Source organism: Somniosus microcephalus, unplaced genomic scaffold, assembly GCF_052327205.1.
Source record: "Somniosus microcephalus isolate GS21.2 unplaced genomic scaffold, FLI_Smic_1.0 unresolved_chr5, whole genome shotgun sequence".
NCBI classification, from domain to species: Eukaryota; Metazoa; Chordata; class Chondrichthyes; order Squaliformes; family Somniosidae; genus Somniosus; species Somniosus microcephalus.
Genome location: NW_028225183.1, coordinates 47,120,029 through 47,189,198, shown reverse-complemented (window position 1 = coordinate 47,189,198; position 69,170 = coordinate 47,120,029). Strand labels below are relative to the sequence as shown.

Sequence of the window (69,170 nt, the reverse complement as noted above, 5' to 3'; positions counted from 1 at the left end):
CACTCGCACTACCAGAGACTGACAGATACAGAATGAATCCCACACTCACACACATGACCAGAGACAGAGAGATACAGAATGAATCCCACACTCACACACACTACCAGAGACTGACAGATACAGAATGAATTCCACACTCCCACACACTATTGGAGACTGACAGATACAGAATGAATCCCACACTCACACTACTGGAGACTGAGAGATACAGAATGAATCCCACACTCAGACACACTACCAGAGACTGAGAGATACAGAATGAATCCCACACTCACACACACTACCAGAGACAGAGAGTTACAGAATGAATCCCACACTCACACACACTACCAGAGACTGAGAGATACAGAATGAGTCCCACACTCACACACACTACCAGAGACAGAGAGATACAGAATGAATTCCACACTCACACACACTACCAGAGAGTGAAAGATACAGAATGAATCACACACTCACACACAGTACCAGAGACTGACAGATACAGAATGAATCCCACACTCACACACAGTACCAGAGACTCAGAGATAATGAATCCCACACTCAGACTACCAGAGACAGACAGATACAGAATGAACCCCACACTCACACACACTACTGGAGACTGACAGATACAGAATGAATCCCACACTCACACACACTACCAGAGACAGAGAGATACAGAATGAATCCCACACTCACACACAGTACCAGATACAGACAGAATGCCACACTCGCACTACTGGAGACTGACAAATACAGAAGGAATTCCACACTCGCACACACTACCAGAGACTGAGAGATACAAAATGAATCTCACACTCGCACTACCAGAGACTGAGAGAGACAGAATGAATCCCACACTCACGCACAGTACCAGAGACTGAGAGATACAGAATGATTCCCATACTCACACTACCAGAGACTGAGAGATACAGAATGAATCCCACACTCACACACACTACCACAGACTCACAGATACAGACAGCATGCCACACTCGCACTACTGGAGACTGACAAATACAGAATGAATCCCACACTCACACACACTGCCAGAGATTGAGAGATACAGACTGAATCCCACACTCACACTACTGGAGACTGACAGATACAGAATGATTTCCCACACTCACACACACTACCAGAGACTCACAGATACAGACAGAATCCCACACTCGCACTACTGGAGACTGACAAATAGAGAAGGCATTCCACACTCGCACACACTACCAGAGACTCACAGACACAGACAGAATGCCACACTCGCACTACTGGAGACTGACAGATACAGAATGAATCCCACACTCACACACACTACCAGAGACAGAGAGATACAGAATGAATCCCACACTCACACACACTACCAGAGACTGAGAGATACAGAATGATTCCCACACTCACACACAGTACCAGAGACTGAGAGATACAGAATGAATTCCACACTCACACTACCAGAGACTGACAGATACAGAATGAATCCCACACACTACCAGAGATTGAGAGAGACAGAATGAATCCCACACTCACACTACCAGAGACTGAGAGATACAGAATGAATCCCACACTCGCACTACCAGAGACTGAGAGATACAGAATGAATCCCACACTCGCACACACTACCAGAGACTGAGAGATACAGAATGATTCCCACACTCACACACAGTACCAGAGACTGAGAGATACAGAATGAATTCCACACTCTCACACACTACCAGAGAGTGAAAGATACAGAATGAATCACACACTCACACACAATACCAGAGACTGACAGATACTGAATGAATCCCACACTCGCACTACCAGAGACAGACAGATACACAATGAATCCCACACTCACACACACTACCAGAGACAGAGAGATACAGAATGAATCCCACACTCACACACACTACCAGAGACAGAGAGATACAGAATGAATCCCACACTCACACTACCAGAGACTGAGAGATACAGAATGAATCCCACACTCGCACTACCAGAGACTGACAGATACAGAATGAACCCCACACTCACACACACTACCAGAGACTGAGAGATACAGAATGAATCCCACACTCACACTACTGGAGACTGACAAATACAGAAGGAATTCCACACTCGCACACACTACCAGAGACTCACTGACACAGACAGAATGCCACACTCGCACTACTGGAGACTGACAGATACAGAATGAATTCCACACTCTCACACACTACCAGAGACTGAGAGATACAGAATGATTCCCACACTCACACTACTGGAGACTGAAAGATACAGAAGGAATTCCACACTCGCACACACTACCAGAGACTCACAGATACAGAATGATTCCCACACTCGCACTACCAGAGACAGAGAGATACAGAATGAATTCCACACACACACACTACCAGAGACTCACAGATACAGACAGAATGCCACACTCGCACTACTGGAGACTGACAGATACAGAATGAATCCCACACTCGCACTACCAGAGACTGAGAGATACAGAATGAATTCCATACTCACACACAGTACCAGAGACTGACAGACACAGAATGATTCCCACACTCACACACAGTACCACAGACTGACAGATACAGAATGAATCCCACACTCACGCACAGTACCAGAGACTGAGAGATACAGAATGAATCCCACACTCGCACTACCAGAGACTGACAGATACAGAATGAATCCCACACTCACACACACTACCACAGACTCACAGATACAGACAGCATGCCACACTCGCACTACTGGAGACTGACAAATACAGAATGAATCCCACACTCACACACACCACCAGAGATTGAGAGATACAGACTGAATCCCACACTCACACTACTGGAGACTGACAAATACAGAATGAATCCCACACTCACACACACTACCAGAGACTGAGAGATACAGAATGATTCCCACACTCACACACACTACCAGAGACTGACAGATACAGAATGAATCCCACACTCACACACACTACCAGAGACTGAGAGATACAGAATGATTCCCACACTCACACACACTACCAGAGACTGAGAGATACAGAATGAATCCCACACTCACACACACTACCAGAGACTGAGAGATACAGAAGGAATCCCACACTCACACACACTACCAGAGACAGTGAGATACAGAATGATTCCCACACTCACACACACTACCAGAGACTCACAGACACAGACAGAATGCCACACTCACACTACTGGAGACTGACAGATACAGAAGGAATCCCACACTCACACACACTACCAAAGACTGATTGATAAACATAGAAACTTAGACGATAGGAGCAGGAGTAGGCAATTCGGCCGCTCGAGCCTGTTCCACCATTTAATGAGATCATGGCTGATCATCCAAATTCAGTACCCTGTCCCTGCTTTCACCCCTTATCCCTTGAAACCTTTAGCTTTAAGACAAATATCTAACTCCTTCTTGAATATATTTAATGGATTGGCCTCAACTGCATTCTGTGGTAGAGAATTCCACAGGTTCACCACTCTCTGGGTGAAGAAATGCCTCCTCATCTCTGTCCTAAACGGCTAACACCTGATCCTTAGATTGTGACCCCTGGTTGTGGACTCCCCCGCCATTGGGAACATCCTTCCAGAACCTAGTCTCTCTAGTCCTGTTAGAATTTTATAAGTTTCAATGAGATCCCCTCTCAATCTTCTAAACTCCAGTGAGTATAATCCCAATCAACACAATCTCTCCTCATACGTCATTCCTGCCATCCCAGGTATCAGCCTGGTGAATCTTCGCTGCACTCCCTCCATGGCAAGAACGTCCTTCCTCAGGTAAGGCGACCAAAACTGCACACAATACTCAAGGTGCAGTCTCACCAAGGCCCTGTACAACTGTAACAAGACATCCTTGTTCCTGTACTTGAACCCTCTTGCTACGAAGGCCAACATACCATTTGCCTTCTTAACCGCCTGCTGCACCTGCATGCTTACCTTCAGCGACTGGTGCACAAGAACACCCAGGTCTCTTTGCACTTCCCCTTCTCCCAATCTATTGCCATTCAAATAATAATCTGCCTTCCTGTTTTTGCCACCAAAGTGGATAACCTCACATTTATCCACATTATAGTGCATTTGCCATGTTTCTGCCCAATCACCCAATCTGTCCAAATTGTACTGGAGTTTCACGACATCCTCCTCACAGCTTACCCTCCCACCCAGCTTTGTGTCATCTACAAATTTGGAGATATTACATCCAATTCCCTCGTCCAGATCATTAATATATATAGTGAACAGCTGGGGTCCTAGGACCGATCCTTGCGGTACCCCACCAGTCACTGCCTGTCACTCGGAAAACGACCCGTTTATTCCAACTCTTTGCTTTCTGTCCGCCAACGAGTTCTCTATCCAAGTCAATACCTTGCCCCCAATCCCATGTGCCTTAATTTTGCACGCTAATCTTTTATGTGGGACCTTATCGAAAGCCTTCTGAAAGTCCAAATACACCACATCCACTGGTTCTCCCTTATCTATTTTACCAGTTACATCCTCAAAAAATTCCAATAAATTAGTCAAGCATGATTTACCTTTTGTACTGTAATTATTTCATTAACAAGCGTGTTTGAGAACGTTTGAAGTTCCAGCTGTAGATTTAGTTTTGAATTCTCAGATAAGCAGTTTCATTGACCGGATCGACTTTAGCGTCGCTGTTGTATTTCCCGCCCAGCAAACGACAAACACGGTCCTTGGTTGCACTTTGCTCTCAGACACGTTTATTTGTTTTGGGGATGAGACTCGATTTCAGTCACCTTGTTCTCTGTCAAGACCTTTTCTTTTTTTTAAAGCCAGTTGGGAGTCAATCTGTTTATTCACCGGAGGTTTGCTGCAGTGTAATAACCCAGAATGGGGTTTCTTAGAGACCAGAATGGGGGCAGTTTGAACACTCTGTCCCTCTTCTCTTCTCACAGCAGGACTCCCAGTTCTGGTTTCACTCCCGCAGCAGCGCCTGTGCAAAGGATCGATCGATAATCTGTGAATCTCACTTTTACACAGATTGAGCTGGAATGTGTCCCGTTACAGAATCAATGGGGATTGAATCCCGCCAGTGACAAGTTGAAATTGAATCCGAAATTAATCCTGATTGTAACAGCCTGGAATTTGCAAGGGGGAGATGTCATACAAAAGAAATTTTAAAAATGTTCAGAAATCGTTGGATAATAGTGAATTTATTAACTTAATTCGCTGGTATACTGGCCTCGGAAAATATTGGCGGGCTGTTTGAAATTAAAAAATGGTTGGCGGTCTGCCTGTTGATGACAGTTATTTTCGCTCTCTTTTCATTGGCGGGAAAAGCAGACTGTGATTGGTCACCGGAAAACACCAATGAAAGCCACCACAGATTGACCAATCACAAGTAGGCTGTCTTCATTCCTCCAGAAGGTAGAAGAAGGGCAGATGTGGAAGGCGACTCATTCTTTCTCTGAACGAGTGAATTGTGGAAATGTCTGGAAGAGGAAAAACCGGCGGTAAAGCTCGGGCCAAGGCCAAGTCCCGCTCATCCCGGGCCGGACTGCAGTTCCCTGTGGGCCGTGTTCACAGGCTCCTGCGAAAGGGCAACTACGCTGAGCGTGTGGGTGCCGGAGCCCCGGTCTACATGGCTGCTGTGCTCGAGTATCTGACCGCTGAAATCCTGGAGCTGGCCGGCAACGCGGCCCGCGACAACAAGAAGACCCGCATCATCCCCAGACACCTGCAGCTGGCCATCCGCAACGACGAGGAGCTCAACAAGCTGCTGGGAAAGGTGACCATCGCTCAGGGCGGGGTGCTGCCTAATATCCAGGCGGTGCTGCTGCCCAAGAAAACCAGCACTGCCAGCCCCAAGAGCAAGTAAAGCAGACAAGATTCAATCTAATAACACAAAGGCTCTTTTCAGAGCCACCCACTGTATCTGTGAAAGGGCTCTTTACTGTTCTGTTCTATGGCTCACAATTATCCAAAATCTTAAATTCTACTTTGAATTTCCATTGCAACAGTTTTGTCCAGTAAGTTATCTATCCATCACTCACCTGACAATCAAACACTGTCATACCGTCACATAGTGACAGATACAATAGCTATCCTGTATTGATGAATATTCCTCACTCACATGTAGTACCTGTGAGTGAGTGCTAGTGCTTTTCCTATACTCATCTGTCAATCCCACACTGACACAGTACCAGAGAGTGACAGATAATGTATCTAGTGTAGCCTCATCAGACATTTAAAAATGTCACATTGTACTAGACAGTGTCAGATACAGTATCTCATTTTTCACCAGCCAATCAGACACTGACAATACAGGGGGTGACATATGTCTATCATATGCACTTTTGTCAATCCCAGAATGACACATTGTACCAGAGTGACAGAGACAGTGCCTTTCCTATACTCCCTGTCCGTCCAACACTGACCCACTGTACCAGACAGTGACAGATACAGTATCCCATATTCAGCAGTGAATCTCACATTGGCATCTAGTACCAGAGTGACAGAGACAGTGTCTATCCCACAATCAATGATCAACCACACTGTTCACACTAGAATCGGGTGAGCGCGTCCATCTGCTTTTAATGGTTGTTTGGAGTTTTCAGCTTGACCAATAAATACTTGGCAATGGTTTTAAGTTGAACATTAGCACGGTGCTGACATATTTTCTCCCCGAAATAAAATGGTTTCTGCTGAATAATTGTCTCATGTTGCAGCACTCGCTTTCAGCCAGGAGATGGCACCAACCTCTAATAGTTTGGAGTGTGCGGATTGTGTCCACACATCCAGACCGCTGTGTGTATGGTGCTGTCCGGGGAGATGGCCAAGCACGGGGTGGCAAAGTATGCCATCTCCAAGTAAAACTCCACAATTTACTGACAAAATACCCAGAAAACACAACGGCTCTTTTAAGAGCCACCCACAACCTATGTCTGTCTTTGTCGAATACAATAATTATAAATAAAAGTCTGTCTTTCAATTTGGTGGAATGCTTAAAACTTAATATAACATTGATCAATTGAGGCCAACAGTTAATTCTGTTAAGGAAATTGATTCCAATCAAGCGACCAATCCGAAGTAGCCTCAGGTTATAGCGGGCTCCAACAGTTAGAACTGGAGACATTACAGTCCATCCAATGACTTTACTTAAACCCTTGAATTCCACAATCCCCGACAGTATCTGTGCAGGAAGCAAACTTCAGAAGGAGAATCATCTCACAAGTTGGCCTCTTGTCACAGCAGCTCCGATTAACCTATTGTGATGTTGAAAGCTCCGGTTCCCCGTTACACCATCTGTCTGATATATAAAAGCTGAATGCAAACATAGAAACATAGAAAAATAGGAGCAGGAGTAGGCCATTCGGCCCTTCGAGCCTGCTCCACCATTCAAGGTGATCCTGGCTGTCCTTCTACCTCAATACCATATTCCCGTTCTCTCCCCATACCCCTTGATGCCTTTTGTGTTTAGAAATCTATCTATCTCCTCCTTTAATATATTCAGTGAATTGGCCTCCACAGCCTTCTGTGGTAGAGAATTCCAACAGGTTCACCACCCTCTGAGTGAAGACATTTCTCCTCATTGCAGTCCTAAATGTCCTACCCCGTATCCTGAGACAATGACCCGTCATTCTAGATCCCCCAGCCAGGGGAAACATCCTCTCTTCATTCAGTCTGTCTAGCCGGTCAGAATTGTATAAGTTTCAATGAGACCCCCCCTCATTCTTCTAAACTCTAGTGAATACTGGCCTAGTCGACCCAATCTCTCCTCACACGACAGTCCTGCCATCCCAGGAATCACTCTGGTGAACCTTCGCTGCACTCCCTCCATGGCAAGTATATCCTTTCTTAGGTAATATTGTTTGGTGATGCCTTGGATGATGTCACCAAGGACTTTACGGTGGCACTTGGCTCCGCCCTTTTCCCAGTCCATTTCCTTATTTTGCACTTCCAGACCTGACAATTCTTATTCAGGCATATAAAATGAATGATAAAGTCTCGCCGTCCTGGTGAATTCATGAAGCCAGCCCGGATCTGATTGAGAAAGGCAGAGTGTGAGAGAGGCTGGGAGGAGACAGAATCAGAGTGACAGACAGAGCAGAGACAGCGTTCTCTGAGCTTCAGCTCCGCCTCCAGCTTTCACACTTCAGCTCCTCCCCCTTTCCCCACACAGTGGTTCAGCCGACAGGAAGGGCCCCTGCAAGCCCCCCTCCCCCAGCTCTGCCAGCGGGGGCCGTTTCCTCTGTGCTCAGCTGATGATCGTTGAACACATCGCGGAGCGGAGATATCACAGGCCCGAGTAAGCAGCACATCCCACTGGGACTGTGTCCACAGATGGGCATTGAGTCGGGGTAAGTTCAGCAGCAGCCGGGGACTGTTTGAAAGAGGCTTAGTGGAGCAGGAACTAGTTCCGGAACATGTAGTGAGTGGGGGAATGGAGAGGGCAATCTCCGGCTGTGTTTGTACTGAGTTAGGTAACATTGAATAAAATCACCTCGCTCTTTCAAATCATTGCTGCTTTCTTCACCCAAAGCAGGAGTGAATGTTCCTGATTCAGTTCCACTCTCACCGTGTTTGTTGTTCTCGGACAGTGAACAGTGGAAACACAGCCTGACTGTCAGGATGTGGGCAGTTTCACAAAGAGCTTCCATTGCAGGCAGCAGGAGAGAAGTGTGAAAGGAGACATTTCAAAACATCGTTATTTTGTTCCGGTGCACTGAGTTCTCCAGAACCGTGTTGCTGGTGATCGAGAGTTACATTGTCGCTCCACCAGATACATCAGGACCCGGGCTCTGTGGCAGTCTGTTAAATACACAGGCCCTCAACTCACTTTCAATAGACTGAAAACAATTGTTTGTACAGACCAGGTGCCTGTGGTTATATTCCAAGAAGCGTTCCTGAAATTTATATTTCGTCCCTTGGGAATGGGAGATATAAACCTGGACTGTGCCAATCGGATGGTCCCATTCATGGTCCAGTGCTGGGTTTGGGTTGTGTCTGGATGCTGATAACTTAATATAGAACCGTCCTACACAACTGGTGTGGAGAATCTGAGTGCCGCTGTACTGCAGTGAGGTCAGACAATGACACTGTTTGTATCGCGGTTGCCCCTCTACAGATATTTTTATTTATTATAAACATGCATGTTAATTATAACTTTATTTTTATATTCTACCAGCACCTGTCCAGATATTACAACAAATATTGTTCTCTTATTAATCTCGTATCAAAATACTTCAATGAGCCAGAATAAACGTAATCTTTCCTCCACTCGGAACACAAGGAACAGTGCAGGCAGCTCCTTCTCACACACAGTAAGTACATTATCACTCACAGAGCGCAGAGACACAGAACTGGCCTCAATCCTATTATCACAGGCAGCAGAAGCAGTCAGTCCCACAGTAATCCTAATTCCTAGAGTTTCATTATAAATCCCACAGTCACTTGCAGCAGTGGAATAGATGTTGTTTCAATATCCAAACATATCGCACTGACAGGCAGATCCATTTTCTCTCCCTTACACACACGAACAGAGAGACACTGATATGGAGTCAATGCCCGCTGCTGGCTGTATAGAATCATAGAGAGTTACAGCACGGAAGGAGGCCATTTCGGCCCATCGTGTCTGCACCGGCCAACAGAGTAAAACATACACTCACATAACAGTGACCGGCAGATATGACTAAAATCCACATTTCTGTACAAGAAACTGGCAGGTTCTTATTAAAATCCACAATCTCATACTGGAAACTAACAGTTAGAGAGTAACACTCACTCACAAATACCAGAAACTGGCAGATACTGAATAAAACACACATTCCCATATTGGAAACTGACAGTTAGAGAGTAACATTCACTCACAAATACCAGAAACTAGCAGATACTGAATTATACACACATTCCCATATTGGAAACTGACAGTTAGAGAGTAACACTCACTCACAAATACCAGAAACTGGCAGATACTGAATAAAACACACATTCCCATATTGGAAACTGACAGTGAGAGAGTAACACTCACTCACAAATACCAGAAACTGGCAGATACTGAATAAAACACACATTTCCATATTGGAAACTGACAGTTAGAGAGTAACACTCACTCACAAATACCAGAAACTAGCAGATACTGAATTATACACACATTCCCGTACTAGAAAATGACAGATACAGTGTAAAGCCCACACTCACATAACAAAGACAGGCAGGTGTAAACATTTACAAGCTCTTCCATAGGAGAAACTGATGGATACAGAATTAAACCCACATTCACGTACTTGAAACTGACAGCTGCAGAAAAAAAACCCAAACTCACAAATCAGAAACTGACCGATACAGAGTCAAACCCGCACTCCCATCCCAGAGAGTGGCAACTGTCGAGTAAAATCAACTCTCACATAAAAGACACTGACAGATACAGTGTCAAACAAACACTCACATAGCAGAAACTGAGAGGTACTGATTAAAACCCACACTCACAGAACATAAATTGACAGATGCAGTGCAAAACCAAGGCTAACACACCAGAAACTGATAGGTAAAGTATAAAGTCCCCCTCAAATACGAGGAAATGAAAGTTGTACTACTCACATCCCAGAGCATGAACGATACAGAGGAAAACCACACTCACATACAAGAGAATGACAGGTACAGAGTAAAATCCATACTCACATACCAGAAACTCACAGGTATAGGGTAAAATCCACACTCCCATACCAGAGACTGACAGGTACAGAGTGAAATCCACACTCACATACCAGAAACTCACAGGTATAGGGTAAAATCCACACTCACATACCAGAAACTCACAGGTACAGAGTGAAATCCATACTCACATACCAGAAACTCACAGGTATAGGGTAAAATCCACACTCCCATACCAGAGACTGACAGGTACAGAGTGAAATCCATACTCACATACCAGAAACTCACAGGTATAGGGTAAAATCCACACTCCCATACCAGAGACTGACAGGTACAGAGTGAAATCCATACTCACATACCAGAAACTCACAGGTATAGGGTAAAATCCACACTCCCATAACAGAAACTGACAGGTACAGAGTGAAATCCACACTCACATACCAGAAACTCACAGGGAAAGGGTAAAATCCACACTCCCATACCAGAGACTGACAGGTACAGAGTGAAATCCATACTCACATACCAGAAACTCACAGGTATAGGGTAAAATTCATACTCACATACCAGAGACTGACAGGTACAGAGTGAAATCCATACTCACATACCAGAAACTCACAGGTATAGGGTAAAATCCACACTCACATACCAGAAACTGACAGGTACAGAGTGAAATCCATACTCACATACCAGAAACTCACAGGTATAGGGTAAAATCCACACTCACATAACAGAGACTGACAGGTACAGAGTGAAATCCATGCTCACATACCAGAAACTCACAGGTATAGGGTAAAATCCACACTCACATAACAGAAACTGACAGGTACAGAGTGAAATCCATACTCACATACCAGAAACTCACAGGTATAGGGTAAAATCCACACTCCCATACCAGAGACTGACAGGTACAGAGTGAAATCCATACTCACATACCAGAAACTCACAGGTATAGGGTAAAATCCACACTCACATACCAGAGACTGACAGGTACAGAGTGAAATCCATACTCACATACCAGAAACTCACAGGTATAGGGTAAAATCCACACTCACATAACAGAAACTGACAGGTACAGAGTGAAATCCATACTCACATACCAGAAACTCACAGGTATAGGGTAAAATCCACACTCCCATACCAGAGACTGACAGGTACAGAGTGAAATCCACACTCACATACCAGACACTCACAGGTATAGGGTAAAATCCACACTCACATAACAGAAACTGACAGGTACAGAGTGAAATCCATACTCACATACCAGAAACTCACAGGTATAGGGTAAAATCCACACTCACATACCAGAGACTGACAGGTACAGAGTGAAATCCATACTCACATACCAGAAACTCACAGGTATAGGGTAAAATCCACACTCACATACCAGAGACTGACAGGTACAGAGTGAAATCCATACTCACATACCAGAAACTCACATGTATAGGGTAAAATCCACACTCTCATACAAGAGAATGACAGGTACAGAGTGAAATCCACACTCACACACCAGAAACTCACAGGTATCGGGTAAAATCCACACTCCCATACCAGAGACTGACAGGTACAGAGTGAAATCCACACTCACATACCAGACACTCACAGGTATAGGGTAAAATCCACACTCACATACCAGAGACTGACAGGTACAGAGTGAAATCCATACTCACATACCAGAAACTCACAGGTATAGGGTAAAATCCACACTCACATACCAGAAACTCACAGGTATCGGGTAAAATCCACACTCACATACCAGAAACTCACAGGTATCGGGTAAAATCCACACTCCCATACCAGAGACTGACAGGTACAGAGTGAAATCCACACTCACATACCAGACACTCACAGGTATAGGGTAAAATCCACACTCACATAACAGAGACTGACAGGTACAGAGTGAAATCCATACTCACATACCAGAAACTCACAGGTATAGGGTAAAATCCACACTCACATACCAGAGACTGACAGGTACAGAGTGAAATCCATACTCACATACCAGAAACTCACAGATATAGGGTAAAATCCACACTCCCATACCAGAAACTGACAGGTACAGAGTGAAATCCATACTCACATACCAGAAACTCACAGATATAGGGTAAAATCCACACTCACATACCAGAAACTCACAGGTACAGAGTGAAATCCACACTCACATACCAGAGACTGACAGGTATAGGGTAAAATCCACACTCCCATACCAGAAACTGACAGGTACAGAGTGAAATCCATACTCACATACCAGAAACTCACAGGTACAGAGTGAAATCCACATTCACATACCAGAAACTCACAGGTATAGGGTAAAATCCACACTCCCATACCAGAGACTGACAGGTACAGAGTGAAATCCACACTCACATACCAGACACTCACAGGTATAGGGTAAAATCCACACTCACATACCAGAAACTCACAGGTATAGGGTAAAGTCCACACTCACATAACAGAGACTGACAGGTACAGAGTGAAATCCACACTCACATACCAGAAACTCACAGGTATAGGGTAAAATCCACACTCACATAACAGAAACTGACAGGTACAGAGTGAAATCCACACTCACATACCAGAAACTCACAGGTATAGGGTAAAATCCACACTCACATACCAGAAACTGACAGGTACAGAGTGAAATCCATACTCACATACCAGAAACTCACAGGTATAGGGTAAAATCCACACTCACATAACAGAAACTGACAGGTACAGAGTGAAATCCACACTCACATACCAGAAACTCACAGGTATAGGGTAAAATCCACACTCACATACCAGAAACTGACAGGTACAGAGTGAAATCCACACTCACATACCAGAAACTCACAGGTATAGGGTAAAATCCACACTCACATACCAGAAACTGACAGGTACAGAGTGAAATCCATACTCACATACCAGAAACTCACAGGTATAGGGTAAAATCCACACTCACATACCAGAAACTGACAGGTACAGAGTGAAATCCACACTCACATACCAGAAACTCACAGGTATAGGGTAAAATCCACACTCACATACCAGAAACTGACAGGTACAGAGTGAAATCCACACTCACATACCAGAAACTCACAGGTATAGGGTAAAATCCACACTCACATAACAGAGACTGACAGGTACAGAGTGAAATCCATACTCACATACCAGAAACTCACAGGTATAGGGTAAAATCCACACTCACATACCAGAGACTGACAGGTACAGAGTGAAATCCATACTCACATACCAGAAACTCACAGGTATAGGGTAAAATCCACACTCACATACCAGAGACTGACAGGTACAGAGTGAAATCCATACTCACATACCAGAAACTCACAGTTATAGGGTAAAATCCACACTCACATAACAGAAACTGACAGGTACAGAGTGAAATCCATACTCACATACCAGAAACTCACAGGTATAGGGTAAAATCCACACTCACATAACAGAAACTGACAGGTACAGAGTGAAATCCATACTCACATACCAGAAACTCACAGGTATAGGGTAAAATCCACACTCACAAAACAGAAACTGACAGGTACAGAGTGAAATCCATACTCACATTCCAGAAACTCACAGGTATAGGGTAAAATCCACACTCCCATACCAGAGACTGACAGGTACAGAGTGAAATCCATACTCACATACCAGAAACTCACAGGTATAGGGTAAAATCCACACTCACATAACAGAAACTGACAGGTACAGAGTGAAATCCATACTCACATACCAGAAACTCACAGGTATAGGGTAAAATCCACACTCACATACCAGAGACTGACAGGTACAGAGTGAAATCCATACTCACATACCAGAAACTCACAGGTATAGGGTAAAATCCACACTCACATACCAGAGACTGACAGGTACAGAGTGAAATCCATCCTCACATACCAGAAACTCACAGGTATAGGGTAAAATCCACACTCACATACCAGAGACTGACAGGTACAGAGTGAAATCCATACTCACATACCAGAAACTCACAGGTATAGGGTAAAATCCACACTCACATACCAGAGACTGACAGGTACAGAGTGAAATCCATACTCACATAATAGAAACTCACAGGTATAGGGTAAAATCCACACTCACATACCAGAGACTGACAGGTACAGAGTGAAATCCATACTCACATACCAGAAACTCACAGGTATAGGGTAAAATCCACACTCACATACCAGAAACTGACAGGTATAGGGTAAAATCCACACTCACATACCAGAAACTCACAGGTATAGGGTAAAATCCACACTCACATAACAGAAACTGACAGGTACAGAGTGAAATCCACACTCACATACCAGAAACTCACAGGTATAGGGTAAAATCCACACTCACATACCAGAGACTGACAGGTACAGAGTGAAATCCATACTCACATACCAGAAACTCACAGGTATAGGGTAAAATCCACACTCACATACCAGAGACTGACAGGTACAGAGTGAAATCCATACTCACATACCAGAAACTCACAGGTATAGGGTAAAATCCACACTCACATACCAGAGACTGACAGGTACAGAGTGAAATCCATACTCACATACCAGAAACTCACAGGTATAGAGTAAAATCCACACTCACATACCAGAGACTGACAGGTACAGAGTGAAATCCACACTCACATACCAGAAACTCACAGGTATAGGGTAAAATCCACACTCACATAACAGAAACTGACAGGTACAGAGTGAAATCCATACTCACATACCAGAAACTCACAGGTATAGGGTAAAATCCACTCTCACATAACAGAGACTGACAGGTACAGAGTGAAATCCATACTCACATACCAGAAACTCACAGGTATAGGGTAAAATCCACACTCACATACCAGAGACTGACAGGTACAGAGTGAAATCCATACTCACATACCAGAAACTCACAGGTATAGGGTAAAATCCACACTCACATACCAGAAACTGACAGGTACAGAGTGAAATCCATACTCACATACCAGAAACTCACAGGTATAGGGTAAAATCCACACTCACATAACAGAAACTGAAAGAATTTAATACAGAGAAGTGGGAGGTGAGGCATTTTGGGAGCAGGAATAGAGAGAGGCAATATACACTTAATGAGACAGTTTTAAAGAGTGTGCAGGGTCAGAGGGACCTGGGAGTTAATGTGCATTGGTCCCTCTGAAGGTGGGGGGACATTTTGAGAGAGTGGTTAGCAATGCATATGGGATCTTGGGCTTCATATATAGAGGTATTGAGTACAATAGTAGAGAAGTTATGCTGAACCTTTATAAAACACTGGTTAGTCCACAACTGGAGGACTGCATCCAGTTCTGGTCACCGCACTTTAGGAAGATTGTGAAGGCCTTTGAGAGGGTGCAGAGGAGATTTACCAGAATGGTTCTGGGGATCGCGGATCTTAGCTACAAGGACAGGTTGGAGAAGCTGGATTTGTTTTCATTAGAGCAAAGGTGGATGTGGTGTGATTTGATGGAGGTGTACAAGATTATGATGAGTTATGACAGGCTAGACGGGGAAAGGCTGTTCCCACTAGTTGATGATACAAGGACTAGGGGAGACAGATTTAAGGTTTAAGGTTTTGGAGAAGAGATACAGGGGGGATGTGACCAAGAACTTTTTTACACAGTGATTGGTGATGACCTGGAACTCGCAGCCGACAGAAGTGGTGAAAGCGGAGACACGCAATGTTTTCAAGGGGAGACTGGATAGGCATTTCTTAATTGGACAATTTACAAATCCTGTGGGAATAATCCACTTGGGGATCTCACAAGGAGCAGGGCGTTTCTCACACAGTGAAATATTTTAATTCTACACGAAAGAGATGCAAACACTGCGCTTGCACTCTAAACAGAAGTCTGCTCCTCCCCCTCTCCCCGCACAGTGTTTAAAGCGACAGGAAGCACCATGCGGGCTCCCCTCCCCCAGCTCTGCCAGCGGGGGCCGTTTCCTCTGTGCTCGGCTGATGATCGTTGAACACATCAGGGAATAAGGGAGCAAACAACAGCACATCACATTGGGTCTGTGTCCGCAGAATGGTTTTGGTTCAGGATAAATTCAGCAGCAGTCGGGAGACTGATTGAAAGAGGCAGAGTGGAACAGGAAGTAGTTCCGGAACATGGAGTGAGTGGGGGAAGGGAGAGGCCATTCTCGAGTTCTGAGACATTCTGTTAACTACTCAGGCCCTCAACTGGTTTTCGATAGATTAAAATCAATTTTTGTACAGCCCAGGTACCTGTGGTTATATTCCAGTAAGCCATCCTTGAAATGTACAGGTAGTTCCATGGGAATGGGAGATAAAAACCTGGACTGTGCCAATAGGGTGGTCCCATTCATGGTCCGGTGCTGGCTTTGGGTTGTGTCTGGATGCTGATAACTTACTATAGAACCGTCCTACACAGCTGGTGTCGAGAATCTGAGTGCCGCTGTACTGCAGTGAGGTCAGACAATGACACTGTTAGTATCACGGTTTCTTCTCTCCAGGTACTTTACTTTATTATAAATAGACACATTAATTATAACATCACTTTTATATTCTACCCGCAGCTGTCCATAACTTATAACTAATATTGTTCTCATATTATTATTCTCGTAGCAAGATACTTCAGTGAGGCAGAATAAATGAGATAATTGCTCCAACCTGAACAAAAGGAGCATTGCAGGCAGCTCCTTCTCACACACAGTAAGTACATTATCACTCACAGAACGACAGATTGAGAATGAAACATAATCACTTCCAGTAACAGATTGATGACTGACAGATGCAGAGGAAAATCCACACTCCCACAACAGAGGTAGAAGGTCACAGAGTAAAATCCACACTCCCAGACTACACACAGACAGATAAACAGAAACTTACACTCACATACCAGATACAGACAGGTAGAGAGTGAAATCCATTCATTCACCAGAAACTGAAAGGTACAGATAAAACCCAAACTTGCATCCCGGTTAATGACAGATCCAGAGTGAAATCCACACTCACACACTTGAATAAAACACAAATTCTGACAGAATCTGACAGTTACAGAGGAAAATCCGCATGCACATTCCAGAGACTATATTAACAGAAATAAATCTTCTCTCACATCCCAGAGATTGAAAGCTGTAGAGTCAAACACAACCTCACACAGCAGTGACTGACAGACACAGAGTAAAATCCACATTCTTGTAATAGAGATTGACAGATACATAAAAAACCCACACACACATACCAGAAACTGACAGATAGAGAATAAAACCACACTCACATCCCAGAGTCTGACAGATAGAGAGTAAAACTCTCACGCACGTCCAAGAGATGAGCAGAAATGGGATAACACTCACACTGATATCCCAGAGAGTGACAGATAATGACTAAAATCTACACTCCCTTACCAGGAACTGGCTGGTGCTGTACTGAATAAAACCTTTACTCATATAACACAAACTGAGAGCTACAGCACAAAACCCGCACAAACATACAATAATCAGACAGGTACAGAACTAAATCCACACAGAAACTGACAGGTACAGGACAGAACACAATTCACATAGCAGAAATTGACAGGTACAGGACAAAACCCCACTCAGATACCAGAAACTGACAGGTACAGGACAAAACCCAACTCACATACCAGAAACTGACAGGCACAGGATAAAACCCAACTCACATACCAGAAACTGACAGGTACAGCGTAAAATCACACTCACATACCAGAAACTGACAGGTACAGGTCATAACCCAAATCACATACCAGAAGCTGACAGGCACAGGATAAAACACACTCACTTACCAGAAATTGAGAGGCACAGGATATAACCACACTCACAAACCAGAAACTGACAGGTACTTGATATAACCACACTCACAAACCAGAAACTGACAGGTACTTGATATAACCACACTCACAAACCAGAATCTGACAGGTACATAAGAACATAAAAAGTAGGAGCAGGAGTAGGCCATACGGCCACTCGGGCCTGCTCCGCCATTCAATAGGATCATGACTGATCCGAATCTAGACTCACGTCCACTTCCCTGCCCTCTCCCCGTAACCCCTAATTCCCTTATGTGCTAGGAAACTGTCTATCTCCATTTTAAATTTATTCAATGTTGCAGCTTCCACAGCTCTCTGGGGTAGCAAATTCGATAGATTTACTACCCTCGGAGTGAAGAAGTTTCTCCTCATCTCAGTTTTGAATGCGCAGCCCCTTATTCTTAGATTATGCCCCCTAGTTCTAGTCTCACCCGTCAGTGGAAACATCCTCCCCGCATCCACCCGATCAAGGCCCCTGACAATCTTATATGTTTCGATAAGATCGCCTCTCATTCTTCTGAACTCCAATGAGTAGAGTCCCAACCTACTAAACCTTTCCTCATACGTCAACCCCCTCATCTCCGGAATCAACCGAGTGAACCTTCTCTGAACCGCCTCGAGAGCAAGTATAACTTTTCTTAAATATGGAAACCAAAACTGCACGCAGTATTCCAGGTGTGGCCTCACCAATGCCCTGTATAACTGCAGCAAGACTTCCCTGTTTTTATACTCCATCCCCCTTGCATTAAAAGCCAAGATTCCATTGGCCTTCCTGATCACCTGCTGCACCTGCATACTAATTATTGTGTTTCATGCACCAGAACCCCCAGATCACTTTGCAGTTTCTCTCCATTTAGATAATAACTTGCTCTTTGATTTTTCTGCCAAAGTGCATAACCTCACAGTTTCCAACAGGTACAGGACAATACCACACTCACGTACCAGAAACTGACAGGTACAGGAAATAACCACACTCACAGACCAGAAATTGACAAGTACAGGGCAAAATACCACTCACATACCAGAAACTGACAGGAACTGGACAAAACCCCACTCACATACCAGAATCTGACAGGTACAGGAAATAACCACACTCACATGCCAGAAACTGACAAGTACAGGGCAAAATACCACTCACATACCAGAAACTGACAGGAACTGGACAAAACCCCACTCACATACTAGAAACTGACATGTACGGGACAAAACCCCATTCACATACCAGAAACTGGCAAGAACAGGGCCAAATCCCACTCACATACCAGAAACTGACATGTACGGGACAAAACCCCACTCACATACTAGAAACTGACATGTACGGGACAAAACCCCATTCACATACCAGAAACTGACAAGAACAGGGCAAAATCCCACTAAAATACCAGAATCTTACAAGTACAGGGCAAAATCCCACTAACATACCAGAAACTGACAGGTGCAGAACAAAACCCCACTCACATACCAGAAATAGACAGGTATATGACAACGCCACACTCACATACCAGAAACTGACAGGTGCAGAACAAAACCCCACTCACATACCAGAAACTGACAGGTATAGGACAACGCCACACTCACATACCAGAAACTGACAGGTACAGGACAAAATCCCACTCACATACCAGAAATAGACAGGTACAGAACAAAATTTCACTAACTTACCTGAAGCTGGCAGGTAGAGGGAAAAAACACTGACATACCAGTAACTGACAGGTACAGCACAACATCCCACTCACATACCAGAAACTGACAATACAGATTCAAATCGACACTGACATACAAGAAACTGAAAGGTACTGATTAAAACTGATTCTCACATAAAATAAATTGACAAGTACGGTGCAAAACCTCGAGTAACACACCAGAAACTGAAAGGTACAGAAAAAAATCCCCCTCAAATACGAGGAAATGAAAGTTGCAGTGTACACACTCACATCCCAGAGCATGAACGATACAGAGGAAAACCACACTTACATACCAGAGACTGACAGGTACAGAGTGAAATCCATACTCACATACCAGAAACTCACAGGTATAGGGTAAAATCCACAATCACGTACCAGAGATTAAGAAATAGACAGTAAAAACCAGACTCGCATACCACAGATTGAGAGATACAGAGTAAAACTCATACTTACCTAAAAGAAACTGAGAGATACAGAATGAAACATACACTCACATATCATAAACTTACAGATACAGGGAAATAGCCACTCTCACATACCAGAAACCGGCATGGACTGATTAAAACCCACATTTCATAACCAAAACTGACAGATACAGAATAAAATCCCACTCACATAGCAGAGTCTGAATGATACAAATGAAAACACCACTCACTTAGCAGATACTGAAAGATACAGAATAAAGCCACACACACAACAAAGACTGACAGATACAAAATAAGATCCACACTCACATGCCAGAATCTGAAAGAATTTAATACAGAGAAGTGTGAGGTGATGCATTTTGGCAGCAGGAACAGGGAGAGGCAATATACACTTCACGGCACAGTTTTAAAGAGTGTGCAGGGACAGAGGGACCTGGGAGTTAACGTGCATAGATCCCTCTGAAGGTGGGGCGGGGGGGGACATTTTGAGAGAGTGGTTAGCAAAGCATATGGGATCTTGGGCTTCATAAATAGAGGTATTCGTACAAAAGTACAGAAGTTATGCTAAACCTTTATAAAGCGCTAGTTAGGCCACAACTGGAGTATTGCGTCCAGTTCTGGTCACCACACTTTATAAAGGATGTGATTCACTTGCGAGGCTGCAGACGAGATTTACCAGAATGGTCCCCGGGATGGGGGATCTTAGGTACAAGGACAGGTTGGAGAAGCTGGATTTGTTTTCTTTAGAGCAAAGGAGGTTGAGGGATGAATTGATAGAGGTGTGCAAGATTATGATGGATTTGGACAGGCTAGACGGGATAAGGCTGGTCCCACTAGTTGATGGTACAAGGACTAGGGGACATATATTTAAGGTTTGGGGCAAGAGATACAGAGGGGATGTGACCAAAAACTTTTTTACGCAGCGATTGGTGAGGACCTGTTACTCGCTGCCGACGGAAGTAGTGAAAGCGGAGGCACTCAGTGTATTCAAGGGGAGACTGGATAGGCGCTTGAGGGAAATAAACTTGCAGGGCTACGGGGATAGAGCGGGGAAATGGGACTGACTGATTGCTCTTCAGATAGCCGGCACGGACTCGATGGGCCGAATGACCTCCTTCTGTGCCGTTTTGACTCCATTAATTTATGACAGCTAAAAACCGCATTCACACACCAGAGACTTCTAATACAAAATAAACCCACACTAACATACTAGAGACTGAGAGCTACAGCATTTTACCCATTGTTCCATGCCAGAAATAGACAGGTACAGAATAAAACCCACATTCACATACCAGAAACTGAGATACAGAAAAAACCCGCGCTCACATTAATGTTCTGTGATTACGATGGCCGGAATGAATTCTTCGACTAAATTAATGCTGTTTCAGAGCGTTGTGAAATGAGTTTGCAATGGCCTCCGGCATTGTCCCTTCCGACACCCCGTGCTTGGCCAGCTCCCCGGGCAGCACCAGACTCACGGCGGTCTGGATGTGTGGACACAATCCACACACTCCAAACTATTAGTGGTTGGTGCCATCTCCTGGCTGCCAGCCTGTACTGCAACACGATAACCATTCATCAGCAACTATTTTAAATTGGAGAGAAATAACCTGAACATCTTGTTTACGTTCAGATTAAGATGATTGCAAGTGCTATTCGTCCTGACTCAAGCTCCAAAGACCATTGGCGAGTGATCTGTAACTACAGAGGCTTTCATTTTAAAATTAGAGCGATGGTGGTACAGTGATGAGCCCAGCTGCCCTTCCTAGCGAGCTGACTCGGGTTCGAATTCTCGGTATCATGGGGTGAGGGCTCAGTCCAAGTGGAATGAACCTCACTCTCACACACAGTACCAGAGACTGACAGATACAGAATTAATTTAACTCTCATACACTGGATCAGAGACTAATATATACCGAATGAATCCCACACTTTCATACAACACCAGAGACAGAGAGATACTGAATTAATCTAACTCTCACATATAGAATCATAGACTGACAAAGAGAGAATGAATCTCACACTCATATACAGAACCAGAAAATGATCGAGACAAAGTGAATTCCAATCTGATACAGAGTATTAAAGACTTCTGATACAGAATGAATCTCACTCTCAAACATAATACCAGAAACTGACAGACACAGAATGTACCTCACTGTCACATAGAGCATCAGACACTGACTAATACAGAATCAATCCGCACTGAAACAGATTGTCAGAGACTGACAGGTGCAGGATAAATCTCACACTCACATACTGTATCAGAGACAGACACACAGAATAAATCTCACACTCACATACTGTATCAGAGACAGACACACAGAATAAATCTCACACTCACATACTGTATCAGAGACAGACACACAGAATAAATCTCACACTCACATACTGTATCAGAGACAGACACACAGGATAAATCTCACACTCACATACTGTATCAGAGACAGACACACAGAATAAATCTCACACTCACATACTGTATCAGAGACAGACACACAGAATAAATCTCACACTCACATACTGTATCAGAGACAGACACACAGAATAAATCTCACACTCACATACTGTATCAGAGACAGACACACAGAATAAATCTCACACTCACATACTGTATCAGAGACAGACACACAGAATAAATCTCACACTCACATACTGTATCAGAGACAGACACACAGGATAAATCTCACACTCACATACTGTATCAGAGACAGACACACAGAATAAATCTCACACTCACATACTGTATCAGAGACAGACACACAGAATAAATCTCACACTCACATACTGTATCAGAGACAGACACACAGAATAAATCTCACACTCACATACTGTATCAGAGACAGACACACAGAATAAATCTCACACTCACATACTGTATCAGAGACAGACACACAGAATAAATCTCACACTCACATACTGTATCAGAGACAGACACACAGGATAAATCTCACACTCACATACTGTATCAGAGACAGACACACAGAATAAATCTCACACTCACATACTGTATCAGAGACAGACACACAGAATAAATCTCACACTCACATACTGTATCAGAGACAGACACACAGAATAAATCTCACACTCACATACTGTATCAGAGACAGACACACAGAATAAATCTCACACTCACATACTGTATCAGAGACAGACACACAGAATAAATCTCACACTCACATACTGTATCAGAGACAGACACACAGAATAAATCTCACACTCACATACTGTATCAGAGACAGACACACAGAATAAATCTCACACTCACATACTGTATCAGAGACAGACACACAGAATAAATCTCACACTCACATACTGTATCAGAGACAGACACACAGAATAAATCTCACACTCACATACTGTATCAGAGACAGACACACAGAATAAATCTCACACTCACATACTGTATCAGAGACAGACACACAGAATAAATCTCACACTCACATACTGTATCAGAGACAGACACACAGAATAAATCTCACACTCACATACTGTATCAGAGACAGACACACAGAATAAATCTCACACTCACATACTGTATCAGAGACAGACACACAGAATAAATCTCACACTCACATACTGTATCAGAGACAGACACACAGAATAAATCTCACACTCACATACTGTATCAGAGACAGACACACAGAATAAATCTCACACTCACATACTGTATCAGAGACAGACACACAGAATAAATCTCACACTCACATACTGTATCAGAGACAGACACACAGAATAAATCTCACACTCACATACTGTATCAGAGACAGACACACAGAATAAATCTCACACTCACATACTGTATCAGAGACAGACACACAGAATAAATCTCACACTCACATACTGTATCAGAGACAGACACACAGAATAAATCTCACACTCACATACTGTATCAGAGACAGACACACAGAATAAATCTCACACTCACATACTGTATCAGAGACAGACACACAGAATAAATCTCACACTCACATACTGTATCAGAGACAGACACACAGAATAAATCTCACACTCACATACTGTATCAGAGACACTATTCACACCTTTGATTGCTGTGATTATCTTTCTGCCGAGGTGTGATAAAGGGCAGTTAGAAAGATTACCTGTAATCATCTGGCAGTATTCTCTGACTATATATGCTGTGTCTATATGCATTTCTCCTCTTCACCTGACGAAGGAGCAGCGCTCCGAAAGCTTGTGATTTCAAATAAAGCTGTTGGACTATAACCTGGTGTTGTGTGACTTCTTACATTTGTATCAGAGACAGACACACAGAATAAATCTCACACTTACATACAGTACCAGACAGTGACAGACAGAATTAAACTGATATTCACATACAGTATCAGAGATGACAGATACTCAGCATGAATCTCACACTCCCATACATAGAAACTTAGATTTTGGAGCAGGAGTAGGCCATTTGGCCCCTCGAGCCCGCTCCGCCATTTAATGAGATCATGGCTAATCATCCAAATTCAGTACCCTGTCTCTGCTTTCTCCCCATGTCCCTTGATCCCTTTAGCCTCAAGAAATATATCCAACTCCTTCTTCAATATATTTAATGAATTGGCCTCAACTGCCCTGTGTGGCAGAGAATTCCACAGGTTCACCAGCTCAATCCCTCCTCAGCTCAGTCCTAAATGGCTTACCCCTTATCCTTAGACTGTGACCCCTGATTCTGAACTCCCCTGTCATCAGGAACATCCTTCCTGCATCTGGTCTGTCTAGTCCTGTTAGAATTTTATAAGTTTCAATGAGATCCCCTCTCATTCTTCTAAACTCTAGCGAATATAAGCCTAATCGACCCAACCTCTCCTCATACATTACCAGATAATGACAGAGACAGAATTAATCTAAATCTAGCATACAGTACAGAATAAATCCCAAACTCACACGCCATACCAGGAAATGACAGATATAGAATAAATCTCAAACTCACATACAGTATCACAGATTGGCAGAGAAAGAGAATGAATCTCACACTGACACAGATTATCAGACGGTGACAGACCCAGAATTAATACACACTCGTACACAGTACCAGCAAATGATAGAGACAAAGTGAACCCCACATTAAAGACTGATTGGTGCAAAATGAATCTCACTCTCACATACAGTACCAGAGATTGACAGATATATAATACTCTAGCACACACATACAGAACAGAGACTGACAGACAGTGCATCAGAGGGCCTGGCAGATACAGAATGAGGCCACAATTACATGCAGTACAATTGATTTACATGTAGATTTAGTCCCACACTCACATACAGTACCAGGTACTAGCAGAAATGGAATGAATCTCAAACTAACATCAAGTGGCAGAGACTGATAGATGCAGTACGATTCCCACTTTCATAATCCGAGTGAGTAGCAGATTCATGCAGAATTCTTCGCTGAAAGACAGTACAAGAGACAGACTGATTCAGAACGAATAGGAATCTAACATACAGTACCAGAGACTGACAGATCCAGAATGACTCACACACTCACAATCAGTACCAGAGACTGACAGATCCAGAATGACTCACACACTCACAATCAGTACCAGAGACTGACAGATCCAGAATGACTCACACACTCACAATCAGTACCAGAGACTGACAGATACAAAATGACTCACACACTCACAATCAGTACCAGAGACTGACAGATACAGAATGACTCCCACACTCACAATCAGTACCAGAGACTGACAGATCCAGAATGTCTCCCACACTCACAATCAGTACCAGAGACTGACAGATACAGAATGACTCACACACTCACAATCAGTACCAGAGACTGACAGATACAGAATGACTCACACACTCACAATCAGTACCAGAGACTGACAGATACAGAATGACTCACACACTCACAATCAGTACCAGTGACGGACAGATGTAGAATGAATCTCAGACTTGCACACCGTCCTAGTGACAGGCAGATGTAGAATGAATCTCAGACTCACACTCTACCAGAAAATGACAGATTCAGAATCAATACCAACACTGACACACGGTACAAGATAGAATCCCACCCTGACACTTAGTCATAGTCATAGAGTCATAGAGTTATACAGCACAGAAAGAGGCCCTTCGGCCCATCGTGTCCACGCCAGCCATCAAGCACTGTCTATTCTATCGCCGCTCCTTCATCGTCGCTGGGTCAAAATCCTGGAACTCCCTCCCTAACAGCACTGTGGGAGTACCTTCATCACACGGACTGCAGCGGTTCAAGAACCTGTCTCACCAAAAACTTCTCAAAGGGCAATTAGGGATGGGCAATAAATGCTGTCCTTGCCAGCGATGCCCACATCCCATGAACGAATAAAATAAAAGTGACGGACAGGAAACTAAAGGATTCCACACACACATACCGTAACAGAGACTGAGATTGAGAATGATTCCTACACTTACATAAATCAATTCTATTTCAATTTCAATTTTATTTGTCACATAACCAAATACAACAAGTGAAATCCAGTCAGTGAAATGCTTTTTTCTTAACGAGCCGAGCGCAACAATCAGCAAAGGACACTTAGCTGCCTGGTACGCACGGAGCCCGCAAGGACGGCAGAGACTGAGTGATACAGAACTATCCCCACACACACAGTATTAGAGATTGGCAGATGCAGAAACAAAGTGGCGGAGACCACACCGCAATGCGTGAATATAGTGCACAAATTGGAGGAAGTCTATCTAACTGGCTGTCCCGTCCGGAAGGAGTGTTTGCGGCCCTGGAAGATGGTCTGGGAAATGGTGAATGGGCAGATGTCACACACGCACTTGCAGGGGGCGTGCTGGTGGCAAACACTCAGTCTGATTGGATACCTAAAGAAGCCAATCAGCGATATGCAGAAGAATGGAAATTGACATCATTCCTAACCAGCCAATCACAATCATTGCCTTCACCCATCCCTCATTAGCATAGGACTGTGGGGTTGCCTATATATTCCGAGCGCGGGGCGGGTTTGAGTCATTTTGTTTCTGAAATCGAGTTTGAGAATGGTGGACGAAAAGAAGACAGCTGCTAAGAAGGGCGCTAAGAAAACCGTCACTAAACCGGCAGCGAAGGGCGGCAAGAAGCGCAGAAAGTCGAGGAAGGAGAGTTACTCCATCTACATCTACAAAGTGATGAAGCAGGTTCACCCTGACACCGGCATCTCCTCCAAGGCCATGAGCATCATGAACTCGTTTGTGAACGATGTTTTCGAGCGCATCGCGGGTGAGGCTTCCCGCCTGACCCATTACAACAAGCGGCACACCATCAGCTCCCGGGAGATCCAGACCGCCGTGCGCCTGCTGCTGCCCGGGGAGCTGGCCAAGCACGCCGTGTCGGAAGGGACAAAGGCGGTGACCAAATACACCAGCTCCAAGTAAAACTCCACGCTGTCCTGAAAGAACAAACTCCAAACACAACGGCTCTTTTAAGAGCCACCCACTATCTCTCTGAAAGAGCTACACAACGCATCGCCTTGTAGATTCAATTTACTGTAATTATTAAGAACGTTTGAAGTTCCAGCTGTAGATGTAGTTTTTAACTCTCAGATAAGCAGCTTCATTGACCGGATCGCCCTTAGCGTCGATGTTGTATTTCCCGCCCACTAAAACACAAACACGGTCCTTGGTCGCACTTTGCCTTTGCTCTCAGACACGTTTATTTGCAGCGCCAGCCGACGAATTAAAAGCTTGTTTTAGGTGTGAGATTCCGATTTCAGTCACCTCGTTCTCTGTCAAGACCTTTGCATTTTTCTAAAGCAAGTTGGGAGTCCATCCGTTTATTAACCGGAGATTTGCTGCATTGTAACAACCCGGAATGGGAGTTCTTAGAGATTAGAACGCGGTCAGTTTGAACACTCTGCCCCTCTTTTCTCACAGCAGGACTCCCAGATCTGGTTTCACTCCCGCAGCAGCGCCTGTGCAAAGGATCGATCGATAATCTGTGAATCTCACTTTTACACAGATTGAGCTGGAATGTGTCCCGTTACAGAATCAATGGGAATTTAATCCCGCCCGTGTAAACTCAATATTGAACCCGAAATTAATCCTGATTGTAACAGCCTAGAATTTGCTTATGGTGATTTATTAATTTAATTCGCTCGTTTAGGAACATATTGGCGGGCTCTTTGGATTTAAAAAATCTTTGAAAACAGTTATTTTCCCCCTCTTTTCATTGGCGGGAAAAGCAGACTGTAATTGGTCACCGGAAAACACCAATGAAATTCACCACAGAGAGACCAATCACAAGTTCGCCTCTCTTCATTCCTCCAGAAAGTATAAGAACGACAGATGTGGGAGGAAACTTTCATTCTTTCACTGAACGAGTAAATTGTGGAAATGTCTGGAAGAGGAAAAACCGGCGGTAAAGCTCGGGCTAAGGCTAAGTCTCGATCATCCCGGGCCGGACTGCAGTTCCCTGTGGGCCGTGTTCACAGGCTCCTCCGAAAGGGCAACTACGCTGAGCGTGTGGGTGCCGGAGCCCCGGTCCACATGGCTGCTGTGCTCGAGTATCTGACCGCTGAAATCCTGGAGCTGGCCGGCAACGCGGCCCGCGACAACAAGAAGACCCGCATCATCCCCAGACACCTGCAGCTGGCCATCCGCAACGACGAGGAGCTCAACAAGCTGCTGGGAAAGTTGACCATCGCTCAGGGCGGGGTGCTGCCTAATATCCAGGCGGTGCTGCTGCCCAAGAAAACCAGCACTGCCAGCTCCAAGAGCAAGTAAAGCGGGCAGGATTTAATCTGATAACCCAAAGGCTCTTCTCAGAGCCACCCACTTTATCTGTGAAAGGGTTGTTTACTGTTCAGCCGTTCTCGGTTATAAACAGGACACGTAGAACTGTAAATCCACAAACACTACAGTGGGTTTTCTGTTACCGAAAATTTGGATCAGCGATTTAATACAGAGGGGGACTGGCTTCAGAGAAAAACAAAACACACGGAAACTTAACGTGAGACCGGCCCTAATTGAACACAGTGGGAGAGCCGAATATGAACGCATGTAAAGAAACCATTATAAAGCGGTTGTTGGGCTAACCGTTCCTTATTGGGCCAATAATTCCATATACATCCTGAGCACATTGATCCATACTAACTTTTCCCCTTTTAATTTGCAGATAGCATCGAACCAGAATTACAACTCTGGTTAATATAAAATATTCCAAATAGTAACTACTTCCCCCCGTAGTAAGTTGATTTTAAAAGTGAGATTCAGATACCTCCTTCCACTCACATTTAAACCGAGACCATACCCAGACATTGACTGCCCCCACTTTATAAATCCCAATTACATTAAGACTGCAAGAGCAGCACGGTGTGTGCACAGTCCAGTTTCTCTTGCGCCGATCGCAACTCTTTCCTTTGCTGATTTGGTGGCTCTTAAAAGAGCCGTTGTTGTATTTGGTGCTAAAGTCTGGAGCCTGGCAGGGTGAGTTTAGGCGCGCTCCCCGCGGATGCGGCGGGCCAGCTGGATGTCTTTGGGCATGATGGTGACTCGCTTGGCGTGGATGGCGCACAGGTTGGTGTCCTCAAAGAGCCCCACCAGGTAAGCCTCGCTGGCCTCCTGCAGGGCCATGACGGCCGAGCTCTGGAAGCGCAGGTCGGTCTTGAAGTCCTGAGCGATCTCCCGCACCAGGCGCTGGAAGGGCAGTTTGCGGATCAGCAGCTCGGTGGATTTCTGGTAGCGGCGGATCTCCCTCAGAGCCACAGTGCCTGGTCTGTAGCGATGGGGTTTCTTCACTCCGCCTGTGGCTGGAGCGCTCTTCCGGGCCGCTTTGGTCGCCAGTTGTTTGCGAGGAGCTTTTCCTCCGGTCGATTTGCGCGCTGTCTGCTTGGTCCTGGCCATTATCTGAACCGATCTCAGCAAAATCTGGATCACAGGGACTGTTAATGCGAAATCTGCAGTGTGTCCGCCTTGTTATACTCAGTGAGGGACCGCCCCGAGCACTAATTGGCTGGAGACCGGCACCCTCCCACTTCAAACCCAACTCTGACCAATCAATGAAACGCAGAAAACTCAGGCCCCGATTGGCTGAGCTGTGATTAATCGGCCATTTCAAAAAGTCCGCCAAATTTAGTACAGGAAATAACCGTTTTGAGACAAATCGATTTTATTCTGCACATATTGAGACGATCATTACCAGAGTCATTGAAGGTTTTAAATGTACCTTCCTGGGCTTGGTGCTTTAGGGCCCTTCCCATTGCCCGCACTCTGGGCTGTTGATGCTGACAGGAGCGGGGAAAGGGACCCGCGCCAATCTCCCGCTCTTCCACTCGATTCCTCTCCCTCTCCTCTCCAGCCCATTCAGAATTTCCCCCCGCCCGTCCCATTGTGACGTTAGCCGCCGCTTTCAGGGGAGAGGATCAGAATTCAGTCGCTTCTCTCTGTCCCCGTGGAGCCTGTGAGAAGGCCTTGGCCAATAATCTGTCATTGGGTAACTGTGCAGTCAGCGATCTGATACTCGGCACATTTTAGATTGCTGAATGGAGACTTATTGGCGCCGGTTACAGATAAGAGGCTGACAAATTAAACCTGTTCGTAGAACAGCGCCAGGAATTACTGACGGTGAACGCAGAATAACAGAACAAAATGACGGAGATTTTAAAATCATTCCATTGAAACTGGACTTTAGATTAATTCGCTTCTTTCCGGCACTGGAATTGGCGGGCTTTTTCAAAATCAAAAAAAATTCAAACATGTCGACAGGCCGACAATGTCAACCAATGATGTGCTTACTTTCTAATCTGTGGCTCTGTGATTGGTTACGAAATGGGATTGTGGAGCGGACCCCCAATCAGAAGTAAGGTCGGGTTAGAGCGGTCTCAAACTGCGGTAATTTCAGGTCCCCGAATGACTGAACTGAAATTTCACAATTTCACAAACCCTGTCAGTATCAGGGCCGGACACCACCGTCTGGCTGCAAATTCACAAGTTGGACTCTTTTCAGTAACCCACTCAACGGCTTATGGCCGACCAGCCAACTAATTATTAAATTATAATCATTACAGTATAACTGCACAATGGAGAAATGTGTAGACGCCATGTGGCTTTACACGGAGAGGGAATGTTCCGTCTGAGGAAATAACTCTCCATAAACCTGGTGCAACCGAAAGCGAAATTCAAAGATTACAGAACACATCACATATCTGTTAATAATATTTCTGACCACAATCTATTTTTGAGAACAATCTACCCCAGCTCCCGTTCCCAGGTCACTGCTCTCTCTGTGAGGCTGTGGGTGGCTCTTAAAAGAGCCTTTGTGTTGAGTTTGGTTGAAAGGGTCGAGTTGTTCAGCCGCCGAATCCATAGAGAGTGCGGCCCTGCCGTTTCAGAGCGTACACCACATCCATGGCAGTGACCGTCTTGCGCTTGGCATGCTCAGTGTAGGTGACCGCATCCCTGATCACATTCTCCAGGAAAACCTTCAGCACCCCACGGGTCTCCTCGTAGATCAGACCCGAGATTCGCTTGACACCGCCACGGCGAGCCAGGCGGCGGATGGCTGGTTTGGTGATGCCCTGGATGTTGTCACGGAGCACTTTACGGTGCCGCTTGGCTCCGCCTTTGCCCAATCCTTTGCCTCCTTTACCTCGTCCAGTCATGATGATTCTTCAGTCAAACTTCTGCTGAATGAGAAACGAACTGTTTCTGGCTGCTCTTATATACAGCCGACTCCGACCTGACTGAGAAAGCGCTGAGTAAGAGAGGCGGGGAGGGGAGGAGACAGAGTGAGAGATTAAACAGAGAGAGCGGGAGGGGAGGAGACAATTTCAAGAGTGACAGACAGAGCAGAGAGCGGCCTCTGATCTTCCAGCACCACCTCCAGCTTTCTGTACCCGCCAATTTCAAACCGTTTCTCGACCGTAGAACAGAAACACAGCGCTCCGCACAAACCCTTACAGACTCGGACTTCATATTCAAGGGTTTCCTGAAACCAGAATCTTTTAAATAAGGTCCTGTTACAATTAACAATCAGTAATATTCCCGCCTATATACAGTACCTTCTATCACAAGTCGACCCGTCTCCTTCCATGTCAATCTCTGACCTTATTCCATCTCCCCACACTTCCCCACACAGACGGGTTCAGCAGTTTACAAACACCTTATTCCAGCTGATTTGGAGAATCTCATGTGTTGGGGTACGAGTTGTGACGCAGGGTATCTCCGCCAGTGTCAGAGTCTCACAGAGACTCTCACCCTGAACCTGTGAACTGAAAATGACCCTGAACTGAGACTGGAGCCGAACACCCCCCAGTTAGAGTGAGGCCCGGCCCGGACATCCCATTCTCTCTGTGGGGGAGGGGTGGGTGCAGCGAATGTCAGCGAGTCACCAGGAAGCCGAGGTTCATTTGAAATGATTTCAATCTGGAATCTGAGCCCGGCCCCGGGACATGGATCATCAGATTCCGCGATCAGCTCTTTTTGGAAAGACGTGGTGGCTCTGAAAAGAGCCTTTGGATTCAGATATTTACAAGTTGTCCTTTTTACTTTCTTTTGCTCGCTGCTTTGGGAGACTTTGCTGATTTGGGCTTGGCCTTCGGTTTTTCCAACTTCTTGGCCGCCTTCACCATTCCGCCTGTGGCCTTCTTGGGGCTCTTGGGCTTCTTCACCGCCGCCTTCTTCCCAGCCGCCGCTTTCACTGTCTTTTTTGACGTTGCTGCCTTCTTGGTGCTCGTTTTCTTGGCTGCTGGTTTCTTGGCTGGAGATTTCGTGGCTGGAGATTTCCTGGCTGTTGGTTTCTTGGCTGGAGATTTCTTGGCTGCTGGTTTCTTCACCTTCTCTCCCTCTTTCCGCTGGGATTCCTTCTTAGCGAGCCTGAAGGAACCCGAGGCGCCCGTGCCCTTGGTCTGCTCCAGGGAGCCGTTTTCCACTTTCCTCTTGATAATTAACCTGATCTGGGAACTTAACTTCAGCACATCGACGCCGTTGGCAGCCAGAGCCTTCTTTATCGCGACCAGCGACATCCCCTTGCGATCGCTGCCACTCGCCACAACCTTGAGGATCTGCTCGCCCAACGTGGGACCGGCTGGCTTGGAGCGGGGAGCCGCCTTCTTCTTCTTGTTGGGAGCCTTGGTTTGAGCGGCGGCGGCAGGAGGAGCCGTTTCGGCGTCTGCAGTCTCAGTCATGTCGGCGACTCTGCAGAAAATCTCTCTGACAGTCAGAGCTGGGTCAGAAATGAAACGAGAGGCGGCGGCACAGAGCAACTTAAAGGCAGCGAGCGGACGGGGCGGAGACATCCTGCTGTCAGCTCCCGGCCCTCCAGCCTCTCCGTGTTTCTCTCTCCTCATTAACTCTCCGATTCCAATTAAACTCGGGCACTCCAGATTCCCAGACTGGCCTCTTTCTGTCTCAAAGACCGGGATGTTTGCTGTCGAGAAAGTTTCATCAGAATCAAAGGCAGCAATTTCCATTCAAAGCCGTTTCATTGCTGCACTGATCGCTCTCTCACCCCATCGCCGACATGTTCTCTGTTTTTTGACTGAAATTTTAAATCAAATAAAGCTTCACGTTTAATTCCCACTGCAGGGCTGAGCAGGGGGGCAGGGCGATCCTATGACAGGGAAATCTTTGAATTTTACACAAGAGGGTCTCTGAAATCAGGCGATGAGAGCGGACACACAAACACAGTGACATTAGTCTAACCCACCCGCCTCTTTAACACACTCGCTGACACAATGTTCACTCTGCTCATTCACAGCACAATCTGTTCCCAGATTTACAGTTCACAGGACAGGTTCTCCTCTCCTCTCGGCCTGTGCTGCTGATTCTCGGGGTTAGTTGCAGTTTCCCAGCTCAGTCAGTGTTAAACACTCTGAGGCCGGCGCTCCTCACAGTGTCTGTTCCCCAGATTCAGGGGCAGGAGCCAATCACAGCTGTGGCTGTGTTCACTCATATCTGGTTTGAAGGTATATTGTTCACCGGCAGAAATATGTTTGATTTATATGAAAGTAGAAATGAATTGATCATCGCCCCTCTAGCCTCTCTCTGTCTCTCTCCCCTCCGATAATGTGGAACAGAACAGAGCAACTGGTGTCCTGTGCATTCCATTCTCAACACCCAGGGACAGCAACCAGAGAGAGAGAGACAGAGAGACTGTATCAGTCTGAATGTTCGTACTCTGAGCCAGGCGGTCCACGCACTCTCTGTTACCGAGATTTAGGGAGGAACGTGTCACAGTTTGGCTGTGTCGATCCTAGCCTGCTTTTAGAATATAGTATTATTCGCAGAAATAATGTGACATTCTGTTCACCACACATGCCTTGAAGTCGGTTTCAATAGACCGAAAACTTAGAGGTTCAGCATCGATCCAGATATAACAGGCAGGGCTGGGGGATAGAGGGACTGGGGATTGATCCTGTACACTAGGCATTGAGGCAGACACATGAGATGACTCGCTTATATCCCGGTCACTGTCTGATGAACTTTTAGAAATTTACAGACACATATATATATGCAGAGGCAAAAAAAACACAAATAACCTTCAACGTAATACCGGCCGTCGTTGAACATGTTTGAGGGAGCTGAATAGAAACGGGACTTGCTGACAGTATAAATATGGAAGGGGTTTTAATTCTTGCCGGCATTCCAGTTTTGAGATTGTGGTGAACGCAGAATCTGACTGGATGCGTAAAGAAGCCAATCGCAGAGAACAAAGGAAATTGACAACGTTGCCAATAAACCAATCACAATCCTTGCCTGCATCCATCCCTCATTAGCAAAGCTCTGTGGGACGGACTGTGGGGCTGCTCGGAGCAGCGTTTACTTCAATTGTTTCCTGATACTGACTGAGACGATGGTTGACGATAAGAAATCCGCTGCCAAGAAGGGCGCCAAGAAAATCCAGAAGAAAGCGCCTCCTAAGGGTGGCAAGAGGCGCAGAAAGTCGAGGAAGGAGAGTTACTCCATCTACATCTACAAAGTGATGAAGCAGGTTCACCCCGACACCGGCATCGCCTCAAAGGCCGTGAGCATCATGAACTCGTTTGTGAACGATATTTTCGAGCACATCGCGGGTGAGGCTTCCCGCCTGGCCCATTACAACAAGCGGCACACCATCAGCTCCCGGGAGATCCAGACCGCCGTGCGCCTGCTGCTGCCCGGGGAGCTGGCCAAGCACGCCGTGTCGGAAGGGACAAAGGCGGTGACCAAATACACCAGCTCCAAGTAAAACTCCACGCTGTCCTGAAAGAAGAAACTCCAAACACAACTTAAAAGAGCAACCCACAATCTCTCTGAAAGAGCTAAAACTCATCTCCCTTTATGCTCAATTTACTGTAATTATTTCCTTAAGGAATGTGTTTGAGAACGTTTGATGTTCCAGCTGTAGATTTAGTTTTGAATCTTCAGATAAGCAGTTTCACTGGCCGGATCGACCTTAGTGTCGCTGTTGTATTTCCCGTCCCGTAAACTACAAACACGGTCCCTGATCGCTCTTTCCCTTTGATCTCAGACCCGTTCACTTGCAGCGCCTTCCGACGAATTAAAAGCTTGTTTTCGAGATGAGAATCGGATTTCATTCACCTCAATCTCTGTAAAAACATTTTCATTTTTTTTCAATGCCAGTTGTGGTCAATCATTTTATTAACCCGAGACTTCCTGCAGTGTAACAACCCAGAATGGGGTTTCTTAGAGACCAGAACGCGGTCAGTTTGAACACTCTGTCCCTCTTCTCTTCTCACAGCAGGGCTCCTAGTTCTGGTTTCACTCCCGCAGCAGCGCCTGTGCAAAGGATCGATCGATAATCTGTGAATCCTCACTTTTACAAAATTTGTGCTGGAATGTGTCCCGTTACAGAATCAATGGGGAATTAATCTCGCCCGTGAAAGTGCGATATTCAACCCGAAATTAATCCTGATTGTAACAGCCTGGAATTTGCAAGGGAGAGATGACATAAGATAAAATGAATTTTTAAAAACATGGTGAAAACTTTGGCTAATGGTATATTTATTAACTTAATTCGCTCGTTTAGGAAAATAATTGGCGGACTTTTCGAATTTTAAAAATGGTTGGCGGTCTGACTGTTGGGGACAGTTATTTCCATACACTTATCATTGGTGGGAAAACCAGACTGTGATTGGTCACCGGAAAACACCAATGAAATTCATCACAGAGAGACCAATCACAAGTACGCTCTCTGCATTCCTCCAGAAGGTATAAGAAGGGCCGATGTGGGCGGAGACTTTCATTCTTTCTCTGAACGTGTTGATTGTGAAAATGTCTGGCAGAGGTAAAACCGGCGGTAAAGCTCGGGCCAAGGCTAAGTCTCGATCATCCCGGGCCGGACTGCAGTTCCCTGTGGGCCGGGTTCACAGGCTCCTCCGAAAGGGCAACTACGCTGAGCGTGTGGGTGCCGGAGCCCCGGTCTACATGGCTGCTGTGCTCGAGTATCTGACCGCTGAAATCCTGGAGCTGGCTGGCAACGCGGCCCGCGACAACAAGAAGACCCGCATCATCCCCAGACACCTGCAGCTGGCCGTCCGCAACGACGAGGAGCTCAACAGGCTGTTGGGAGGGGTGACCATCGCTCAGGGCGGGGTGCTGCCTAATATCCAGGCGGTGCTGCTGCCCAAGAAAACCAGCACTGCCAGCTCCAAGAGCAAGTAAAGCGGACAAGATTCAATCTGATAACCCAAAGGCTCTTTTCAGAGCCACCCACAGTTTCCAGGAAAGGGCTGGTTCCTGTTCTGTTCTATGGCTCACAATTATCTCAGATCTAATTTAACATGTTAAATCTTAAATTCTACTTTGAAATTCACAGATTTGCCCATTAAGTTATCTATCCACCACTCACCTGACAATCAGACGCTGCCACACAGACAGAGTGACTGATACAATTGCTATCCTGTATGAACGAACACTCCCTCACTCACATGCAGTACCAGTGAGTGAGCGCTTGTGCTTTTCCTATATTCACCTGTCAATCCCACACTGATACAGTACCAGTGAGTGACAGATAACGTTTCTAGTGTAGCCTCACCAGACAATTAAAAATGTCACATTGTACTAGACAGTGTCAGATACAGTATCGACCGTTTTTCACCAGCCAATCTGCCACTGACAATACAGGCAGTGACGTTGTCTATCATAGGCACTTTTGTCAATCCCACTGCCACACTGCACAAGAGAGTGACAGATATAGTATCCCATATTCAGCAGTGACTCTCACATTGGCACCAAGAGCCAGAGTGACAGAGAGAGTATCTATCCCACAATCAATGATCAACCACACTGTTCACACTGGAATCGGGTGAGCGCGTCCATCTGCTTTTAATGGTTGTTTGGAGTTTTCAGCTGGACCAATAAACTATTTGGCAATGGATTTAAGCTGAGCATAAACACGGTGCTGAAGTATTTTCTCTCCAAATTAAAATGGTTTCTGCTGAATTATTGTCTCTTGTTGCAGCACTCACCGTCTGTCACTAGATGGCAGAGACCTTTAATAGTTTGGAAAGTGCGGATTGTGTCCACTCATCCAGACCGCCGTGAGTCTGGTGCTGTCCGGGGAGCTGGCCAAGCACGGGGTGACCAAATACCTCAGCTCCAAGTAAAACACTACAATTTACTGACAGAAATATAGAAATCACAACGGCTCCTTTACGAGCCACCCACAGCCTCTCTGAAGGAGCCGCCAGTTTACTGCACTGATTTCGCCAGTTTATTCAATCCAGCTAACGTCCTTTCAATCTGGTGAGGAAATTATCAGAACAATAGTATAACTGCTCCAAATTAATGTCTGTCTCAGATGAATTTTATAATTATAAATAAAAGTCTTTAATTTTAAATTTGGTGGAATGTTTCAAACTTTATTTTAGAATTGATCAATAGAGGCCAATAGTTAGTTCTGTTAAGGAAATGGGATTCCAATCAAGCAACCAATCGGAAGTAGCCTCAGGATAGAGCGGGCACCGACAGTGAGAACTGGAATCTTTACAATCTATATTAACGATTTGGAGGAGGGGACCAAGTGCAACATATCCAAGTTTGCCGACGATACAAAGATGGGAGGGAAAGCAGTGAGTGAGGAGGACATAAAAAACCTGCAAAAGGACATAGACAGGCTAAGTGAGTGGGCAGAAATTTGGCAGATGGAATATAATGTTGGAAAGTGTGAGGTTATGCACTTTGGCAGAAAAAATCAAAGAGCAAGTTAATATCTAAATGGAGAGAAAGTGCAAAGTGCTGCAGTACAAAGGGGTCTGGGGGTCCTGGTGCATGAAACACAGAAGGTTCGTATGCAGGTACAGCAGGTGATCAGGAAGGCCAATGGAATCTTGGCTTTTATTGCAAGGGGGATGGAGTATAAAAGCAGGGAAGTCTTGCTTCAGTTATACAGGGTACTGGTGAGGCCACACCTGGATTACTGTGTACAGTTTTGCTTTCTGTGAAAAATCCATTAAATGGAACAAGGACTCAAACAGACGATATCGTAGAATTAACACAAGTACTTTATTAACAACTGGGAAACACGTTTACAGACAGCCTGCATCAGCATCCTGGCATTCCACCTTGTGCTGACCTAAAAGGAAGCAAACCTCTGACCTTAGAAGCAGCATTGGCTACAGCACCACCTGGTGGATAACCTTAATCATAACATCCCAGATTACTATATCCCTCCCCCCTTAACATTTCAGTATGAATTTCTTAACAAACAACCATTCCTGAGGGTCACATAAGGAGTCTCCATTCATCACGTTCCATACTTGACGAATCTAACAGTTCAGTATCAGTCTCTCTGGTGGTTTGTGAGCCCTTTGTGAACATCTAACAGTAAAGTCCCTGCTTGTTTGTGGTGAAGCCATCAGCTGCTCCTGAGCAGTGCTCAGAGTATCTGACTCTGCAACAATGGTTTCCTCTTGACGGATAGGTTCCTGTGGAATTATCTCTGTCCCTGGTGGTGGCACCACAGATGCACTTGGATAACTGGGGGCAACCCTGTCTTCAGTCGTTGCATCTGGAACCTTCATTTCAATTTCCCCTTGTCTGGGAAGTATCTGATCTACATATCTGCATATCTACCATCTCCCAACAAAACCTTGTATGATACTGGACCTGTCATTGAGTCTATGAAGCCAGGAATCCACTTTGGTCCATAACTGAAATTCCTGGTAAGGATCGCATCTCCTTCTCCAAAACTTCGGCTCTTTGTTCTTTTGTCATGGTTCTCTTTTTGTTTGTTTTGTCTGTTTCCCATTTTCCTTTTTAGGTCTGGGTGGACAAGGTCAAGAGTGGAGCGTAGTCTACGACCTAATAACATCTCAGCAGGAGAGAGTCCTGTGGTGGATTGAGGTGTTATTCTGTAGCTGAACAGAACCCGTGCCACTTTGGCTGCTAAACTCCCTTTTGCACTTTTTTTCATCATCTCCTTAAATGTTTGTACGGCTCTCTCCACAAGTCCATTCGAGGATGGATGATATGGAGCAGAGGTCACCTGCACTATGTCATTTTTTCCCAAGAACTATTTTGTCTCTGTACTCACAAAACAAGTGGCATTGTCACTCACCACGATCTCCGGTAGCCCTTGATTACCGCAGCTCCAATGCAGGCAGTCTATAGTAGTAGTGGCAGAAGCGGAATTTACAGGATAAACATCCATCCACTTGGAATGTGCATCAATGATTATGAGGAACATCTTCCCCATGAATGGACTCGCGTAATCTAAGTGCAATCTTCTCCATGGTTTATCCAGCCACTCCCAGGGGTGGAGAGGAGCCGCTGCTGGTGCCTTCCGGTGTTCTCGACAAGTGCTGCATGTCTAGACTAGATTTTTTATCTCCTCATCTAGCTTTGGCCACCACAAGTAACTCGTAGCCTAGGCTTTCATATGCGAGACCCCAGGATGACACTGATGTAGTTGCTCTAGAATAGACTGTCGTGCTGGCCGTGGAATAATCACTTGTGCTCCCCACAACACGCAACCATGCTGCACACTCAGCTCTGTTTTCCTGACACTGTATGGTGTGAAGTCAGCCCCTTCCAGATGCTGTGGCCATCCCCTCACCACATATTCTCGAACTCTAGACAGTACTGGATCTTTACCTGTCCATGTTCTTACTTGCTCTGCAGTCACAAGTGCCATGTCAGTGTCCTCCAACATCAAAACTCTGTCCTCTGGAGCTGCATGGGTAGGTGTGACTGGCAGTGGAAGATGGCTCAAGGCATCTGCGTTCCCATGGTACTTGCCTGCCTTGTAGACGATGACATACTCATATGCCCTCAGCGTCACTGCCCACCTCTGGATCCGGGATGACACCATCTGTGGAACTGCTTTCATTTCATTGAAAAGAGAGAGAAGAGGTTTATGTTCGGTGCATATGGTGAACTTCTTGCCATATATGTACTTGTGGAACCTCTGTAACCCAATCATGACTGCTAACCCCTCTTTGTCTAACTGGGAAAAAAAATTTCCGCTGCTCTTAGAGTTTGGGACATAAACCCTATTGGTCTTTCAGTTCCATCTTCCATGCAGTGTGAAAGAACTGCCCCCACCTCTTAAGGTGAAGCATCGCAAGAGAGAATAATGTCTTTCTCTGCATTGTAGTGAACCAGCCCATCCGACGACAGCATCAGTTGCTTGGACTGTACAAATGAAACCCCCTGCTCCTCTCTCCACTGCCACTGTGTCTCCTTGCACAGTAGTTTGTGAAGAGGTGCTAGCACAGTTGACAAGTTTGGTAAAAATCTCTTATAATAGTTCAGCAGTCCCAGGTAAGCTTTTAACTCAGCCAAATTTGTAGGAGCAGGGGCGTCCTGCAGTGCTTGTACCTTGTCCTTGAGTGGATGGAGCCAGGTGGCATCCATTCTGTGTCCCAGGAACACTGCCTCATTCCCCAGGAAAGTGCACTTACTCCTCTTCAGCTGGAACCCTGCCCTCTCCAATCACTGTAGTACCTCTCTCAGAGTGCTCAGATGCTCCTGGCCGGTTCTTCCCTTCACCAGAATGTCATCCAGATAGATGGAAACATGTGAAATCCCTTGCAGTACACCTTTGATTGTCCTCTGGAAGATAGCTGGACCAGATGAGACACCAAACGGTAAGCAGTTATATGTAAACAAGCCATTGTGTGTATTTATGGTGACATACTTCTTTGATTCGTCATCCAGTGTAATCTGCAAGTAGGCATGACTCATATCCAACTTTGTGCATATCTTTCCTCCAGCCAGGTTTGCAAAGAGATCCATTGTTTTGGGAATAGGATACTGCTCTAGTTTGGACACCCGATTGACAGTCAATTTATAGACTCCGCAGAGTCTTACCAAATTGTCCGGTTTTAACACAGGTACTATGGGAGCTGCCCATTCCGAACATTTCACCGGCTCCAGTATGTTCTCTCTCAATAGACGGTCAAGCTCAGCCTCTACCTTTGGCTTCCTAGCATAAGGCACAGGTCATTGTTTAAAAAACCTTGGCAGTGCCTCCTTGTCTACATAAATCTTAGCTGGGGGCCATTAAATGTGCCAAGTTCCTCCTTGAACACACTCTCATGTTCACTCAACACTTCTTGCAAAGTCAACTGTTTGCCCGCATCTATTTGATGTACTGCTCCCCAGTCTAATTTAAGTTCTTTTATCCAGCCCCGACCTAACAGGTTTGGTCCGGTACCCAATACTATAACTACCGATAGCTGTTCCACTGTGTCTCTGTGTTGCACAGTTTCCTTAGCTGTACCTAATCTCGCTACTCATTCACCTGTATATGTTTTAAGATGCAGGGAGCAAGGCTTTAACTCTGGAACTTTTGCACGGTTCCATAATTTTGAGTACTCTGCCTTGTTCATTTATTCATGCCACACCCTGTATCCACTTCAAAGTTCACCTTAGATTCATTTACTCTCAGTTGCAATGTGATAGGAGCCACTTTTGGAAAGTTCTCTAACATGCCATACATTATGAACATGTCCTCTTCTTCCTCAGCATCCCCGCTGATGTGGTGTGCTCCATGTATTTTCACTTCTCTCCCTTGGTTTTGCTGTCTTCCCCCTTTTGGTTTGGATTCCACCACAGGTGATTTCACCCTGCAAGCTCGTTTTATGTGTCCTCGTTTCCCACACTTGCAGCACTTTTCCTCCAGAAAACAGCATTCAGTCGCCAGGTGATCGCCCTTGCATCTATAACATGCCTTCACAATTTCACATTATGGTCTCTGACGCATGTTCAACTTGTGCACAACAACCTGACCTGCAACATGCGTAGCATTAGTGCTTTCTGAACCCTGTACTTCTTTTACATCTCGGTTCACTGTCTCTGTGGCTTGTGCAAGTTCCAATGCTTTTTCATAAGTAAGTCCAGTCTCAAATAATAATCTACGTTGCATTCAGTTGTCCATAATTCCGCAAACTAGCCTATCTCACAGCATTTCCTTCAGGTTGTTCCCATAATTGCAATCTTCTGCTAATTTACACAACACCACTACATCGTCGATTATGCTCTCTTCCTCTTTCCTGTTCCTTGAATTAAACTTGAAACACTGTACAATCTCACTAGGCTTAGGGTTGAAATGTTATTTTAGCAAAACCACTAATTCACCATATGGTTTGTCTCCAGGCTTTTCAGGACTGAGCAGATTTTTCATCAAACTGTAGACTTGGCTTCCCACTGAACTAAGCAGAATGGGTTTCCATTTTCCGGCATCATTTATTTCATTTGCTTCGATAAAATAACCCAACACTTCACAGTATTCTTCCCAGGTTTGAGCTTGAATATCAAAAGCAGAAACCGTTCCTATCATGGCAGCCATGCTCTCTTCCAGCTTGTAGCTAACTTTAGCTCGTGATTTTGTTGTTTAAATATCCCGGCAGACTTTTCTTCTTTATGCAGCATCCTTAAGTTGCCTCGTCGCCAAATGTGATAAATCCATTAAATGGAACAAGGACTCAAAGAGACGATATCGTAGAATTAACACGAGTACTTTATTAACAACTAGGAAACACGTTTACAGACAGCCAGCATCAGCATCCTGGCATTCCACCTTGTGCTGACCTAACAGGAAGCAAACCTCTGACCTTAACAGGAAGCAAACCTCTGACCTTAGTAGCAGCATTGGCTACAGCACCACCTGGTGGATAACCTTAATCATAACATCCCAGATTACTATACATTCCATATTTAAGTAAAGATATACTTGCTCTCGAGGCAGTTCAGAGAAGGTTCACTCAGTTGATTCTGGGGGTGAGGGGGTTGACTTATGAGGAAAGGTTGAGTAGGTTTAGCCTCTACTCATTGGAATTCAGAAGAATGAGAGGCGATCTTATCGAAACATATAAGATTGTGAGGGGGCTTGATCGGGTGGATGCGGTGAGGATCTTTCCACTGATGGGTGAGACTAGAGCTAGGGGGCAGAATCTTAGAATAAGGGGCTGCCCTTTCAAAACTGAGATGAAGAGAAACTTCTTCAGAGGTTAGTAAATCTATGGAATTTGCTACCACAGAGAGCTGTGGAAGCTGCGACATTAAATAAATTTAAAACGGAGATAGACAGTTTCCTAGCTGATAAGGGAATTAGAGGTTACGGGGAGCGGGCAGGGAAGTGGACGTGAGTCTAGATTCGGATCAGCTATGATCCTATTGAATGGCGGAGCAGGCCCGAGGGGCCGTATGGCCTACTCCTGCTCCTACTTCTTATGTTGTTATGTTATGTTTATCATTACAGTCCATCCAATGACTTTCCTGAAACCCTTGAATTTCACAATCCCCGACAGTATCTGTGCAGGAAGCAAACTTCAGAAGGAGAATAATCTCACAAGTTGGCCTCTTGTCACAGCAGCTCGGTTTAACCTATTGTGAGGTGGAAAGCCCCGGTTCCCCGTCACACCATCTGTCTGATGTATAAAAGCTGAATGGAAACAGGACACTGAGCGCATGGACACCCAGGAAGACTAAACGAGCATTTCACTGTGAGGGGAGAATACAGGGTCCGGGCCAAAGAGTCACTTGTAACCCCATAGTCCTTATAATTCTGAAGCTATTCCCCACCCCAATATATCCCCGCTCCCGGTCCCAGGGCCCTGTTCTCTCTCTGAGGCGGTGGGTGGCTCTGAGAAGAGCCTTTGTTTTGTGCGCTGGATGTTGTCACTAAGTACTTTACGGTGGCGCTTGGCTCCGCCTTTTCCCAGTCCTTTGCCTCCTCTACCTCTTCCAGCTATGACGATTCCTCACAGGAATATAAACTGAATGTATTTATGAAGCCAGCCCGGATCTGATTGAGAAAGGCAGAGTGTGAGAGAGGCTGGGAGGAGACAGAATCAGAGTGACAGGCTGAGCAGAGACAGCGTCCTCTGAGCTTCAGCTCCGCCTCCAGCTTTCACGCTTCAGCATTTAAATATTTGCCTGCTCCTCCCCCTCTCCCCGCACAAGCGACAGGAAGGGCCCATGCGAGCTTCCCTCCCCCAGCTCTACCAGCGGGTGCTGTTTGCTTGGTGCTCGGCTGATGATCGCTGAACACATCATAGAGCGGAGATATCACGGGCCGAGTAAGGGAGCAAACAGCAGCCTCTTCACAGCAACACATCGCATTGGGACTGTGTCCGCAGATGGGCTTTGAGTCGGGGTAATTTCAGCGGCAGATTGGAACAGGAACTAGTTCCGTAACATGGAGTGAGTGGGGGAAGGGAGAGGCCATTCTCGGGCTGTGTGTGTACAGTGCAAGGTAACAAAGAAAGTAAATCACCTCGCTCTTTCAAATCATTGCTGCTTTATTCTCCCAAATCATTAGTGAATGTTCCTGAATCGGTTCAAGTCTCACCGTGTCTGTTGTTCTAGGGCAGCGAACAGTGGAAAGTCAGCCTGACTGTGAGGATGTGGGCAGTTTCACAAAGTGCATTTATTTCAGGCAGCAGGTGAGATGTGTGAAAGATCACATTTCAAAAATCGGTTATTTTTTCGGTGCGTTGTGTTCTCCAGAAACGTATTGCTGGAGATGGGGAGATACATTGTGAGTCCCCCAGATACACCAGGATCCGGGTTCTGTGGCAGTCTGTTAATTACACAGGCCCTCAACTCGCTTTCAATAGACTGAAAACAATTGTTTGTACTGACCAGGTGCCTGTGGTTATATTCCAAGAAGCGTTCCTGAACTTCATATGTCGTCCCTTGGGAGTGGGAGGTATAAACCTGGACTGTGCCAATCGGATGGTGACATTCATGATCCAGTGCTGGGTTTGTGTTGTGTCTGGATGCTGATAACTCACTATAGAACCGTCCTACACACCTGGTGTGGTGAATCTGAGTGCCGCTGTGCTGCAGTGAGGTCAGACAATGTAACTTTGTATCGCGGTTGCACATACAGAAACTGACAGGTACATGACAAAACCCCATTCACGTACCAGAAACAGACAGGTTCAGGACAAAACACAACTCACATACCAGAAACTAATAGGTACAAGCAAAATCCCACTTACATACCAGAAACTGACAGAAACAGGACAAAATTCCAGTCATATTCCAGAAATTGACAGGAACAGGGCAATACCCCTTTGACGGACAAGAAAATGACAGGTACAGGACAATATCCTATTCACATACCAGAAATTGACAGGCTCAGCACAAACCCACTCACATATCAGTGACTGGCAAGTTCAGGACGAACATTCACTCACATATCAAAATCTTATAGTTACCTTTATCAAAACCCCACTCATAACAGGTACAGATAGGTACAGGGCAAAACTCCACTCATATCAAAAACTGACAGGTACACGAGAAAACCAGTCACATACCTGAAACTGCCAAGTACAGGACAAAGCCCCACTCATATACCAGTTACTGATAGGTACAGGACAAAACTCTAATCACATATCAGAAATAGAGAGGTTCAGGACAAAACTCCACTCACTTAACAGAAACTGACAGGTACAGGTCAAATCCTCAATCACATACCAGAAACTGACAGGTACTGAAAAAATCCCACTCACACATCAGAAACTGAAAGGTACAGGAGAAAACACCACTTACATAGCAGAAACTGACATGTACATGACAAAACCCCATTCACGTACCAGAAACAGACAGGTTCAGGACAAAACACAACTCACATACCAGGAACTGATAGGTACAGGACAAAAAACCACTCAGGTACAAGAAACTGACGTTAACAGGTAAAACACCAATCACATACCAGAAATTGACAGGTACTGGACAAAAGCCCATTCACATACCAGAAACTGACAGTTACAGGACAAAGCTCCACTCATATGCCAGGTAGAGGACAAAACCCCATTTAAGTACCAGAAACTGACACTAACTGGATAAAATACCTGCATATACCAGAAGCTGACAGGTACAGGGCAAAACCCCTCTCACATATCAGATACTGAGGGGTACAGAGCAAAACCCCTCTCACATAGCAGATACTGAGAGGTACAGAGCAAAACCCCACTCACATATCAGATACTGAGAGGTACAGAACAAAACCCCACTCACATATCAGATACTGAGAGGTACAGGACAAAACCCCACTCACATATCAGATACTGAGAGGTACAGAGCAAAACCCCACTCACATATCAGATACTGAGAGGTACAGGACAAAACCCCACTCACATATCAGTTACTGAGATGTACAGGACAAAACCCCACTCTCATATCAGATACTGAGAGGTACAGGGCAAAACCCCTCTCACATATCAGATACTGAGAGGTACAGGACAAAGACTCTCTCACATATCAGATACTGAGAGGTACAGGGCAAAACCCCACTCACATATCAGATACTGAGAGGTACAGGACAAAACCCCACTCACATATCAGATACTGAGAGGTACAGGACAAAACCCCACTCACATATCAGATACTGAGATGTACAGGGCAAAACCCCTCTCACATATCAGATACTGAGGGGTACAGGACAAAACCCCACTCACATATCAGATACTGAGAGGTACAGGACAAGGCCCCACTCACATATCAGATACTGAGAGGTACAGGGCAAAACCCCACTCACATATCAGATACTGAGAGGTACAGGACAAAGCCCCACTCACATATCAGATACTGAGAGGTACAGAACAAAACCCCACTCACATATCAGATACTGAGAGGTACAGGACAAAGCCCCACTCACATATCAGATACTGAGAGGTACAGGACAAAACCCCACTCACATATCAGATACTGAGAGGTACAGAGCAAAACCCCACACACATATCAGATACTGAGAGGTACAGGACAAAACCCCACTCACATATCAGATACTGAGAGGTACAGGACAAAACCCCTCTCAGATATCAGATACTGAGAGGTACAGGACAAAACCCCTCTCACATATCAGATACTGAGAGGTACAGGACAAAACCCCTCTCACATATCAGATACTGAGAGGTACAGGACAAAACCCCACTCACATATCAGATACTGAGAGGTACAGGACAAAACCCCTCTCACATATCAGATACTGAGAGGTACAGGACAAAACCCCACTCTCATATCAGATACTGAGAGGTACAGGGCAAAACCCCACTCACATATCAGATACTGAGAGGTACAGGGCAAAACCCCACTCACATATCAGATACTGAGAGGTACAGGGCAAAACCCCACTCACATATCAGATACTGAGAGGTACAGGACAAAACCCCACTCACATATCAGATACTGAGATTTACAGGGCAAAACCCCACTCACATATCAGATACTGAGAGGTACAGAGCAAAACCCCACTCACATATCAGATACTGAGAGGTACAGGGCAAAACCCCGCTCACATATCAGATACTGAGAGGTACAGGACAAAACCCCACTCACATATCAGATACTGAGATGTACAGGACAAAACCCCACTCACATATCAGATACTGAGAGGTACAGAGCAAAACCCCACTCACATATCAGATACTGAGAGGTACAGGACAAAACCCCACTCACATATCAGATACTGAGAGGTACAGGGCAAAACCCCTCTCACATATCAGATACTGAGAGGTACAGGACAAAACCCCACTCACATACCAGATACTGAGAGGTACAGGACAAAACCCCACTCACATATCAGATACTGAGAGGTACAGGGCAAAACCCCACTCACATATCAGATACTGAGAGGTACAGGACAAAACCCCTGTCACATATCAGATACTGAGAGGTACAGGACAAAACCCCACTCACATATCAGATACTGAGAGGTACAGGGCAAAACCCCACTCACATATCAGATACTGAGAGGTACAGAGCAAAATCCCACTCACATATCAGATACTGAGAGGTACTGGGCAAAACCCCTCTCACATATCAGATACTGAGAGGTACAGGACAAAACCCCACTCACATATCAGATACTGAGAGGTACAGGACAAAACCCCACTCACATATCAGATACTGAGAGGTACAGGGCAAAACCCCTCTCACATATCAGATACTGAGAGGTACAGGACAAAACCCCTCTCACATATCAGATACTGAGAGGTACAGAGCATAACCCCACTCACATATCAGATACTGAGAGGTACAGAGCAAAACCCCACTCACATATCAGATACTGAGAGGTACAGGGCAAAACCCCACTCTCATACCAGAAACACTTAGGTACAGGATAAAAAAGCCACTCACATACGAGTTACTGAAAGGTACAAGACAAAACTCCAGTCATATCTCAGAAACTAACAGATACACATGAAAACCCCACTCTCATACCAGGAACTGCCAGGTACAGGACAAAGCCCAACTCACATAACAGGAGCAAATAGATACAGGACAGCACCACACTCAATTATCAGAAACTGACAGGTACACCAGAAAACCCTACTCACATACCAGAAACTGACAGGTACAAAATAAAGCCCCACTCACATAACAGAAACTGACAGGTACAGGTCAAAACCTCACTCACATACCAGAAACTGACAGGTAAAGTACAAAACTCCACTCACATACCAGAAACTGACAGGTACAGGACAAAATCCCACTCACACTCCAGAAAATGATAGATACAGGACAAAACCCCACTCAACTACCAGAAAATGAGAGGTACAGAGCAAAACCCCACTCAATTAACAGAAACTGACCGGTACCGGACAATACCACACTCACATACCAGAAACTGACAGGTACAGGAAGAAATACCACTCACATATCAGAAGCTGACAGGTACATGACAAAGCTCAACTCACATAACAGAAACTGACAGGTACAGGACAAAATCCCACTCACATTCCAGAAGCTGACAGGTGCAGGACAAAACCCCACTCACATTCCAGAAACTGACAGATAAAGAGCAAAACCCAACTCACATAACTCAAACTGACAGGTAGAGGACAAAACCCCACTCACATTCCAGAAACTGACAGGTACAGGACAAAACACCACTCACATTCCAGAAACTGACAGGTAAAGGACAAAACACCACTCACATAATCAAAACTGACAGGTACAGCAAAAAAAGGCCACTCGCATACCAGAAACTGACAGGCACTGGAAAGAGGCCACTCACATACCAAAAAGTGACAGGAACAGGACAAAATCCCACACATTACAGAAACTGACAGGTACAAGACAAAAGCCCACTTACAGACGAGTAAATGACATGTACAAGACAAAACCTTTTCACATACCAGATCATGAAAGGTACAGCACAAGCAAAATCACATATTAGTAACAGGCAAGTGCAGGAGAAAACCACACTCACATATCAGAAACTGACAGTTACAGGTCAAAACCGCACTCACATACCAGGAACTGACAGGAAGAAGACATAACCTCATTCACGTACCAGAAACAGACAGGTTCAGGACAAAACACAACTCACATAACAGAAACTAACAGTTACAGGCAAAATTTCACTTACATACCAGAAACTGACAGAAAGAGGACAAAATTCCAGTCATTTTCCAGAAACTGGCAATACACCACTTATAGGCAAGAAAATGATAGGTACAGGACAATATCCTATTCACATACCAGAAATTGACAGGATCAGCACAAACCCACTGACATATCAGTAACAGGCTATATTGGACTGGGTACTGTGCAATGAGAAGGGACTAATCAGTAATCTTGTTGTACGGGGACCCTTGGGTCAGAGCGATCATAACATGATCGATTTCTCACTCGAAATGGAGAGCGAAGAAATTGACTCAGAGACTAAGGTCCTGAATTTAAACAAGGGGAATTATGATGCCATGAGACGGGAACTGAGTAGGTCTGATTGGACAACGTTCCTGGGAGGACTGGAGGTAGATAAACAATGGCAAACATTTAAAGATAGAATGACAAAATTGCAAAAATTGTTTATACCAATCTGGCATAAAAGGAAATCTAAAAAGGTGACTCAACCGTGGATAACAGGGGAAATTAGAGACAGCATAAAATCCAAAGATAGGGCGTATAAAATAGCCAAAAAAAGCGCCAGAGCGGAAGATTGGGAACAGTTTAAGATAGAGCAAAGGAGGGCAAAGGGCATAATCAAGAGGGGCAAAATAGCTTACGAAAACAAGCTGGCGGAAAATATAAAAACTAACTCCAAAAGCTTTTATAAGTATATCAAAAGGAAAAGACTGGTGAAAACCAAAGTTGGTCCATTGCAGTCAGATACGGGGGAATATATAATGGGAAATAAGGAAATGGCAGATCAACTAAATGCATACTTTGGGTCAGTCTTTACGAAGGAAGACACAAAAAACCTCCCTGGGATATCGGGAAAAATAGGGACATTGGCAAAGGAGGAACTGACGCAAATCAATATCTCTAAGGATATGGTGTTAAGGAAGCTAAAGGGATTGAAGGTGGACAAATCCCCAGGGCCTGATAACATGCATCCTAGGGTACTGAAGGAGGTGGCCCTAGAGATAGCGGATGCACTAAGGATGATTTTTCAGAATTCATTAGACTCGGGAACAGTGCCGATGGATTGGAGGGTAGCTAACGTTACCCCACTATTCAAAAAGGGGGGTAGGGAAAAAGCAGGTAATTACAGACCTGTAAGCCTTACATCAGTTGTGGGCAAAATGCTGGAGTCCATCATTAAGGATGAAATAGCGGAGCACTTAGCAAATGGGGACAGGATAGGACAGAGTCAACATGGATTTACAAAGGGTAAATCGTGCTTGACTAATCTATTGGAATTTTTTGAGGGAGTAACTGGTAGAATAGATGGGGGAGAGCCAGTAGATGTGGTGTACCTGGACTTCCAAAAGGCCTTCGATAAGGTCCCACATAAAAGATTAGCATGGAAAATTGAGGCTCATGGGATAAAGGGGAAAGTTTTGGCGTGGATAGGGAACTGGCTGTCAGATAGAAAACAGAGAGTTGGAATAAACGGCTCATTTTCTGAATGGCAGGCAGTAACAAGTGGGGTACCACAGGGATCTGTCCTGGGCCCCCAGCTGTTCACAATTTACATTAATGACCTGGATCAGGGAGTCGGATGCAGCATTTCCAAATTTGCAGACGACACTAAACTAGGAGGGGGGGTGGGCTCAGAGGAAGAGACCAGGAAGCTCCAGAGCGATTTGGACAGACTGGGCGATTGGGCGGATAAATGGCAGATGCACTATAATGTGGACAAGTGCGAAGTTATCCACCTTGGGTGCAGGAACGGGAGGGCAAATTATTATTTAAATGGCAATAGATTGGGAGAGGGGGAAGTACAGAGAGACCTGGGTGTTCTTGTACACCAGTCACTGAAGGCGAGCATGCAGGTGCAACAGGCGGTCAAGAAGGCAAACGGTATGCTGGCCTTCATAGCAAAAGGGTTAGAATACAGGAACAGGGATACCTTGCTGCAGCTGTACAGGGCACTGGTGAGACCACACCTCGAGTACTGTGTACAGTTTTGGTCGCCTCATCTGAGGAAGGATGTTCTTGCCATGGAGGGGGTGCAGCGGCGATTCACCAGGCTGATACCAGGAATGGCGGGAATGACCTATGAGGAGAGACTATGTAGTTTAGGGATGTACACACTGGAGTTTAGAAGATTGAGAGGGGACCTCATAGAAGTGTATAAAATTCTGACAGGTCTAGACAGACTGGATGCAGAAGGAATGTTTCCCTTGGCGGGTGAGAACAGAACTAGAGGACATAATTTGAGGATAAGGGCTAAACCATTTAGGACAGAGATGAGGGGGAATTTCTTCACTCAGAGAGTGGTGAACCTGTGGAACTCATTGCCACAGAGGGCAGTGTACGCCAGCTCATTAAATATATTTAAGAGGGAATTAGATATATTTCTACGGGCAAAAGGGGTTAAGGGTTACGGAGAGAAGGCGGGGACGGGATACTGAATTAAAAGATCAGCCATGATCTCATCGAATGGCGGAGCAGGCACGAAGGGCCGAATGGCCTACTCCTGCTCCTATCTTCTATGTATCTATGTAACTGTCAAGTACAAGACAAAACCTCACTCACATATCAAAAACTTACACTTACAGGTCAAAACCCCACTGATATACCAGGTACTGATAGGTACAGGAGAAAATCCCACTCACATCCGAGAAGCTGACAGGTACAGGACAAAACCACACACACATAAAAGAAACTGGCAGGTACAGGACAAAAGCCCACTCACATACCAGTAACTTAAAGGTACAGGACAAAACCTTAACTCATATATCAGAAACTGACAGGTACACGAGAAAACCACACTCACATACCAGAAACTGACAGGTACAGGACAAAGCCCCACTCTTATGCCAGGACAAAACTCCACTCACATATCAGTAATTGAGAGGTACAGGACAAAATCCCACTCACGAAACAGAAACTGACAGTTGCACCATGGGTGGTTCTGCTGCACAGGCTGGGAGGAAAAAGAGTGGAAGAGCTATAGTGATAGGGGACTCAATTGTAGGGGAATAAATAGGCGTTTTTGCGGCCGCAATCGAGACTCCAGGATGGTGTGTTGCCTCCCTGGTGCAAGGGTCAAGGACGACTCGGAGCGGCTGCAGAACATTTTGGAGGGGGAGGGTGAACAGCCAGTTGTCGTGGTGCACATAGGCACCAACGATATAGGTAAAAAACGGGATGAGGTCCTAAATGCAGACTATAGGGAGTTAGGAGGTAAATTAAAAAATAGGACCTCAGAGGTAGTAATCTCAGGATTGCTACCAGTGCCACGTGCTAGTCAAAGTAGAAATAGGAGGATAGTTCAAGTGAATACATGGCTAGAGGAATGGTGCCAGGGGGAGGGATTGAAATTCATTGGACATTAGAACCGGTTCTGGGAGAGGTGGGACAAGTACAAATCGGACGGTTTCCACCTGGGCAGGGCCGGGGCTGATGTCCATGGGGGAGTGTTTACTAGTGCTGTTGGGGAGGGTTTAAACTAAAGTGGCAGGGGGTTGGGAACCTGAGCAGGGAGACAGAGGAAAGGGAAACAAGGAAAAAAGCAAAAGACAGGAAGGAGAAAAACAAAATTAGAAGGCAAAGAACTCAACGGTTTAAATCAAACAAGGTCACAGTAAATAAGAATTCATATAGGTCTGAGAGCACTATTAAAACAAGCCTGAAGGCTTTGTGTCTTAATGCAAGGAGCATTCGGAGCAAGGTGGATGAATTAGATGTGCAAATAAAGGTAAACGAATAGGATTTGATTGGGATTACAGAAACATGGCTCCAGGGTGGCCAAGGCTGGGAACTCAACATCCAGGGGTATTCAATATTTAGGAAGGCTAGGCAAAAAAGAAAGGGAGGTGGGGAAGCATTGCTGGTTAAAGAGGGTATTAACACAATTGAAAGGAAGGATATTAACTCTGATGATGCGGATTCTGTATGGGTAGAACTGAGAAATATCAAGAGGCAGAAAACGTTAGTGGGAGTGGTATATTGACCTCCAAACATTAATACGGAGGTTGGGGATGGCATTAAAAGGGAAATTAGAGAAGCATGCAGTAAGGGCACAGTAGTCATCATGGGTGACTTTAATTTATATATAGATTGGGCTAACCAAATTAGTAAAAATACTGTGGAGGAGAAATTCCTCGAATTTTACGGGATCGTATTCTGGAACAATATGTCGAGGAACCAACCAGAGATCAGGTCATCTTAGACTGGGTATTATGTAATGAGAGAGGATTAATTAGCAATCTTGTTGTACGAGGCCCCTTGGGTCAGAGCGATCATAATGTGATAGAATTCTTCATTAGGAAGGAGAGTGAAGTAGTTTACTCGGAGACTAGGGTCCTGAATTTAAATAAAGGAAACTACGATGGCATGAGGTGCGAGTTGGGTAGGATTGATTGGGGAATGTCACTCAAAGGGTTGACGGTGGATAGGCAATGGCAAACATTAAAAGACCGCACGGATGAACTACAGAAGTTGTTCATCCCAGTTTGGGATAAGAATAAAACAAAAAGGGTGGCTCAACCTTGGCTAACAAGGAAAATTAGGGATAGCATAAGATCCTAGGAGAGGGCTGGAAAAAGCGGTAACCCTAAGGATTGGGAGCAGTTTAGGATTCAACAAAGGAGGACAAAGGGATTAATTAAGAAGGGGGAAATAGAATATGAAAGTAAGCTTGTAGGGAATATAAAAACTGACTAAGAGCTTTTATAGATATTTGAAGTGAAAAAGATGAGTGAAATCAAGTGTAGGTCCCCTGCAATCAGAAGCAGGGGAAGTTATAATGGGGAACAAAGAAATGGCTGACCAATTAAATGCATATTTTGGTTCTGTCTTCACAAAGGAGGACACAAATAGCCTCCCAGAGTTGTAGGAGAACATAGGGTCTGATGAGAGGGAGGAACTGAAAGAAATCAGTATTTGTAGGGAAATGGTGTTAGTGAAATTGACGGGATTGAAGGCCGATAAATCCCCAGGGCCTGATAATCTACATCCTAGGGTACTTAAGGAGGTGGCCCTAGAAATAGTAGATGCATTGCTGATCATATTCCAAAATTCGCTGGAATCTGGAACAGTACCTATGGATTGGAGGGTAGCTAATGTTACCCCACTATTCAAAAAGGGTGGTAGAGAGATAGCAGGGAATTACAGACCAGGAAGCCTGACATCGGTCACGGGGAAAATGCTAGAGTCCATTATGAAGGATGTAATAGCTGAGCACTTGGAAAACAGTGACAGGATCGGACAAAGTCAACATGGATTTACAAAAGGTAAATCGTGCTTGACTAATCTCCTGGAATTTTTTGAGGATGTAACTGGGAAAATAGATAAGGGAGAACCAGTAGATGTGGTGTATTTGGACTTTGAAAAGGCTTTTGATAAGGTCCCGCATAAGAGATTAGCATGCAAAGTTAAGGCACATGGGATTGGGGGCAAGGTATTGACTTGGATAGAGAACTGGTTGGTGGACAGAAAGCAGAGAGTAGGAATTAACGGGTCTTTTTCCGAGTGGCAGGCAGTGACTAGTGGTGTACCGCAAGGATCGGTCCTTGGACCCCAGCTATTCACAATATACATTAATGATCTAGATAAGGGAACTAGATGTAATATCTCCAAATTTGCAGATGACACAAAGCTGGGTGGGCGTGTGTGCTGCGAGGAGGATACCGAGAAACTCCAGGATGATTTGGACAGGTTGGGCGATTGGGCAGAAGCGTGGCAGATGCAATATAATGTGGATAAATGCGAGGTTATCCACTTTGGTGTCAAAAACAGAAAGGCAGACTATTATCTGAATGGCAATAGATTGGGAGAAGGGGAAGTGCAACGAGACCTGGGTGTCCTTGTGCACCAGTCGCTGAAGGTAAGCATTCAGGTGCAGCAGGTGGTGAAGAAGGTAAATGCTATGTTGGCCTTCATAGTGAAAGGGTTTGAGTACAGGAGCAAAGATGTCCTGCTGCAGATGTACAGGGCCTTGGTGAGGCCACACCTTGAGGACTGTGTGCAGTTTTGTTCGCCTTATCTGAGGAAGGATGTTCTTACCATGGAAGGAGTTCAGTGAAGATTCACAAGGCTGATCCCTGGGATGGCAGGAATGACGTATGAGGAGAGATTGGGTCGATTGGGCTTATACTCGCTGGAGTTTAGAAGAATGAGAGGGGATCTCATCGAAACTTATAAAATTCTGACATGTCTGGACAAACTAGATGCAGGTAGAATGTTCCTGATGGTCGGAGAGTCCAGAACCAGGGCTCATAGTCTAAGGATAAGGGGTAAGCCATTTAGGACAGAGATGAGGAAGATTTTCTTCACCCAGAGAGTGGTGAACCTGTGGAATTGTCTACCACAGAAGGCGTTTCAGGCCAAGTCTTTAAATATATTCAAGAAGGAGTTACATATATTACTTAGAGCTAAACCTATCAAGGGATATGGGGAGAAGGCAGGTACGGGGTACTGAGTTTGGATGTTCAGCCATGATCACATGGAATGGCGGAGCAGGCTCGAGGGGCTGAATGGCCTACTCCTGCTCCTATCTTCTATGTTTCTATGAAACACAACTCACATAAAAGAAACTGAAAGGTACAGCCAAAATCCCACTTACAAAGCAGAAACTGACAGGTACAAGACTAAAGCCGACATACAGACAAGTAAATGATATGTACAAGACAAAAACCTTTTCATATACCAGATAATAAAAGGTACAGCACAAGCAGAATCACATACCAGTAACAGGCAAGTATAGGACAAAGCCCCAATCACGTACCAGAAACTGATGGGTACAGACAGGCCCCTGCTGACCCATGAGAAACTGACAGGTACAGGACAAAATCACAATCACATACCAGAAACTTACAAGTACAGGACAAACCCACCATTCACACACCAGAAACTGGCAGGAACAGTAAAAAAACACACTTATATACAAGAAAATTACAGGTACAGGAAAAATCACAAATAACATAAGGGAACCTGTCAGGAATAGGTAAAAACCTCACTCACATTCCAGAAGCTGACAGGTACAAAACAAAACTCCACTCACATAACAGAAACTGACAGGAACAGGACAAAATCCCACACATTACAAGTCAAAAGCCCACTTACAGACAAGTAAATGACATGTACACGACAAAAACCTTTTCACATACCAGATACTGAAAGGTAGAGCACAAACACAATCACATATCAGTAACAGGCAAGTACAGGACAAAACCCCACTCACACATCAAAAACTTGCAGTTACAGGTCAAAACCGCACTCACATACCAGGAACTGATAGGTAAAGGACAAATTCACACTCACATACAAGAAACTGACATTAACAGGTAAAACTCCAATCACATAGCAGAAATTGAGAGGTACAGGACAAAACCCCATGCACGTACCAGAAACAGACAGGATCAGGACAAAACACAACCCACATACCAGAAACTAACAGGTACAGGCAAAATTCCACTTACATACCAGAAACTGACAGAAACAAGTCAAAATTCCAGTCATTTTCCAGAAACTGGCAGGAACAGGGCTATACCCCACTTACAGACAAGAAAATTACAGGTACAGGACAATATCCTATTCACATTCCAGAAATTGACATGTTCAGCACAAACCAACTCACAGATCAGTAACTGGCAAGTACAGGACAAAACCTCACTCACATATCAAAATCTTACAGTTACAGGTCAAAATCCCACTCATATACCAGGTACTGATAGGTACAGGAAAACAACCCACACTAATCTATCGGAAACTGACTGGTACTGAATAAAACCAGATAGCATACAAGAGATCGATGGGTACAGAATAGAACCAACATTCACAGACCAGAGACTGACTGGTAGAGTAAAACCTAAAATTCAAGTATCAGAAGCTGCCAGTTACAGGGTATCACCCACACTCTCTCATCAGAGACTGACAGGTACAGAGTAAAACCCACATTCACCATCCAGAGACTGACAGGTGCAGGTTGAATTACAAACTGACACAGAGTATCGGAGTGTGACAGACTCAGAATGAATCCCACATACACGTGCAATACCAGAAAATGATAGACACAATTAATCCCACACAGACATTGATTATTAAAGACTGACTGGTTAGGAATGAATCTCACTCTCACACAAAGTCCAGAGACTGACAGAGAATTTACCTCACTGTCATATAAAGTACTAGACATTGAGAAATACAGAATCAATCACACAATGACAGGAGTTTCAGAGACAGATATACAGAATGAGAGGTACAGAATTAATTTAACTCTCACACACTGTATCTGAGACTGAAATATACAGAATGAATCCCACAATTAAATACTCCACCAGAGAGTGACAGATTCTGTATTGTCAATGTCTGGTGCTGTATGTGACAATTAGGTAGATTTTGTATCAGAGACAGGCAGTTATAGAATGATTCCCAAATTCATATGCCGTGCCAGAACTGAATGATATTGAATATATCTCAGTCTCATATACAGTATCAGAGACTGACAGATACAGAATTAATCTGACACTAACAGAGCATCAGAGTCAAACAGATACAGTACCAGAAAATTATAGAGAAAAATGATCCCCACTCTGACACAGAGTATTAAATACTGACTGATACAGAATGAACCTCACTCTCAAACATATTACCATGGACTGAGAGATACAGAATATATCTCAGTGTCACATAGAGTATCAGACACTGACTAACACAGAATCAATCCCACACTGACACAGATTATCAGAGACTGACAGCTATAGAATTTCATGCTCACATATGGTATCGGAGACTGACAGATACATTGCATGAATCACACACTCACATACTGTACCAGATAGTGACAGAGACAGAATAAATCCCCAACTGACAGATATAGAATAAATCTCAATCTCACATACAGTATATCAGATTGGCAGAGAGAGAGGATGAATCTCACACTGACAGCGTATCAGATGGCGACAGACCCAGAATTAATACACACTCGCTCACAGCATAAGAAAATGATAGCGACAAAATTAACCGCACATTAAAGACTGATTGGTACAGAATGAATCTCCCTCTCATATACAGCACCAGAGATTGTCAGATATATAATTACTCTAACTTGCAATTACAGAACAGAGGCTGACAGACAGAGATTGAATCTTACAGTAACACAGAGCATCAGAGGGCCGGCAGATACAGAATGACTACACAATCACATGCAGTATAATTGATTTACAGATAGATCCAGTCCCACACACAGATACAGTACCAGATACCAGCAGAAATGGAATTAATCTCAGTGCCAGAGTCTGATAGATGCAGTAAGAATCGCACTTTCATAAACCGAGTAAGTAGCAGGTTCGTGCGGAATTCTTCGCTGATAGACAGTACCAGAGACAGACAGGTTCAGCTCTAATCCAACACTAATATGCAGTCCCAAAGACTGACAGATACAGAATGAATCTCACACTCACACTCAGTACCAGATACTGACACCTTAGACTTAGACTTGCACACCATCCCAGTGAATGACAGATATAGAATGAATCTCAGACTTGCACATCCCAGTGACAGACTGACACAGAATTAATGTCACACACTCGTACACTACCAGAGAATGACTGATTCCAAATGAATTCCAACACTGACACATGGTACCAGAGTCTGACCGTAACAGACGGAATCCCGCACTGACACATGGTATCAGTGACGGACAGGAAACAAATGGGTCCCACACTCACATACTGTAACAGAGACTGAGATTGAGAATGATTCCCACATTTACATAAATCACCAGAGAATGAATAATACAGAACTATTCCAATACACACATTCACAGTACGAGAGACTGGCAGATACTGAACTAAAGTGGCGGAGACCACACCGCAAGGCGTGAATATAGTGCACTGGTTGAAGGAGGTACAATTAATTGCTGTCACGTCCGGAAGAAGCGCTTGGGACCACGGATAATGGTCTGGGATTTGGTTAATGGGAAGATGAAGCTTCCTCTGCTCTTGCAATGACCTTTCTGACCTTTCACTGCCCAGATCGACCTTAGCGTCGTTGTTGTATTTCCCGTCCAGTAAACTACAAACACGGTCCCTGATCGCTCTTTCCCTTTGTTCTCAGACCCGTTCACTTGCAGCGCCTTCCGACGAATTAAAAGCTTGTTTTCGAGATGAGACTCGGATTTCATTCACCTCAATCTCTGCAAAAACATTTTCATTTTTTTCAATGCCAGTTGGGAGTCAATCCTTTAATTAACCCGAGAATTACTGTAATCTAACAACCCAGAATGGGGTTTCTTAGAGACCAGAACGCGGTCAGTTTGAACACTCTGTCCCTCTTCTCACAGCAGGACTCCCAGATCTGGTTTCACTCCCGCAGCAGCGCCTGTGCAAAGGATCGATCGATAATCTGTGAATCCTCACTTTTACACAGATTGAGCTGGAATGTGTCCCGTTACAGAATCAATGGGGATTTAATCCCGCCCGATACAGTTTGAAATTGAACCCGAAATTAATCCCAATTGTAACAGCCTAGAATTTGCAAGGGAGAGATGGAATAAGACAAAAGGAATAAAAAACTGTCCGGAAATCTTTGGCGAATAGTTCATTTATTAACTTAATTCGCTGGTTTTGGAAAATATTGGCGGGCTATTTGAAATTAAAAAATCGTTGGCGGTCTGACTGTTGAGGACAGTTATTTCCGCACCCTTGCCATTGGCGGGAAAAACAGACTGTGATTGGTCACCGGAAAACACCAATGAAATTCCCCATAGAGCGACCAATCACAAGTTCGCTCTTTTCATTCCTCCAGAAGGTATAAGTAGGGCAGATGTGGGCGGAGTTTATCATTATTTCTTTCAACGAGTGAATTGTGGAAATGTCTGGAAGAGGAAAAACCGGCGGTAAAGCTCGGGCCAAGGCCAAATCCCGTTCATCCCGGGCCGGACTGCAGTTCCCTGTGGGCCGTGTTCACAGGCTCCTGCGAAAGGGCAACTACGCTCAGCGTGTGGGTGCCGGAGCCCCGGTCTACATGGCTGCTGTGCTCGAGTATCTGACCGCTGAAATCCTGGAGCTGGCCGGTAACGCGGCCCGCGACAACAAGAAGACCCGCATCATCCCCAGACACCTGCAGCTGGCCATCCGCAACGACGAGTAGCTCAACAAGCTGCTGGGAAAGGTGACCATCGCTCAGGGCGGGGTGCTGCCTAATATCCAGGCGGTGCTGCTGCCCAAGAAAACCAGCACTGCCAGCTCCAAGAGCAAGTAAACTGGACAAGATTCTATCTAATAACCCAAAGGCTCTTTTCAGAGCCACCCACTTTATCTGTGAAAGGGTTGTTTACTGTTCGGCCATTCTCGGCTATGAACAGGACATGTAGAACTGTAAATCCACAAACATTACAGCGGGTTTGTTGTTACCGAATATTCAGATCAGCGATTCAATACAGAGGGGGGCTGACTTCAGAGAAAAACAAAACACACGGAAACTTAACGTGAGACCGGCCCTATTTAAACACATTGGGAGAGCCGAATATGAACGCATGTTAAGAAACGATTATTAAGCCAGTGAGCGGTTGATGGGCGAACCGTTCCTTATTGGGCCAATAATTCCATATACATCCTGAGCACATTGTTCCATACTAACTTTTCCCCTTTTAATTTGCAGACATAGAAACATAGAAGATAGGAGCAGGAGTAGGCCATTCGGCCCTTCGAGCCTGCTCCGCCATTCAACGAGATCATCAACGAGCATCGAACCAGAATTACAGCTCTGGTTAATATAAAATATTCCAAATAGTAACTACCTCTCCCCGCAGTAAGAGTTGATTTTAAAAGTCAGATTCAGACTTCAGGCACCTCGTTCTCTCTCGATGATCAATCCCGGTATGTGGAGTTGGATCAGTGCTCCCACTTAGTTTCCTACTGGGCGGGTGCAGTCAGTTTACTGGGCAGATCACTCACATTTAAACCTACACCATACCCAGACATTCACTGCCCCCACTTTATAAATCTCAATTACATTAACACTACAAGAGCAGCACGGTGTGTGCACAGTCCAATTTGCCTTGCGCCGATCGCAACTCTTTCCTTTGCCGATTTGGTGGCTCTTAAAAGAGCCGTTGTTGTATTTGGTGCTAAAGTCTAGAGCCGGGCAGGGTGAGTTTAGGCGCGCTCCCCGCGGATGCGGCGGGCCAGCTGGATGTCTTTGGGCATGATGGTGACTCGCTTGGCGTGGATGGCGCACAGGTTGGTGTCCTCAAAGAGCCCCACCAGGTAAGCCTCGCTGGCCTCCTGCAGGGCCATGACGGCCGAGCTCTGGAAGCGCAGGTCGGTCTTGAAGTCCTGAGCGATCTCCCGCACCAGGCGCTGGAAGGGCAGTTTGCGGATCAGCAGCTCGGTGGATTTCTGGTAGCGGCGGATCTCCCTCAGAGCCACAGTGCCGGGTCTGTAGCGATGGGGTTTCTTCACTCCGCCCGTGGCTGGAGCGCTCTTCCGGGCCGCTTTGGTCGCCAGCTGTTTGCGAGGAGCTTTCCCTCCGGTCGATTTGCGCGCTGTCTGTTTGGTCCTGGCCATTTTCTGAACCGATCTCAACACAATCTGGATCACACGGACTGTTAATGCGGAGTCTGCTGTGTGTCCGCCTTGTTATTCTCAGTGAGGGACCGCCCCGAGCACTGATTGGCTGGAGACCGGCGCCCACCCACTTTAAACCCAACTCTGACCAATCAATGAAACGCTGGAAACTCAGGCCCCGATTGGCTGAGCTGTGATTAATCGCCCATTTCAAAAAGTCCGCTAAATTTAGTGCAGGAAATAACCGTTTTGAGACAAATCGATTTTATTCTGCACATATTGAGACGATCATTACCAGAATCATTGAAGGTTTTAAATGTTCCTTCCTGGGCTTGGTGCTTTAGGGCCCTTCCCATTGCCCGCACTCTGGGCTGTTGATGCTGACAGGAGCGGGGAAAGGGACCCGCGCCAATCTCCCGCTCTTCCACTCGATTCCTCTCCCTCTCCTCTCCAGCCCATTCAGAATTTCCCCCCGCCCGTCCCATTGTGACGTTAGCCGCCGCTTTCAGGAGAGAGGATCAGAATTCAGTCGCTTCTCTCTGTCCCCGTGGAGTCTGTGAGAAGGCCTTGGCCAATAATCTGTCATTGGGTAACTGTACAGTCAGCGATCTGATACTCGGCACATTTTAGATTGCTGAATGGAGACTTATTGGCGCCGGTTACAGATAAGAGGCTGACAAATTAAACCTGTTCGTAGAACAGCGCCAGGAATTACTGACGGTGAACGCAGAATAACAGAACAAAAGGACCGAGATTTTAAAATCATTCCATTGAAACTAGACTTTAGATTAATTCGCTTCTTTCCGGCACTGGAATTGGCGGGCTTTTTCAAAATCAAAAAAAAATTCAAACATTTCGACAGGCCGACAATGTCAACCAATGATGTGCTTACTTTCTAATCTGTGGCTCTGTGATTGGTTACGAAATGGGATTGTGGAGCGGACCCCCAATCAGAAGTAAGGTCGGGTTAGAGCGGTCTCAAACTGCGGTAATTTCAGGTCCCCGAATGACTGAACTGAAATTTCACAATTTCACAAACCCTGTCAGTATCAGGGCCGGACACCACCGTCTGGCTGCAAATTCACAAGTTGGACTCTTTTCAGTAACCCACTCAACGGCTTATGGCCGACCAGCCAACTAATTATTAAATTATAATCATTACAGTATAACTGCACAATGGAGAAATGTGTAGACGCCATGTGGCTTTACACGGAGAGGGAATGTTCCGTCTGAGGAAATAACTCCATAAACCTGGTGCAACCGAAAGCGAAATTCAAAGATTACAGAACACATCACATATCTGTTCATAATATTTCTGACCACAATCTATTTTTGAGAACAATCTACACCATCTCCCGTTCCCAGGTCACTGCTCTCTGTGAGGCTGTGGGTGGCTCTTAAAAGAGCCTTTGTGTTGTGTTTGGTTGAAAGGGTCGAGTTGTTCAGCCGCCGAATCCATAGAGAGTGCGGCCCTGCCGTTTCAGAGCGTACACCACATCCATGGCAGTGACCGTCTTGCGCTTGGCATGCTCAGTGTAGGTGACCGCATCCCTGATCACATTCTCCAGGAAAACTTTCAGCACCCCGCGGGTCTCCTCGTAGATCAGACCCGAGATCCGCTTGACACCGCCACGGCGAGCCAGGCGGCGGATGGCTGGTTTGGTGATGCCCTGGATGTTGTCACGGAGCACTTTACGGTGGCGCTTGGCTCCGCCTTTGCCAAGTCCTTTGCCTCCTTTGCCTCGTCCAGTCATGACGATTCTTCAGTCAAACTTCTGCTGAATGAGAAACTAACAGTTTCTGGCTGCTCTTATATACTGCCGACTCCGACCTGACTGAGAAAGCGCAGAGTAAGAGAGGAGGGGAGGAGACAGAGTGAGAGATTAAACAGAGAGAGCGGGAGGGGAGGAGACATCCTGCTGTCAGCTCCCGGCCCCTCCAGCCTCTCTGTGTTTCTCTCTCCTCATTAACTCTCCGATTCCAATTAAACTCGGGCACTCCACATTCCCAGACTGGCCTCTTTCTGTCTCGAAGAACGGAATGTCTGCTGCCGAGAAATTTTCATCAGAAGTAAAGGCAGCAATTTCGATTTAAAGCCGTTTCATTGCTGCACTGATCGCGCTCTCTCACCCCATCGCCGACATGTTCTCTGTTTTTCGGCTGAAATTTGAAATCAAATAAAGCTTCACGTTTAATTCCCACTGCAAGGCTGAGCAGGGGGGCAGGGCGATCCTATGACAGGGAAATCTTTGAATTTTACACAAGATTGCCTCTGAAATCCGTCGATGAGAGCGGACACATAAACACAGTGACATTAGTCTAACCCGCCCGTCCCTTTAACACACTTTCACTGACACAATGTTCACTCTGCTCATTCACAGCACAATCTGTTCCCAGATTTACAGTTCACAGGACAGGTTTTCCTCTCCGCTCGGCCTGTGCTGCCGATTCTCGGGGTTAGTTGGAGTTCCTCACAGTGTCTGTTCCCCAGATTCAGGGGCGGGAGCCAATCACAGCTGTGGCTGTGTTCACCCTTATCTGGTTTGAAGGTACTATATTGTTTGCAGGCAGAAATATGTTTGATTTATATGAAAATAGAAATGATGATCTCACCGCCCCTCTAGCCTCTCTCTCTCCTCCGAAACTGAGGAACTGAACAGAGCAACTGGTGTCTGATGCATTCCATTCTCAACACCCGGAGACAGCAATGAGAGAGAGAGAGAGAGATGGTGTCAGTCTTAATGTTCGTACTCTGATACAGGCGGCCCAGGCACTCTCTGTTAGAGAGATTTAGGGGCAGGAACGTGTCACAGTTTGTCAGTGTGTATCCTAGCCTGCTTTTAGAATATAGTATTATTCACAGAAATAGTGAGACATTCTGTTTACCACACATGGCTTAAACTCGGATTCAATAGACCGAAAACTGAGAGGTTCAGCATCGATCCAGATATAACTGGCAGGGCTGGGGGTTTACTGACTGGGGATTGATCTTGTGCACAAGTCACAGAGACAGGCACATGGGGTGACAGATTCACTGGCCCGGGATCTTGTCTGGGTGTTCTTGTGCACCAGTCGCTGAAGGTAAGCATGCAGGTGCAGCAGGCGGTTAAGAAGGCAAATGGTATGTTGACCTTCATAGCGAGAAGGTTTGAGTACAGGAACAAGGATGTCTTGCTGCAGTTGTACAGGGCCTTGGTGAGAACACATCTTGAGTATTGTGTGCAGTTTTGGTCGCCTTATCTGAGGGAGGATGTACTTGCCATGGAAGGAGTTCAGCGAAGATTCACCAGACTGTTACCTGGGATGGCAGGAATAATGTATGAGGAGAGATTGGGTCAATTGGGCTTGTACTCGTTGGAGTTTAGAAGAATGAGAGGGGAGCTCATTGAAACTTATATAATTCTGACAGGACTGGACAGACTAGAGGCCGGAAGGAAGTTCCCGATGGTCGGGCAGTCCAGAATCATGTGTCACAGTCTAAGGATAAGGGGTAGGCATTTTAGGACAGAAATGAGGAGAAATTTATTCACCCAGAGAGTGGTGAACCTGTGGAATTCTCTACCACAGAAGGCAGTAGAGGCCAATACATTAAATATATGCAAGAAGGAGTTGTATATATTTCTTAAGGATCAAGGGGTATGGAGAGAAAGCAGGGACTGGGTACTGAACTTCGATGATCAGCCATAATCGCATTGAAGGGCGGAGCAGGCTCGAGGGACCGAATGGCCTCCTCCTGCTCCTGTCTTCTATGTTTCTATGTCTGGCATCTGTTGCCTACATCCCAAACAGAGACAGGCAGAGATTGATTAAACTCCCCACTTGTAGTGTATGTGCTTTAAGTCAGAATTTGCTCCTGTATAATGTAGTACCGGCAGTAACCACACTGGTATATAAGCTGTGCGCATGCCTCTGTACCCCAGTCTAGAGATGACCCTCCTCCAGTAAAGACCTGTTTTTTGTTTATGTACAGCATCTGTGTAATTATTTATCCACTGAACCATGGATGTAACAGTGGCAATGAGTGTTGATGCAAATCTACCTGCAACATAAAAAAAAATAGTCGAGTCCAGGAACATGGGCGTCGACCGTAAGCAACCGCCCAGCAGTCAGGCAGAGATCCAACTTCGCTGGGGAGGCTGTGGTTCCCCAGCCACAACGAGCAGTAAGAGAACGACGACAGGTGCAGAGCAGACCCTTCCCGAGCAGCGGCGGCTGGAGCCGACCGATGGCAGAGAGAGAGAGCCGGGCAGCGTCGACGGGGTAAGAAAGAGGGTGAAGAGAGCAGGGCGCAGCCGAGGATTGATCACCGAGTGGCGTCGAGGAAAAATACTGCAAACCGGAGAGAGAGAGAGGGTAAGAAACAGCCGGGTTCTAGACTGAGCAGCGTCGACAAATATCAAGAGAAGAATGCGCAGAGCAGAGCCAGGGATCACGGGCTGATCAGGGTCTGCGTGGTGAAGCAAGGGGAGATGCCATTGAGGCGCGGAGAAGCAGGGAGAGTGCGGGATGCACCATTGAGCTGTAGAGAAGCAGGGAGAGCGCAGGAGGAGCCATTGAACCGCGGAGAAGATGGAAGAGCACGGGAGACGCCATTTTGCGAAGCCGCAGCGGAGAAGACGGGCGAGCGCTGGAAAGAAGGAAAGCACGGGAGATGCCATTTTTGCCAGTGGAGAAGAAGGGGAAGCACGGGAGGCACCATTGGGGATAGTTAACGCACAGCCAAGGATGCCGAAGAGTGGCAGTATCTCTACACTCGACAATGAAGTCGAAGATTGGGGGACATATGTGGAATGTATTGAGGTGTACTGCAGGGCGAATGAAGTGCCAGGTGCTAATAAAGCATTGGTTCTGTTAAATTCCATGCGTGCAAAAACTTATGGGTTACTGCGAAATCTAATAACCCCAGAAAAGCCGGTAAACAAGAATTTTGAAAGCATAGTAGAAATCCTACAGGACCACTTTAACCCCACACCGCTGCTGATAGCAGAACGATTTAAGTTGCATAAAAGGAACCAACACAAAGGCGAAAGCAATGCTGAGTACCTAACGGAAATGTGCAAGCTATTGAAATACTGCCAGTTTGGAGCGGGATTGGAGACACGTTAAGGGACATGTTTGTGTGTGGGATACAAAGTGAAGGAACCCAGAAACGGCTTCTATCAGATAAGGACCTTACGCTGGACAAAGCTATCAATATGGCAGTATCACATGAAGCAGCCGCAAGGGGCACTGCAGAGGTACAACGGAGACCGCAAGAATATGACACCAACGAAATGACCTATGGAACAGGGAAGTGCTATCGCTGCGGCAGAACAACATATGACCAGAAAGATTGTTGGTTCAAGGACCAAGTGTGCAGACAGTGTGGGAAAGCAGGACACATAGCAAGAGTCTGCAGGTCTGGGAAGAAAACCAACAGTAAGAAATCTCCACAGGAGAAGTACAAAAAGGTACACCAGGTGATGGACAGTGGTTCAGACGAACAGAAAAGTGACACAGACTCCGGAAGCAAGGAGCTGGGTTGTCTGAAACTACATAATGTAACCGAAATGGAGGATCACGAGACTATCTGGGTTACACTCAAGATAGACGGAGTCCAAGTGGAAATGGAATTGGACCCAGGGTCAGCTCTAACAGTCATAAATCAAAGAGACTACAAGCGGCTATTTTCACACATACCCTTGAAAGCTACAGAGATTGTCTTGAAGACATATACGGGGCAAAAAGTCGACCCCAAAGGAAAAATAAGGGTGAAAGTGACATATAAATGTCAGGAAATATTTGAAATGGTTATATATGATTTGCCAAATGGAGGACCACCACTGCTATGACGTGAATGGATCCGGAAGCTACATTTAGATTGGCATTCCATACATGCACTGAAGGTGGAGGCCAAAAAGGATGACGACGTCACATCTGGACAACTGTCAAAAATGCTAACTGACGCAAAAGAAGTGTTCCAGGAGGGACTAGGAACACTAAAAGGAATAACAGCAACAATTAAAATAGAGGATAATGCAAGTCCAAAGTTTCTGAAGGCCAGACCAGTGCCTTATGCGATCAGACCAGCGGTTGAAGCAGGGCTGGAAGGGTTGGAACATTCAGGAGTACTGTCCAAAGTGGACTGGAGTGAGTGGGCTACACTCATCGTTCCTGTAATGAAGAGGTCGTTGAGTAATATGCCTGGGGGACCAAAGAATGTCCGCATCTGTGGGGATTTTAAGGTGACAGTGAACCCAGTCCTTCACATGGTGCAATATCTGCTTCCACGAATTGAGGATATTTTCGACTCACTATCTGGTGGTAAACGCTTCACCAAAATTGACCTAGCCCAGGCGTACCTGCAAATGGAGGTAGAAGAAGCTTCCAAACATTACCTTATGATCAACAACCATAAAGGTCTCTATCAATAC

At 45.4% G+C, this 69,170-nt stretch overlaps 4 protein-coding genes and 1 pseudogene across 4 annotated transcripts; all 5 read left to right on the top strand.

Moving 5' to 3' along the window:
* Positions 1–5,209: 5,209 nt before the first annotated feature.
* On the top strand, positions 5,210–6,504 carry LOC147088152 (histone H2A type 2-C-like). The gene has a single exon (XM_085977927.1). The coding sequence runs from the start codon at positions 5,413–5,415 to the stop codon at positions 5,800–5,802; it is 390 nt and encodes a 129-aa protein (XP_085834053.1). The 5' UTR covers positions 5,210–5,412; the 3' UTR covers positions 5,803–6,504.
* Positions 6,505–27,450: 20,946 nt separating this feature from the next.
* LOC147088151 (histone H2B-like) lies at positions 27,451–27,866 on the top strand. Its single transcript, XM_085977926.1, has one exon. The coding sequence runs from the start codon at positions 27,455–27,457 to the stop codon at positions 27,827–27,829; it is 375 nt and encodes a 124-aa protein (XP_085834052.1). The 5' UTR covers positions 27,451–27,454; the 3' UTR covers positions 27,830–27,866.
* Positions 27,867–28,756: 890 nt separating this feature from the next.
* On the top strand, positions 28,757–29,195 carry LOC147088150 (histone H2A type 2-C-like). The gene has a single exon (XM_085977925.1). The coding sequence runs from the start codon at positions 28,787–28,789 to the stop codon at positions 29,174–29,176; it is 390 nt and encodes a 129-aa protein (XP_085834051.1). The 5' UTR covers positions 28,757–28,786; the 3' UTR covers positions 29,177–29,195.
* Positions 29,196–36,545: 7,350 nt separating this feature from the next.
* LOC147088149 (histone H2A-like) lies at positions 36,546–37,054 on the top strand. Its single transcript, XM_085977924.1, has one exon. The coding sequence runs from the start codon at positions 36,617–36,619 to the stop codon at positions 37,052–37,054; it is 438 nt and encodes a 145-aa protein (XP_085834050.1). The 5' UTR covers positions 36,546–36,616.
* A 24,006-nt stretch (positions 37,055–61,060) lies between these two features.
* On the top strand, positions 61,061–61,466 carry LOC147088148 (histone H2A type 2-C-like; annotated as a pseudogene).
* The last annotated feature ends 7,704 nt before the right edge of the window (positions 61,467–69,170 follow it).

Coding starts and splice junctions, on each gene's coding strand:
- LOC147088152 (XM_085977927.1), top strand. CDS start 5,413: ATGTCTGGAAGAGGAAAAACCGGCGGTAAAGCTCGGGCCAAGGCCAAG.
- LOC147088151 (XM_085977926.1), top strand. CDS start 27,455: ATGGTGGACGAAAAGAAGACAGCTGCTAAGAAGGGCGCTAAGAAAACC.
- LOC147088150 (XM_085977925.1), top strand. CDS start 28,787: ATGTCTGGAAGAGGAAAAACCGGCGGTAAAGCTCGGGCTAAGGCTAAG.
- LOC147088149 (XM_085977924.1), top strand. CDS start 36,617: ATGTGGGCGGAGACTTTCATTCTTTCTCTGAACGTGTTGATTGTGAAA.